The sequence below is a fragment of the Mirounga angustirostris genome, unplaced genomic scaffold, assembly GCF_029215605.1.
Source record: "Mirounga angustirostris isolate CCGP_5_RB_7025 unplaced genomic scaffold, mMirAng1.0.hap1 SCAF_14, whole genome shotgun sequence".
NCBI lineage: Eukaryota > Metazoa > Chordata > Mammalia > Carnivora > Phocidae > Mirounga > Mirounga angustirostris.
Window position 1 is genome coordinate 7061966 of NW_026991722.1, and position 72089 is coordinate 7134054.

A 72089-nucleotide genomic window follows, 5' to 3' on the forward strand; every position below is an offset into this window, starting at 1 on the left:
CCATGGAATATTATTCAGCAATAAAAAAGAATGAAATCTTGCCATTTGCAAAAACATGGATGGAGCTACGAGTATAATGCTAAGCAAAGTCAAGTCAGAGAAAGACAAATACCATATGATTTCACTCTTATGTGGAATTTAAAAAAAAAAATGAGTAAAGAAGAAAGAAACCAAGCAACAGACTCTTAACTATACAGAACAAACAGGTGGTTACTGGGGCAGGGGGGGAGGTGGGGGGAGTGGGAAAATGGGTGAAATAGGTGATGGGGATTAAGGAGTACACTTGTCATGATGAGCACCTGATAATGTATGGAACTGCTGAATATTGTACACCTGAAACTAATATAACACTATGTTAACTATACTGGAATTAAAATTGAAAAATAAAACAATTATAAAAAAACAGATTTCCCTATATCAGTGAGTTCTGCTTTGCTATTCTTTGCTTGTTGACTTTAGATCAGGTTCCATGTGATAGCAAAAAGTGTGTAGCATCTCCAACTACATATCATATTCTGTGCAAGTCTGGCAGGAAAAACATTTCAAATGAAAGCCCTAGAATTAGCTATAATGGTACCCAACCCAGAAACAACACTGTTTCCAGACGTGTGAGGCACTAATTGGCTACAGACAGACCACATGTTCTACTCCCGGGAAAGAATGAGACCTCACTCAAACTTGAAGTATTGAGATTGGGGAAGGCAAAGATCCACAAATGGAAATCAGAATCTATTTAAAAACGAAAACAAAAAACCCTAAAATGAATTAATGATGAGGGAAAAAAATTCCTCAAGCCACAGTACTCTATAGTTTTTCATACTCAAAACCACAGGATATGGAGCTCCAAGATAATGACATGGAACAATTTAATCAGCTATGTTGCTCCTGTATAAGAATTTACAGCTTCCTAATCCTCTATTTAACCTCACTGGAGGTTAAATTCATGTTTTACCAATTGTCACATTTATAATCCCATTATGGTTCCATTTCTGTTTCAGATTAGTGGCAAGCCAGAGAAACCAGGACTACATACTTTAAGCAAATAAACTGAAAGGAATTATTAGAAATCAACCAATTTTTTGGAAGCCTGAAAAACCAGTCTCTAAGAAAAGGACATGGACAAAGGCAATTCTGGATGTTGGTTACAAAGAACTCATCTTTATTTTCATCATGGAAATGCAGGATTGAATGAGCTCTAATCCTTTGTCAATATTTTGTGTAACTCCACTCAAGATTAAAATTCCAGGGAAAAAAGCATTTGATTGGTTTAGCCTGAGTGATACAGATCTTGGCTAGAGGAGAGGTGAACATACTCAATAAAAAACATATTAGAATAATCCAAAGATGATGAAAAAAGAAAATGTTATATATATAGTTTATAATATAGATATAAATACCAAAACAGGCAGCTAAAGGTAGTACTGCAAGAGCCTGTTGAGGACAATGACTAGGAAGCAGAGAGTACAGTGGTAATCATTTCATAAAATGTAAGTGTATCCAGTCAAAATGTTGTACGCTTTAAATTTATACCATGTTCACTTCAATTACAGCTCAAAAAAAAATAGAAGAACTCAGCCAGAAAAACTGATCCATGGGTTGGGGGGCAGTGGGGGGGGGGGAAGCATAGAAACTGGTAAAGTCTGAAAGTATAAGCTTCCAAGGGAGAATGGGTACAACCACAGAATAATAATCAGGACTGCTGGCATTGTTAGAGAATTAATGAAGAACCTGAAGAACACAGAAGCCAAGAAAGCAGGTGTTTTTTTGTTGTTTTTTGTTTAAAAAAAAAAAAAAAAAACACACACAACTATCTCTGTGATGGACTCCAGAGGGCAGCGATGTCCATGTGGAGGAACTAAGGTTTATCTAGGAAAAGGGGATGGAAAGAGAACTATCTGAAAGAATGAGAACAGTCAAAGCCTCAAGTAATGGACCAGACCGAGGTCTAGTTTTGTGGAACCCCAGGCAAGCTCCAGTGAGGAGGAGGAAAAACTGCACGACATTGTTGAATCAACAAATGTCTCGACATTGGTGTGCCAGGACACTGGTACATTTAGCAGAAGTATGAGATCAGCCTCTGACTTGTATGCTGAAACATACAAAATAGAGTAAAATTACATTCAAGTGTAAAAGCCTCCAAATTTTGCAAATGGATATTTAAAGTAGGCTTTGGATTTAGACTTGAATTTTATAATCTTTGAGTTTTTATTCATACATCAAAATTCCCACAGATGGCTCGATAAAAGGGTGGACATAAGTAATATTCCTAAGCTATTCCATCTTAGAATGCAGCCTAAGCTAGCTAGAAGTAGTATAGCGGTATTCACAGGAGAGAAGTTAAGGTCCAAATAATCAAAGAAAAAAATCACCTTATTTGGAGGCATTCACAATGCTGAAGCTGACAATAGGTGGTGCACATCCAAACAGGAGGCTATTTAGGGGAACCACAGAGAAATTCCTCCATCAACTCTTAGTTATTAACGTGGGTTTTTTCCTCTTAGTGCCTTGTGGAAACTACTTTAGTATGAAAGTAACTGAGGATTCTCGGTACTCTTTATTCCCTCTGCCTGTTACATAACATTCCTACTGATTTCATTAATAAGTGGTACAATCAGACAAATTTGAAAATGCCCACCTACTGACTTAATTCAGATAAAACTATTTCACAGGTGATTTTTTTTAAACCAGTTATTACAGAGGTCACCAGATGAATTGAACATACCACACAGCTGTAAAGAAATGTAACACAGTTTATTTCACTTCTTTTAACTAGTTAAAAGATAGTGTTTTTTCAGACATGCTCCTATGTACCAGTCTTTTTGCTAAATAATACATATTTATAAACTCAAGAAATCATCAACACAACAGTAGGAGGGAGGCTTCATTATTATGCTCACTTTAGAAGAGCAGTAACTAGTGCACTCCGTGGTTAAGTAACATGCCAAGGTCAAGAACTTGATGTTGTACAAGGAGGACTCCAACAGGAAAGTCTAGTTCTTGAGGCTTTGCTTTTCAACTTCACACCATAGTGCTTCTCTCAGCTTACACAGGCACACCACCACCAAAAGAGCATCTAAAATGGATTCTGGAGAATGAAGAGACCCACACTAGCAATCTCTTTGTTTACATATATTCCTCTCAAGAATGCCCCTTTTCTGCTCTATACCTTTTTTTTCTCTTCCTAACTGGCACTTCGTAGGAACAAACCACCAGGATAGACTGAGGGGAAAATAGTCTGGATCACAGATAATCCATACATGTAATACACAGTCTATAGAGAAAGAAGTGTTTCTGTAAAGTGTTTTTCTACCTGTAACATTCTGGGGGAAATTCAAGAGACAATTTCTAAAGATATTCTGCATAAAATACCCTAGCAAAACAGGAAAATGAGAAAGCAGCAATGGCAAAGCCATTCGGCCCGAACTGAACAATACAACTTAAAACAAGGCAGTTATCCTTAACAAAATGCCAAACACTGACAATGAAAAATCCTATTAAGTGTCCTCTTTGTCAATTCCAATGTTAAATTTAAGAAATTGACAACAAGAAAATTTAACCAGGACATTTACGTTTAGTGGGGTTTTATAGAATAAGGAGTAAACAACTTAGTAGAATTTCATTTTCCTGTCAGGTTCAACAGTAGTCAGTTTTATAGTGATGCTGGACTACTTTGTGGAATGAGGTGAATAAAGACACCACTTTAAATAAGGCACATACTTTTAGTTGCAGTATAACCAAATGCTTCATCTTGAAGATAATGTCCTTGGTCTTGTTTCCACTATGCATGGTAATGAACCCTAACGTGTGGTCCCAGGTATATACAGGCTGTTTCCACTGACTGTCACAACTGCTGTTTGAAGAGACATGCTGTTCATTAATTTAGTACCACATCCAATTATGCTATTTTAAAGCTATTGTGCTATTAATGTAAGGGCAACCAAAGACCTCCCTCATGCCTTTGCTTATAAGGGTCAGCGGTTTTCATGAAATTTGGTCTGCTTGTCAATTATCCCCACAGTACTCTCTCTCTTCATTGCCACTGTTATTACATGTCTACTTTTTTTTTTTTCTATTCTAGATTTAAATTCCCTAAGTGTGACAGCCACGACTGCTGAATTATCACTTTATCCCTAATGCCTAGTACAGAGCTTAGACCAATAGGCATTCACCTGTGACTTGAATGAACGAGTGTTAGCTAGCTAGACGTGTATCACTCTTCCTTAAATCCACCCAAGCCATATACATTGATGAAGTGGAGGGTTACCCACTGAGTTGAAAAAAGTACTTGAATAATTTACAGTGTATTAGTAACTACATAAGGTACCTTGAATATATAAAACAGTCCCAAACATTTAGATTATGTTAACGGAGAGTAAGACGTAAATGATTATGATTTTTTTAGTTTTGTAAAAGGATTTTGGGATTAAATACCTTGATCAATCCTACTTGGGAAGGCAGTGGCTGATAATTCAGATCAGGCATTATGAAGTGAATGCTTAAACCTGGCCTTGCAGAAAATATGGGCATCCTCAACAGAAGGATTGCCATGAATGTAGGAGTAGGGAGGTGGAAAGCACTATATACTCGGGTAAAGACAGACTCCAAAATTATTGAAGTGTGGATGATGAAGACAAAAGATTAAAGATATTGAAAATGGTCAAATCATAGAAAGCATATAAACTATGCTCAAAAGTTTAAACTTTGTACAATGAACCAATATTTTCTAAAGTATTTATTGAAACAATCCCAACAAAAGCTTAAAGATTTAATAATCAAGTAAATTATGGAAATGTGCTATATACTACGTCTGCCTGGATAGTCACAATGCCCATGAGGGTCATTAAAGGTACTGATAAGTTCGCAATCAGTAAGTATAACTCAATTTCACAAATGATTTGTGAAGTATGTCTGGGTGCATCTGCATATCTATGAAATCCCTATGAGCAGTTCCCTAGGATATACTTTGTAAATCACTGTAGTAAGTATGGGAGGATTTTAAGCAGGGACCATTTCATATTTCAGAAAGGTCACTCTGACCAAAAGGGAAAAGATGAAGCAAAGGAAAGTGGGTTTGGAGGTAGGGAAAACCGTCCAAATACCAATGTAGGAATGAGGCAGTAGACACAGAAATGTGAAAACAAAAACGAATTTGGACATAAAGGAAAAGAACTTGGCAGCTAGTTTGATATGTGGAGTTTGAGCAATGGAAATTAATGTGTTTTCTAGGTTTCTAGACTTTACAAGTATACAGTGATAGCATTAACAGGAAGAGAAATGGGCTTTGTTAGAAATAAAACAAATACATGTTTATTCATAGTAAGTTACTATGGGGCATTTAATTGGAGCTATGCCATAGGCAGTTGACAGGTTTCATTCATTCCACTTCCAGAAGGTCCAATTCTATGTGTATTTACATATCCCTTTGTTTAATGATCATTCTCCTACTAGATGCAAACTCCTGGAGGCGAACATGCAATGTATGCTTAATAAATTTTAGTGGAAAACACTATTCAAGTTGTGGAAACTTTTTTTTAATTGAGGATTAGCTATAGACTGAAAGTTTATGTACCCACAAAATTCATAGGTAGATAACTAATCCCCAATATAATGGTATTCGGAGGCAGGGCCTTTAGGAGGTGATCAGGTGATGAGAATGGAACCCTCATGAAAGGAACCCCAGAGAGTGCCCTAGTCCCTTTTGTCATGTAAGATCATAGTGCATAAACCACTGGGTATGAAACAGTGCATAAACTACTGGCTATGTCCCCAGACATCAAAACTGCTGGCATCTTGTTCTAAGACTCCTGACCTCCAGAACAGAGAAATTCCATTGTCTGAAAGCTACCCAGCCTATGACATTTTTATTATAGCAGGCCAAACCAAGACTGTGCAATAACATGTGTGTGTGTATGTATGTATGTATGTGTATTTATTTATTTATTTGTCCATCTTTCTTACTAAAAGAGGACACCATCTCCTTTGCAGAGGGAGCAGACAGCTGAACACCTCAGTCCTAGCACAGACAAGGGTGGGCCGAGGTTGATGTGCAGGCTAACAAGAGTCTGTGTACCTTTGTCTCACCCGTTTTAAGAAAAGGACTCTCTAGAATTTTCACCACTGGAGACCCCACAGGCATTTTTCTCTTCTTTATCGGTTGGGGCTGCCAGAAATCCACTCTGGTTTACAGATCTCCCAGCCACCAGCTCTGAGCTTCATTAGCATCTGACAAAGCCTGAGGCTGGAACAGGCTGTGTGTATAATGCTGCTCAAGCCTCCAGTTTATAGGACAGCCAGTCTGTGGTATTTGCTTATATAGCAGCCTGAATGGATTAAGATGGGATTTCAACAGGACAGTAAGATCAGTAGTTTGGCTGCAGTGTTTCAGGGGGAGAAGCAGTATTGTTAGCCATCTCCCCTTTGTGCTTTCTCCCAACTCCATGGAGAGGCAAGCTCAGGCAGGCATTACAAACACAACATGCAGTGATACACACCTTTCCCAGATGTGAAGATGGGGAGCAGGGGGTGAAAACATGGTTCAGAAGGGAGAAAACATAAAAATCTTCTCCATCACGTCTTCACACCTACCATAATTCTCTTTCCATTCTGGACCTAAGGACTGCTTCTACTAGCAGGTGTCTAGCTAGGCTCTAGAAACCGGACACAGTAGGAGCCAAAAGAAAAAACATCTACCACGTACACCATGGCTAGCTCTGGTCTGGGCTGAAGGACACAAAAGTAAACCTAGGCTTTCAGTTTTTCCGTCACCCAAGTGGAGCTTGCCGGGCTAGAAAAGGACACAAGGATTTGGGACAAGAGACATAGTTAATAATGAGGAATACACATTTGGTAGCAGGACCTTCTGCTTTTCTCTCAGGAAATAAGGTATGGTAGTAGGGCAATTTGAAGGGTGCAAATGTATAGACAAGTGACGAATGCCAATCAATTCTACCAACACGACAAGTTAACAGATGTTATACCTAGCTACAATGATCACATATAGGCAAACTCTTTAATGCACTGAGTTTGGGAAGACTCACACAATGAACTTTTTTTAACAGCAAAAGATGAGGAAAAAATGAATAAGGAAATGAAAGTCCACCAAAATATTAGGTATCATCTGTTCAAATAAAAAACCATGCCGGGCGCCTGGGTGGCTCAGTTGGTTAAGCGACTGCCTTCGGCTCAGGTCATGATCCTGGAGTCCCGGGATCGAGTCCCGCATCGGGCTACCTGCTCAGCAGGGAGTCTGCTTCTCCCTCTCCCACTCCCCCCTCTTGTGCTTGCTCTCTCTCACTCTCTCTCTCAAATAAATAAATAAAATCTTTAAAAAAAAAAAAAAAAACATGCCAAATGGGTCTAGCGTCTAATTAACACAGGTTACATATTTAATGTATCTTAAACTATCACTTAGTAAAAAAAAAAAAAATACTTTAGAGTCCTCTAGAAAATATCCAATATGTTCAAAAAGCCATCTAACTGGGGGCGCCTGGGTGGCTCAGTCGGTTAAGCGTCTGCCTTCCACTCAGGTCATGATCCCAGGGTCCTGGAATAGAGCCCTGTGTGGGGCTCCCTGCTCAGTGGGGAGTCTGCTTGTCCCTCTCCCTCTGCCCCTCTCTGCTGCTCATGCTCTCTCTCTCTCAAATAAATAAAATCTTTAAAAAAAGAAAAATAAGCCATCTATTTTTTTTTTCAGTTCTCAAAGGTACTACCTATAAAGACACCAGTTATATTGGATTAAAGACCCACCCCACTCCATTATAATCTCATTTCAACCTCTATAAAATTTCAACAACCCTATTTCTAAAAAAGGTCACATTCTGAGGTACTGAAAGTTAATACTTCAACATTTCTTTTATGGGGATACTTCAACCCATAACAAGCATCTTATTAGACTGTTGTTTGATCTACATAACAGGCAAAATCTTAGATCTGATGGGAGGAACCTGGGAAGATGGTGGCGTTGGAGAATCCTAAAGCTCACCTCATCCCAGGTATGCACCCAGAAAACCACCACACCAGTGCCACTATCCCAGGAACCCAAGTGAAGACTGGCCAGACAGACTCTCCACAGTTAATTGTAGACAGGAGGCCACACAGAAAAATGGCAGGAAGGGCAGAGTCCCGGTGAGGAGACCAACTAACCTGCAAGATTAACCACAAACTGGATAGACACCATGAATACTGAGCAGGGAGAGGAGCAGACCCTGCACCAGGTATCCCAGACAGGAGACACATGCACTGGGAAGACAAGACCTCGGAACATTAGGCTTTGAAACCAAAGGTACTTGGCTTTAGGAGTTTTTACAATCAGGAGGCTTAATACCAAGAACTTTGAAAATCAGCAGGCTTGGCGCTGGGAGAGCATAGGGCAATAGGAAACTGAGTCCCCACCCTTAAAGAGACACCATAGCAAAAAACCCTCCAAGATACAGCATAGAAGCAGCAGTTTAAAAACCACCTGGGGTTTCCTCTAGAAAATATCCAATATGTTCAAAAAGCCATCTAACTGGCGCGCCTGGGTGGCTCAGTCATTAAGCTTCTGCCTCTGGCTCAGGTCATGATCCCAGGCATCAAGCCGCGCATTGGGCCCTCCTCAGCAGGAAGCCTGCTTCTCCCTCTCCCACTCCCCCTGCTTGTGTTCCCTCCCATGCTGTCTCTCTGTCAAATAAATAAATAAATAATAATAAAAAAATAAAAACCACCTGGGGTATACAGGAAGATTTATTTACTAATCTCAGAACGTGTGCAGGAGCTGCAGGGACCTTTAGAAGACTTCTCCAACAGTAAGAAAGCTTCCATGTGTCATTTCTCTATTCCCACCCACTCTCCCAAGCCTAGATACCTGGACTCCTGCAGGAACCAGCACACTCTCAACACAGCTTGCGAATACCATGCACCCTGCCCTTACAACCTCCTGTGGACTCACCCCATCCAACCTGTCCCACTCCACAGGAGTCCCTCCAAAGCAGCTCCTGATTCATCTCAGTCTGCAAGCAGCCACAACAGGCACCAGCACCACTCCAAAGTGACTCTTGCCCTGGAAGAGGAGAAGATAACCACACAAGCCAGTTCCACTGCAGGCCCAGCAGTGGGTCGTGGGCAGACAATTGGTCAACTATAGGCCCCACTCCATCAACAAAAGCCTCTAAGGACAATGTTCTGCAGTTTGGTACAACTGCAGTATGAGCAGACAGGCCGAGAGCAGGCATCTAGTCTGACCCAACTACAAGCCCCAAGCAGTCCCAGACTGGCCCCTTAACAGCAGAGGGGCCAAACCTACTGACAACAGGCAAAGAGAATCATTGTACTGGACTGGATTGAAGACAAATGTGGCTCAGCCACAATAGTAAGGCACACACAACACACACAGGAGACACCTCTGAAGCCCTTGGTGCTGGGGGACAAGGGACACTGCACTACAGGATCTGCTCATTAGAACACTACTTTCAAGAATAGAAAAAAAATAAATTAAAAAAAAAAAAGAACACTACTTTCAAGGAGACGTAGATGACTTTCCTAATACACACAAACAGAGAGTTGGACAAAATGAGGAGACTATGTCCCAAATGAAAGAACAGAACAAACTCACAGTGAAAGTGTTAAATGAAATGGAGCTAAGCAATATGTCTGACAGAGATTTCAAGTAATGGTCATAAGGATATTCACTGGATTTGAGAAAAGAGTGGAGGATCTCAGCAAGACCTTCAACAAAAAGCAGAAAATATAAAAAGAACCAATCAGAGATAAGAGAACTCAATAACTGAAATAAAAATACATTAGAGGAAATAGTGGAAAGAGAACAGATCAGCGAGTTGGAATAAGCAGCAAAAAGAAAAAATAAAAAATGAGAATAAGTTAAAAGAACTCAGTGACATCATCAAATATAATAACATTCACATTATAGGGATCTCAAAAGAAGGAGAGAGAGAAAAGGGGGCAGAAAATGTATTTGAAGAAATAATAGCTGAAAACTCCCCTAATCTGGGGAAGGAAACAAACATTTTGATCCAGGAGACAGAATGTACCCAACAAAATCAACTAAAGGAGGTCCACACCAAGACACATAGTAACTAAAATGGCCAAAAGTACTGGTAAAGAATTTTAAAAGCAGCAAAAGGAAACAGTTATATACAAGGGAAACCCCTAAGGCTATCAGCTGAATCTTCAGCAAAAACTTTCTAAGCCACAGGGAGTGACATGATATAGTCTAAATGCTGAAAAGAGAAAACCTGCAACCAAGCCTAGGCTATCCAGCAATGTTGTCATTCAGAATAGGACAACAGACAGAGTTTCCCAGACAAAAGTTAAAGGAGTTCATCACTACTAAACCAGCCCTACAGGAAAGGTTAAAAAATTCTATGAGGAGAAAGAAAAGTCCATAACTAGGAGTAAGAAAATTAGGAAAAAGTTTCACAGGTACATACAAACACAATAAAAGTAGATTAGTCACTTATAAAACCAATACAGTGGCTAGAGCACAAATGCAGTAAAATCAATTCTATCTATAAAACCAGTCAAGGGATTTACAAAATGAAAGGACATAAAGTAGGATATTATATACATAAAACGTGGGGGAGAGGTGAGTAAAATTTAGTGCTTTTAGAATGGGTTCAGGGGCACCTGGGTGGCTCAGTCGTTAAGCGTCTGCCTTCGGTTCAGGTCATGATCCCGGGGTCCTGGGATCGAGCCCCGCATCGGGCTCCCTGCTTCTCCCTCCCCCACTCCCCCTGCTTGTGATCCTGCTCTCACTGTGTCTCTCTCTGTCAAATACATAAATAAAATCTTTAAAAAAAAAAAAAAAGAATGGGTTCAAACAACTATCAACATAGGCTGCTACACGCATAGGATGTTGTATGTCAACCTAATGGTAACCACAAATCAAAAACCTGTAATAGATATGCAAAATATAGAGAGAAAGGAATCCAAGCCTATCACTAAAAATAAAGCCATCAAACCATGGGGGGGGGGGGAGGGGAGGGGAAGGAACCAGAATACAAACAACCATAAAACAAATAACAAAATGGCAGTAAGCACATACCTATCAATAATTACTTTGGAGAATTCAGTCCATTTACATTTAATAAAAAAAGTAGGGTAACTGAGTAGACAAAAAACACCAGATCCATCTATATGCTGCCTATAAGAGATACTTCAGACCTAAAAACACATGTGAATCGAAAATAAAGATACGGAAAAACATTTATCCTGCAAATAAATGGAAGTGAAAAGAAAGCCAGAGTGGCAATACTTATAAAAGAAAAAACAGACTTTAAAACAAAGACTTAACAAGAGACAAAGGACATTATTTAATGATAAAGAGAAAAATCTAACAAGAAGATATAACTGTAAATATTTATACACCCAACATGGGAGCATCCAAATATATAAAGCAACTATTAACAGACATAAAGAAATTGATAGTAATACAACAAGAGTAGAAGACTTCAACACTCACATCAGTGGAAAATCATCCAGCTAGAAAATCAACAAGGAAACACTGGCTTTGAAGGACACACTGGACCAGATGGATCTAACATATATTTAGAGCATTCCATCCTAAAACAGTAGAATACACATTCTTTTCAAGTACACATGGAACATTCTCTGGAACAGATCACATGTTAGGCCACAAAACAAGTCTCAACAAATTCAAAAAGATTCAAGCAATATTATGCATCCTTTCTGACCACAATGCTATGAAACTAGAAATCAACCACAAGAAAAAATCGGGGGGGGGGGCGGAAATACATGGAGATTAAATAACGTGCTACTAAACAATGGATGGACCAACCAAGAAATCAAAGAGGAAACAAAAAAAATACATAGATATAGGAAAATGAAAACACAATGATCCAAAATCTTTGGGGTGTAACAAAAGCTGTTGTAAAAGGGAAGATAATAGCAATACAGGCCTACCTCTAGAAGAAAAATCTCAAACAACCTAAACTTACACCTAACGAAGCCAGAAGAGGAACAGTCCAAAGCCAGTAAAAGAAGAAAATAAAGATTAGAGCAGAGATAAATGAAAGAGACTTAAAAAAAACAAACAAACAAACAAACAAAAAAAAAACCAATAGAACAGATCAATGAAACCAGGACCTAGTTCTTTAAAAAGATCAACTAAAATTGATAAACTTTTAGCTAGATTCATTAAAAAAAGAGAGGGAGGAGTTGAGAGGATTCAAATTAAATTAGAAATGAAGGAGAAATAACTTACACCACAGAAATACAAAGGATTGTAAGAGAATATTATGAAAAGCTATATGCCAACAAATAGGACAATCTTAGAGAAACTGGATAAATTCCTAGAAACATACAACCTTCCAAAACCGAATCAGGACAAAATAGAAAATTTGAACAGACCAATTACTAGCAATAGTAATTACTGAAATAGCAGGAGTAATCAAAAAACTCCCAACAAACTAAAATCCAGGACCAGATGGCTTCATAGGTGAACTGTAACAAACATTTCAAGAGTAACACCTATTCTTCTCAAACTAGTCCAAAAAAAATAGGAGAGGAAGGAGAGCTTCCTAATTCATTCTACAAGGTCAACATTACCCTGTTACCCAAACCAGATGAAAACATTCCAAAAACAAAAACAAACAAACAAATAACTCTGATGAACATAGATGCAAACCTCCTCAACAAAACATTAGCAAACCAAATCCAACAACACATTAAAAAAATCATTCACCACAAGCAACTGGGATTTATTTCAAGGATACAAAGGTGATTCAATATTTGCAAATCAAGGTGATACCTCACATTAACAAGAGAAAGGATAAAACCATATGATCATCTTAATAGATGCAGAAAAAGTATTTGACAAAGTACAACATCCATTCATGATAAAAATTCAGCAAAGTAGGTTTAGAGGGAATATACCTCAACATAATAAAGGTCACATATGAAAAATCTAAAACTAACATTATACTCAGTGGTGAAAAGTTTAGAGCTTTTCCTCTAAGGTCAGGAACAAGACAAGGATTTCCTCTCTCACCACTTTTAGTCAACAGAGTACTGGAAGTCCTAGCCACAGCAATCAGACAACAAAAAGAAATAAAAGGCATCCAAACTGGTAGGGAAAAAGTGAAACTTTCACTATTTGTAGATGAAATGATACTATACATAGAAATCCCTAAAGAATCCTTCAAAAAACTAGTAGAACTGATAAATGAATTCAGTAAAGTTGCAGGATACCAAAATCAATGTACAGAAATCTGTTACATTGTATACACTAATAACATAGCAGAAAGGGAAAGAAAATGATCCCATTTACAACTGCACTGAAAAATAATAAAATACCTAGGAATAAACTCAAATCAAGGAGGTGAAAGACCTATACCCTGAAAACTATAAAAACCATTGATGAAAGAAATTAAAGAGGACACAAACAAATGGAAATATATTCCATGCTCATAGATTGGGGGATCCAATATTGTTAAAATGTCCATATTATCCAAAGCAATCTACAGAGTTAATGCAATCCCTATCAAAATACCAACATTTTTTTTTCACAGAGCTAGAACAAACAATCCTAAGATTTGTATGGAACCACAAAGTACCCCAAACAGCCAAAGTAATCTTGAAAAAGAACAAAGCAGGAGGGATCACAATCCTGGATTTCAAGATATACTACAAAGCTGTAGTAATCAAAGCAGTATTGTACTGACACAAAAACAGACACATAGACCAATGGAACATAATAGAGAGCCCACAAATAAATCCACACTTTTATGGCCAATTAATCTACAACAAAGGAGGCAATATGCAATGGGGAAAAATAATGCTGGGAAAACTGGACAGCTACATGCAGAAGAATGAAACTGGACCACTTTCTTACACCACACACCCAAGTAAAGGAATAATGAATTAATGACCTAAATGTGAGACCTGAAACCATAAAATTCCTAAAAGATGGCAGTAATCTCTTCAGCATCAGTCATAGAAGTATTTTTCTAGATCTGTCTCCTTTGACAAGGGAAACCAAAGCAAAATTAAACTAACTATTGGGACTATACCAAAAATAAAAATCTTCTGCACAGCAAAGGAAACAATCAACAAAATAAAAAGACAACATACTGAATGGGGAAAGATATCTGCAAATGATATATCCAATAAAGGGTTAATACCAAAAAGATACAAAGAACATACATAACTCAACACCAAAAAAAATCATCATCATCACCTAATTAAATATGGGCAGAGGACCTGAATAGACATTTTTCCAAAGACATACATATGACCAAGAGATAAACGAAAAGATGCTCAACATTACTAACCAGGGAAATGCAAATCAAAACCACAGTGAGATATCCCACCTGCCAAAATGGCTAAAATCAAAAACACAAGAAATTACAAGTGTTGCAGAGGATGTGGAGAAAAAGGAACCATTTGCGTTGTTGGTTGAAATTCAAGCTGGTGCAGCCACTGTGGAAAACATATGACGGTTTCTCAAAAAATAAATAAATAAATAAAAATAGAATTATATCATCGAGTCATTCCACTACTGAGTATCTACACAAAGAAAACAAAAACATTAATTTGAAAAGATATGCACCCCTATGTTTACTGCAGCATTATTTACAATAGCGAAGCTATAGAAGCAACCCAAGTGTCTATCCACAGATGAATAAAGAAGATGTGGTGTGTACACACATATGTAAGTATGTATGTATGTATGTATGTATATGTATGGGAATATTACTCATCCATAAAAAAGAATAAAATCTTGCCATTTACAAAAACTTGGATAGATCCAGAAGAGGGTATAATGTTAAATGAAGTAAGTCAGCAAGAAATAAATACCATATGAGGTCACTCACATGTGGAATTTAAGAAACAAAACAGCCAAAGAAAAAAAGACCCAAAATACCAGACTCTTATGCAGAGAACTATTGGATCCTAGAGGGGAGGTAGGTGGGCTGATGACTGAAACATGTGAAGGAGATCAAGAGTATAATTATCCTAATGAGCACTGAGTAATGTATAGAATTGCTGAATCATATTGTGCACTTGAAGCTAATAGTATAACATTATATGTTAATTACACATGAATAAGAAAATTAAATTTAGATCTGTTGAAAAGAACCCTGAGTTTCCATAGCAGATAATCATATCCTCTCACCCTCAGTTCACAGATCCAAGCCCTTTAAGGGGAAGGGTCATCCCCTTGGCAAAGATACTTCAACACTAACATGAATAACCCTGTACCTTCCTCTGGCATTTTCCCTAAGATATTTGCAATCACATGCTAGGGTAACTATTGCAGTAGGAAAGAGAACTTGCTCAATTTTGGAGGGCACATCAGAAATTGGCTCTAAGTTGATGTGACTTCCAGGGACCCCAAATACCACTGTGGTCTGGTCAAATGGAGGTTTGTGGGTACCAGACAATAAGCATAGTTTTGACCCATTCAGGTTGCAGAATAACCTTGTCATTATTTCCCAGGTTCCTGATTTTACAAAGAGAATGGACATATACAACAACTGTCAGAATCCCCACCTTGATGCCCTGGCTTAGGGAGTAAAGGCTACAGTAGGAAGAACCAAGTGAAAGCCACCTCTCCTACCAAGATAGTAAACCTAGGGCAATACAGTCTCTCTGGAGGATCTGGAAAGATTCATTCCACCACCAAAGACTTGAAAGATGATGGGGATTCCTACCCTGTCCCAAATTAACTCACCCATTGGATTTATGCAACTCATTTATACCATTTTCTCTTTTCTTCTTGCAGTGTCTCCCTACCTTCAGTGACTTCAGACACCAGTTTAACTTTACCTTTTCTTTCCATCTCCTGAAGCCATTCTCCATAGTTAACAGTCCTTTTTCACAGTATCTCTCTCACCTTCTCAAAGTCCATCAGTTCTACTTCCCCCCATCCGAGTTATAATCCGGACTTCCTCATCACTCAGAATAAAGTCATATCTGGATCCCTGATATTCCCTTTTTGGCACGGCCTCCTATCGCTCTGCTCCCCTGCTCTCAATGAGCACGTTAAAGTTCTACTTTCTAATATTAGCATTCACTGATTCCATCTTAATCTTTTAGACTTAGTTCTGGCACGGTTTACAACTTCAATACACGGTCCCTGCTCCTTGGGATTTTCTAATCACGGTGAATTCCATTACTGTAACTTCATTACTCTCCACCACTAAGTAAGCCCTACTAAGATTTCCTTAACTTCTGGACAGGATGAATTTTGACAACTGGGGCCATTATAAGTTTATGGGTGGGGGGAGGAGGATAGAGCTAAATTTTTTTTCTGCTAAAGTAACACTGACAGCAATTGAAGAAACAGGAAATCCCTCTTCTCTTTCTACTTTCCAATCTGCTCTAGTGCTTTCCGTTAGCAGAACCTACCAGCATGCCATTTGTCAAGGTAATCCAGGAAACATTTGCAGAGTTCCAGCCCCATCAAGGCAAGGTTGAGCACAGAAGTGTGGGCTTGGAGCAAAGAGACAATAGTTGAACTGCAGGCACACCATGGCAAGAAAGCATCTGGATTCCAGGCTGAAAAGCACTATTGCTCAACAGAGAATTTGACAGACAGAGAAAGCACAGGTTTTAGAGTCAGTTCAACATAAAATTAAATTTCAGCCTCATGTTCCTAGCTAAACCCTACACTTCTCATTCTCCATTCCTTCCTCTATAAAATGAGGATTATAATGCATTAGAGGGATTTTGAAGGGTTAAATTAGGGAATTGTATACAGTATGTGAGTATCCAGCTGGTAGGCACCCCACAAATGTCTGTGACTTCACTGCTGGTTGTACTCCCATGAACCTAGTTGCTGTTCCTGTTTCCTCCTATTCCAACTGTTATTTCCAGGTCTTCTCCATTTAGTAATCTATGTACCATTTGTTTGCTTTAATCCCCAATGTCCTGTCTCTGGGCCCATCTTTACACCTTCTACATTCCTTACCCTGCAATTCATTTAATCAACTCTTCAATCTTATATCCATATGAATGACTCCCAGTTCTGAATGTACAATAACAACTGAGTTCCAGATACATATATTCAATTACTGAATAGCACCATCTAATCATCTGCTGATACCTTAAACTTTGTATTTCCAATGGAACACAATCCTGTTCACCAATGCTTTCCCCACCCAAACCCAACCCCCCCCCCAACACACACATACACACCCCACTCCTCCATTTGTATTTTCCTTGGGGGCTAATGACACTACAAATATTCAATGCAAAAGACCTGTGAGAAAGCTTTCTTCACTCCATTTAGCCAACTTTGTCTCATTTACATTGATTAGGTCTCAACTTACCTGAAACCTGAAGTATCTAATATTTCAAACATGTAAGGTTAAACATTCCTCACCTGTAATGCTAATAGCATTAACATTTTTATCTCTGCCTAATGAACTAAAGCTAAATACCCACAGTGGCATTCGGGGCCATTGGAATATAGGTCTAACCCAACATTTTAGCATTCCCATTCTCTATACTCGAGAGAGGCTCCTCTCAAAAAGGTCTAGTCATGCCATCTTCCATGTATTCCTTCCACAGTCCACTGTCTCTTACTGTCTTCCTCTGTAAGCCCCATTTCAAATAATGTCTGTTCCATGACACCCTACTGGATGCTTTGCCTCCTCCTTAGGTGTGTAGATACACAACACTGTTCATTATTCTCCCAGGACACTTCTATTTCATTTTGCATGCAGTAATTAAAAAAAAAAAAAAAGTTGGTAATTCTATTGACGATACAAAAAAAAGTACCTCTTTGCATTATACCATTTATTTTTAGGGATGGAGATGTGATTATGTAAAAGGCTTTTGATGTCCAGATTTACAGAGGCACAAAGAGTGCACTAATGAGAGAAAAGCAAAATATTAGAGCATTTCCAGAAATTTCTACTCTCTGGGAATAAATGATTGATAGAGCCAAACTCTGGGTCTAAATTTATGTAATCTAAGATCTGAGAGAAGAGAGTGTGATTGCTAATCTGACTACATTCAAAGTCCCTCTGGGTATGAATTCTAGTCAATTAAGGAAACACTGTCTGATGTTCACATCTGAAATGAGGTCCTGCTTGCTCTGGACTAGGGCCATGGTTACTGAATTGAGGAAGGAGAATGGAAACAAAATCATTTTTTATATGTTGTTTTGAACTTATCTATTAAACAATAAAATGCTAAAGAAATAAGAGGTTCAATGGTACATTTCTACAACTTATAGCAAAAGTTTTACCCAAAAGTAGGTGACTGATAAAAGTTTCTTGAAATAAATCATTGAATCTTCTCATTTTGCAAGATAGAAATTTCACCAATTAGCTTAGACAAGCTGTTGCTGACACATCCAAAATAATATTTTTGGCAGAATTCTTTCCCCTCAATCTTTCATCAAAAAGTAGTTATAAGAAGATCTCTACTGTTAATGGAAACAGTGATGCCTGAGCAGGAACTCAGAATGGCTATCTATAAAGCAGCTGTCCCTGAGGTCACCAACAAATACAGAAGAAAACTATGCCTTCTCACTTCCTCCTACCTTCAGATATCCTGCTTGCCTCCCTTAGAATCTTCCCTTTGTTTCTCTAGTCCTTTCAATAACTTTGTAATAAATGCCCTGTATTATTAAGGTTTCTTTGTTTGGCGGGGGGGGGGGGGGGGAGTAGTTGCTAAGGATATAAAATCTCCTATGTCCAAAATATCCTCAATTTGTCAGTACACTCAAAACATAATGGTGGATTTCTGTTTGATAGTCTATAGGAAAGGCAGAATTGAGAGGGCCAAGAATAGTCTTTGGAATAAAGTCACCCGATGAAACAGCTCTTCACCATCTTTGATAGAATCATTTTCTTGTTTCTCTGAGGGGCTTGTGGCTGATGAGGAACAACCCCAGTGAGAACAGTCAGGAAGTTCACAGGACATCATCTCCCAGAAAGAGTCTGAAAGTGATGCTATTAACTAAATGGAGTTTGAAATAAGCTACTTAGGAAGAACAAAAATTTTCGGCATAAAGTTGTATGCAGCCAGTTCCCCTGTAGGATTTTTGTGCTTAGGGAAATTCTATTATCCAGACAATATTACTCTGGGTAAAAAAGGATGTATCAGAAATAAGAATTGATGATGTCATATTACTCTGGGTAAAAATGATGCATCAGGGAATTGTTCCTCTCAGGGGCCTTTCTTTCCTCTTAGCACATTTTAATTGCAGAATCGGTTTCACTTTGTTTTTGTCTTTGCATTTTCTTGGTCTGCCTGATGATGACAGAGTTTGCGTTAATGCCTTTACTGCTCCCTTCACCTCCTCAAGCACTGTGCATGGAGTCCGCTGGGGAGACTGGATGGGCTAGGCACGATCACGTTCTGGAATAGGGAGTAACTTGAAAACTCCTGTCTTCTTAAAATCTCATCCTTTAAAAATTTCCACTTTTAATACAGTCCCCGCTCTTACTCTATTAATTCAGGGGAGTAGGTATAGAATATATAAACACCCATATGCATACCTAACAAAAATATGGATGCATATGTAACACAAACAACTTCTAGGTAAGTACTTGTAACTTTTACTAATGGAATGTGTCCTCGAAACCTGTGGACCCTCCAGTTCTCAAAAGCCAGAAGTTCGTGAGCCTTGCTGCAGAAGAAAAGGGAAAACCAACAGTGGCCATCAGCGCCGTCAGGAGGGCTCTCCAAAAGTAGCTCCACAGTATGTGTTCTTTTACAGATTTAGAGGACATAAGATATCAGTAATATAATTCAAGACATTTCCTACCAACACCGGATGACTCATCAACTAGTCCCTGAGCCACATAGTCCTCACCGTTGCAGTTACTCCAACAAAGTAGGTGACAAGCTCCCTTTTGCAAAGGACAGCTCTGCTAAAAATAAAATAAGCACCTCAAACCATACCATGCATTTCTCCTCTCCATTCTAGTTCCACTACAGACTCTCCTCCATATCCAATTCTTTTCTCTGCTCCCCTGACCTAGACCCCAGCTTCAGTCCTCTAGCTAGTACTCTTCTTTCCCGACAGGTGCTGGAGCACTGTCCCAACCTACAATGCAGTGATTAGCTAAGACCATATTCCCAGTGAGCACTGTCTTCACCCAGACAATGCAAATAGCAGCCACCTAGAAATTTCTACCACCAATCCCTACATACATACGGAGCATCTAGTGTGTTCTAGATACTCAATTAGGCACTGATAATAGAGCATTGAAGAAACCAAATCTGTTCTTGGTATCATGGAACTTAGAATTAAGAGGATCTCTCTTAAATCCTAATTCTCACTTCCCCCATAGCTGCCATAACTCAACCTTTTGTGAAAATAAGTACACATGGTAAAAATTAAAATGGACCAATGTATCCATGGAAAAACAATCCAATGTCTTTCTCCAAAACTAACCACCAGCCCTAATTCCCAAAACTATTTTAAACTCACAGAAATTTCTCATTTATATATTTAAATATATATATATATCTACAAGTACACAGACAATTATATTATATAGTCAAGCAGAATGATCTTTAATCTGCACAGAATGATTCTGTTCTATACACATTGTTCTGTAATCTATATTATTTACTTCAATATTGAATGAAAAAGCTCATATCAACATGTACAGATTTTTCCTTTTTCTTCCTTTGTAAAGGCTTTTTAGGGGTGCCTGGGGGATTCAGTCGGTTAAGCATCTGCCTTCAGTTCAGGTCACGATCCCAGAGTCCCCAGACTGATCTCTGAGTGGGGCTCCCTGGGCTCCCTGCTTAGCAGAGAATCTGCTTCTCCCTTTGCCTCTCACCCAGCTCATGCTCTCACTCTCAAATAAAACCTTTTAAAAATTTGAGAGAGAGGGTGAGTGAGCACAAGTTGGGGAGAGGTAGGGGTCAGAGAGAGCAGGAGAAGTAGACTCCCCACTGAGCAGGGAACCTGATGTGGGGCTCCAGGATCTGGAGATAATGACCTGAGCCAAACGCAGACACCTAACCGAGCCACCCAGGTGCCCCTCCTTTTTTCTTTCCTAATAGTTACATAATACCCTATATAGGGAGAACATTGGCTATTTCCCTTAGGGATCTATTGTACAGCTGAATTAATTCTCCTTGTCCTAAATTCTTCTTTTTCACCAGGTCACCAAAAGTCTGAGTAAGCTTCAAAGTCATGGCCACAGAACTGCCAAGTGCATACACACAAACACACATGTGCAAAGATAAAAGTCCTTTTTGAAATACTGAGGGGAATGGGATATGTAAAGCTAGGAAAAGAACATTTTCAAAAATCAATTATCTCATCAATTTATGAACTCTAGGATAATTTAATAGAGAGATTTTGTGAAATTAAATGATTTAGACACATTAACGTTCGCTTTTAAAATAAAGTGCACTAAAAATGAAGATAAGTTAAACAGAAGACAGATTCCAAACAGGTTGTGTTTGGTCTGTCAGCTTCAGGGTGAAGACTGCATCCTTCAGTAGGGCATTCTGGAACTGCTGCAGGCTTTCTTCTACCTAAACGGAGCATTTTTCGATGCAACTGGGGGTGCAACCATTAGTTATGTTATGAGAAAATTGATTTCTGTAACACTTGGAGAACACATGATGCAGCTCAGCATCCATGAACTTAGCAAATATAACCTGGTAATATATTGAATCCTTACTGAACTGAATGAAGCAGAAAATTCTCATCTTGGCCATCTTGGTAATGCCCTACCAGATCTATGGCTCTTCAGTAACAAAGCAGCACTCCCTTGAGAAAGGCTACCTGACAAAATTATTTTCAGAATAACAGTCTTCAAGTTTATGAGGAAATATTTCTCCTATATTATAAATTACATTTTAATTATGATATTAAATCAGTTTATACTAAAAGGGGACCTGGATTTGCACCCAGACAACATCCCTATGATTTTTGGCTAGGTCCCTGAATATATTGTTTTCTTAACTCTACAACGAGAAGAGTAAATTTGGTGTACTCTTTGATACAGAAGCATTTTGCATTACATAAGCACAGAAAACAAAATGTCAAAAAAAAAATAGGAAGAGCAAAAGTATGGCTGGATAATGTATGCAGAACATGGGTGTTGTGTGCTTTATTCCTGCAATGGAAAGTTGAAATGAAATTGTTGGCAATTTCCACCACAGACAGGAAACTGGCTTTGACTGCCACGGTTTTTATTGATTGGGTAAGCATATCGAGGTCTTGACACATGATAAAAGACATAGCAGCTGAAACATGCCAGGATAGCTTTCTCTTAGCTTTATTCCAAAGAAATGGGTATTGGTGACTTTCTTGGCAATTTCCTCAAAAATCCCACAGGGGTATTTTTTTTTTCCACATGGTATTTTACCATAGGAAGAATAAGCACTATTTTAAAAGACATTTTGTCTCACAGTCAACTTTTGGTTAAGTCATAGGTTTTACATAAATGGAGGGTCAGAAGATGTGAGGAATCAAGTGTGAAATTTATAATGAACTAATAAGAAGCTTTTATCAAAATGATAGTTTCTCTAATAGGAAGATTCGCTGTGATCAAAACATCTTCACATACACATCAGAGTTTTACAGAGACTATTTTTCTCTGCATCCAACTTCACACCTAGTCAGACATGTGTATATGAACTTGTTCTTAACCAATTCTATGCAGGGAACATAGGACGTCAGCCGAGCGGAGAAGTACTGGTAGGATTCTAAGACTGAGAAAGGGACTTGTAGCCCACTTTCTCAATCTGAAATACACCATGAAATCTGAGGAATATTCTAAGCTTCATGACACCATCACGAACCTGTTGAGATTCTAATTGATTAAGAAAGATCCACAGAGATCTTTTCAGGTGGGGCGGTTGATGTGGCCCTTTACCCACTGTATTCATTTTCTCTTGCCGCATAACAAATTACCACAAATTCAGGAGTTTAAAATACCAATGTATTAGTTCATAGCTAAGTCAGAAGTCCAACACAACATGACTAGGTTCTCTGCTCAGATTTTGACAAGGGTAAAATAAAGACAATTGGATATACTGAGTTCTTGTTGGAGGCTCTGGGAAAAATCGGTTCCATACTTATTTTTATATAGAGTTCGGTTCCTTGCAGTTCTAGGATTTAGGTCCCTGTTCCTTTGCCAGCTGTCAGTAAAGGCTGCTTTCGGCTTCCAAAGGTGCCCCTATTTCCTACCACAGACCCTGTTCATCTATAATCCCAGCAACACTGTCAAATCCTTCTTGTGCTCTGAACTTCTGATTTCCATTCTATGACCAAAGAAAGCTCTCTGTATTTAAAGGGTTCATGTGCTTTGGTCAGGCTCAGCTCTGCCATCTCGCTATCCTTACATCAGCTGATATGTGGCTTTACATCTACAAAACCTCTTCACAGCAATACCTAAATTTGTAATTGACGGAATAATCAGGAGAAGACGTGTACATTGGCCAGGAATGAGGGGGTCACCTTAAAATTGAGCCTACTACATACCTTCAACCTAAAACTATTCCATATACATACACAAGGGTGCATCCTAAGAAATTGTCCTTTTCCACTACAACCCTGTGAATAGAGAAGCCCTCTGAGAGATCACAGGACCTAAATGCATCCTAGTGAAAGAAGGCTCAGTCTCCCTGGTCTCAGGCCTGAAAGCTAGTACCAGTGATCCCGAAGTCTGGTGTGTCTAACTTCTCAATCAACGTGGCTCCCCAGATGCCTTAGGTGACCTAAAATTCCAGGGTAGAAATATTCTGGCATGGGGGCGCCTGGGTGGCTCAGTCGTTAAGCGTCTGCCTTCGGCTCAGGTCATGATCCCAGGGTTCTGGGATCGAGCCCCGCATTGGGCTCCCTGCTCCACGGGAAGCCTGCTTCTCTCTCTCCCACTCCCCCTGCTTGTGTTCCCTCTCATGCTGTGTCTCTCTCTGTCAAATAAATAAATAAAATCTTTAAAAAAAAAAAAAAGAAATATTCTGGCATGGTATATGGAGAACCTTAAATTGCTAGCTTTCTAAATGTCTATGTATTTCCATTGCCTATTTTTAAACATCTGTTCTTAGAACTACTGAGTAACATTTTACAATATAAACTGCTTGATTAGATAACTAATACTCAATTCCTGGCCCTATGTAGTTGAGGCCAAAAGTAGTTATAAGAAACAAAGTACACATGTATATGTATTTTAAAATCACACAGAAATTTAAGGGTCTGATGTTTGATATTTACATATATTAACATTTAGTAATAGCCTACTGCTTTGTAATTAGAGTCGTCTCCCAAGAGGAAGAACATAATTGCTCATTTTTGGATGTGGCACTTCTGGATCAAGAAGTGATTAAAATATTTATACTGCACAGCTTGTTCAATTCACTTATATTATCAGATTAATTTACTTTAATTCTCTGTGCATCAATATTTTTGCTTTTTTTCCTTCTTGAAAATGGCACTTGAAAGAAAATAATTTCTCATGTACTCTTAACACCTGGTCATATATTTGAAACAAAGATATGGACTAACAGAGCCTCTTCTATATTAATACATTGTCAATATATTTCCTATGGACAAGATGTAAAATACAAAAGGGACTAATAGTTAAAGTCATTTACAGTAGAACTTCCCTAAGGGATGAAATTTAAAGTAGTAATCTGCTAGTAATATACAATTTTGAATTTGTCTATGTTAGGAAACTTTTCCATGTTTAAAATATTTCTAATTAAGATAAATGAGATGAATACATTTATTGTCTTATTTTCTACTAATGTTATCAATATTCCATTTTCTGTCTGATATACCTATGGTTATCTATCTTTTGGAATTTAATATTCAAAGTGGAATTTATAAGAATACTTTCCCAGCTGTTTTAAATTCATTTCTGTATTTTCTCTGAGATTTAAGCACTAGATACTTGATTTGGGTAAATACTTTATCAGATCTCTCAACAGTTTAATGAAAGTAGCCCCCAAAATCACACTCAGGAAAGATCTATATTTGGAAATTGGTTTTCAAAGAGCTGCATTTCAAATTATCTGTGTTACAAGGTCAAAAGCTAGTAAGGGAAATAATTATCCAGGATTGAGAATGCATAGCCACGGTCTCATCCCCAACTAAGTAAATTAGCTTTGGGCACTTCTGACTTAAGGCAAAATAAAGTGGGTAAGTTTAATTAAGTGACCAAAACACAACTCTGCTTTTAATAATTTGTGTGAAGCTATGTTACTAAAAATCAGATCTTTTCACAATTTGAATACCACTTCTGAAGTATGTTAAGGAAATACAGCCTTCAGCTTGGGGCCATTGGAGGCAGCTTAAATCTTTGAGCCTTGCTGCCCCAAGGAAAGGTACAAAGATGGAAGAACTGTCAGAAACCTGCAGTCCTGTTACTACTAAACATTCACCGCCTGCAGTATCTGACAACATGAAAGGAAACAAAACCTTGTCCAATTAGACCCTAACATCTCCTGGACGACACTGTTGTAGTCCCTTAAGCAAAAGAGAAAACAAGAGTTAAGTTAGGAAAAGGGACATGCCAAAATATGAATGCACAAAATCTATCTCTCTAGCCAGCAAAAGACCTCTGGTCAACGTTATTGATTTCGCCTGGAGGCAAAATGTTCCTTCCTGTAACATACTAACCAACAGAGTAATTTCTAAGCAGAGAAAGAGAGAAAGGCCTGTAAAACATGGGGATAAGAACATGTAGAGAGAACCAGGTAAAGGGAGAAAGAATCCAGGAAAGAAACTTTGAAAATCAACAATGAGCACTAGAATGCAAGGATGTTAAGTTGAATTTGTTCTCATTATGAAGATGTCATCTCTCATTATAAAACAAATAAAATGAAGTTAAATCAAATATCACTACATACTTTAAGTGAGAGTGGAATCTAACACTGAGGCAACTCTAGGTCAAGTTGTAGGGTTTCTGAGTCCCTACAGCTTTGCCTTCTATCTGAGCAGACAATATGCCAGAAAACCTGTGGAAACTTGCAAAGACATCTGAACAACAGAGCAGTGCCTTCAGGGGGAAAAAAAAGAAAAATCAACACTGAATGGGTTTCTGTCCACATATAGGTATGCATGCACACACACAGCAGCCCTAGTTTTCAAATCACAACAGTAGTGAGATGTGGGGTGACTGTTGTTCCAACCCCAATGGCATGGACAGTCCCTCTTCTGCCCTTACTGATTCCACGTTCCCAGACTGGGAGGGTCTGTCTCAGCTCTTCAGCCAACACAGCCATCATGACCCCCAACGAGCTCCAGCCCATTCTCTCCAGCTATCTCTACAACCTTGTCCTTTCATTGCCTTCAGTCCAGTTACTTCTTCCATCTGTTGCCAGAAGTTTGTAGAAACTGACAAATGTACAATAGGATGCTGGTAAACAAGCTCCCATATATTAAAAAAAAAAAAAAAAAAAAAAAAAGACAAAAACAAAAACATTAGCCCCTGACCTATGGTGTTTGCTAACTTCTGTGGTCTAAATCCTCCCACCATGGCTAATTGCAGCCTGCATACCTCTGAAGGAAAACGGAGCAGCCTAGTGAAAGGAGCTTTATAAATTAACAGCCAAAAGCTGGGTGCTAGGAAAGCCATAGGAACCACCATCCAGCCTCCCTTTCTTCACCCTGAGGTGCTGGATGTAGACTTCTCAAGTGATTTGATAAGCACACCTCCTCAGACCGTATCCTCGCTGTCTCTGGAAGCATGCTAGGTTTTGGTTGGGGGTACATGAACCTGAACGAGTTCCTTTTTTTTCCTGCTCAACAAGCATGTCTGCAGAAACCCCTTCCTTTACAGGACAGATCAGGAACAGTGCGGCAAAGGGAACGGATCTATGTGAATGCCATTACTGAGCTGCCAGGCTCATCATTTTACCTTATTCATCTAGTCATCATGCATGCACTCATGTACGCATTCACTCAGCAAACATTCATTTTAAAAAAAGATCTCACGTCCCTTCTCTTGAAAGTTTTTCTCAACTAATCTTTTTCAGAGTTCTTTGTTCCTTTTTCTATACCAGCAGAACTTTTTTTCCCTACCTACATAAAAACACATTCAGCACACGGCATTACTTCTTCACTTACAGGAGACTAAGCTTCTTGAGAACAGTGAAGATCTTCTATTCTGCTTTGTGTGCCCAGAGCCAACACAGAACCTGGTGCATGGTGGGAGCTAAGCAGCACTGAATGAGACTGGTGGACAGCGGGATAAGCATTGTCCCAGAAATCAGAAGGCCAGAGCTCCAGGCCCAGCTCTGCTGTGAACTGGCTAGGACATTTTATTTTATTTTTTTTAAGATTTTATTTGTTTGATAGAGAGAGAGCACAAGCAGGGGAAACAGCAGAGGGAGAGGGAGAGGGAGAAGCAGGTTTCCCGCTGACCAGGGAGCCCGATGTGGGACTTGATCCCAGGACCCTGGGACCATGACCTGAGCCGAAGACAGACGCTTAACGACTGAGCCACTCAGGCGCCCCTGGCTAGGACATTTTAATTACTCATCTCACCTCTCTGGCTCCAGTCAATTTATAAAATGTGAAGAAATTTCAATACTGAACTTTATTGGAACAAACCACATACATTCACTTGCATACGATCTGTGGCTGTTATTGGACAGCAATAGCAGAAATAAGCAATGTTAACAGAGACCATATGGCCCATAAAACCTAAAATATTTAGTATTTGGCATTCTAAAAAAAAAAAAAAAATGTTTACCAAGCTCCGATCTAGGACATGGTTGGAAATGTAGATCCTCGGGCTCCATGCCAGGTTTACTAAGCAGAATCTGTATTTTACAAGGTCTTCAGGGGATGCTTGCAGAAGCACTGCTCCAGACAATGCTTACATGGGAGGCACACAGTGAGGACCTAAAGGATCACGAGGCAAGTGTAACAGACAGGCTACAGAGAAACAGAGGAAGGAGGAGGCATACTTGAAGACAGATTTTATAAGGAACTGGTTTACCAGGTTGTGGGAGCTAGCAAAGCACTTCAGCCATAGGCCAGTCAGGAAGGGCAGGTGGAAATTTTGGGGTGTCAGATGAAGCTTATGCAAGATAAAGGTAGGATTTCCTCACCAAGGAATCCTCAATTCTACTCTCAAATCCTTTCTGATTCAATCAGGCCATTCGGATTATCTAACATAATCTCCCCTATTTAGAGTCAATGGATTACAGCCTTTCACTGCCCACAGCCAACCTTCACAGCAAAACCTAGATCAATGTTTTAACTGATTAACTGTGGACTATCACCTAGCCAAGTCGACACATCACAGCAGAGTAGGAAATAGCTGAATGAAGAGAAAAAATATAGACAGGATACAACAAAGAATACATGTGACAGCGACAGTTAAATATCCCTAATTTATAGTATTGCAGAGGAACAGGTATGACCCTATGGCTTTCAAACAGTAAACACAATTTTCACTTAATTCCAAAATCACAGAACGATTTGGAATATAGTATTTTATAAATTCTAATAAACCTTGGTAAAATAGTCTTTCCAAGAAATGAGGTGGTTAAAACAAAGGGGGGGGGTTGTTTTTTTTTTAAAGTAGGTCCCCGAATACAGTCTCCAAAATAATAAATTTTTATTAATGAATGATATCAAACAAAAAGATACCAACTCTCTCCACTGGATAATATGGTTTATTCAAAGATACTGCTGTCTGTTAAACTCCAAGGGATTATATTTTGGACCCAAAGACAAAACATATTTTTGAACTTCCAAAAGCCAAAAAAAAAAACGAAAACAAAAACACCACACACACAACAGAATAGCTTTTCAGTGAGTTAAAATGATAAAGGTTTCCACTTGTAATGAGATGCTAGTTGAACCAACTCTTCAGATTTCTCCTGGGGTCTTTACTTGCCAAATACAGACATAATATTTTCTCATTATTAGCTCTTCAGCAAAAGGAAACTGGTCTCCTGTTCTTTTCCATGTCACTGAGGAAAGGACATTTTGAACCAGTAATTTAGAGCACCGAAATGAAGAGAAGATGGCTGCAGAAGTCACAGGGATGCATAATTATTTCACTGGAAGAGATGGGCCGTGAATACTTGTGTTGATTCTGCTTCAAGACGGGCTCTCTTGAGGAATCTGACTTAGGAAGAGGGAAATAACTGGAACAATTCTGCTGTCAAGCACAGACACCTCATTTCTTCATTGTGTCTCATGGTGCAGTAAGAGACTATTTTCATGACCACTAAAAGGCAATATCCAACAGCCCAGGGTTTAGCTAGACCCAGTCATCTTACCAAATCTCTATGTATGGTAATCTATTTTCATATAAAAAGTCTATGTGGTTTGAAAGACACCAAGTTTTTTTAATATAAAAGTTTGACCTCTAGAACATTCCACATTCATCTCCAGACCGAACTTAAGCACTGACCCACGTGTCAAGCTCCCTAGAAGAAATTGGAGGAGCCAGAACAGCGGTTTCTCAACTGTGCCTGCACAAAGGATCTACTGGAGCACTTTATGAAAGATCCGCGCCCTTATCACAAAACCACTGATTCCTTGGGAGTGGGGTCCAGGGCTCAGGAAATTGAAAAGCTCTCCTGCTGATTGCAAGGTGTAGGAAAGGTAGAGAACTGCCGGGCGGGAAGAATTCCAGCAATAGCCAGCATCTGTGGAATGCTCCCTTTTTACTTTATAGCTGCTGCTTTTCAAAGGGAGTAACAGAAATCCCGATTGCCCATTAGTTAAGCACTAAAAGTGCACAATCTTCAGAATATATGTTTTAGGATTTCAGAAGCGTATTGTTTACAAGCTCAGGCTCTGACTCAAGGCAGAGCTGAGCCCCCTTCTCCTGTATCCCTCTTGCTCCCACTCCATTCTGTTCTCCACTCAGTACCTAGAGTACACTTTTAAAAATGTGAATATGATCACAAATCACATCCCTCTAACTTCAAATTCTATATCTGTATTGTTCTCCTAAGGCCAACAGTTTTTAACCTGACCTATCACTTTTCTTGGTAGAAGCCTGAGCTCACTCTCCAGCTTCCCCTTTCCTCCAGCCACAAAAACCTTCCTCTTGTAGCTCACATTCAGCCTCACTCCTTCTCGCCCCCGGGTTTTCAAAAAATGGCATCTTCCCATCTATCTAGCTCTTTTGTATACTGAACTTTATTCAACTGCTCCTTCCTGTGGGAAGTCTTCCTTCAACCCCTACACTTCCCTGGCACCTTTCACAGTTCATAACTGCCTATCTATATGGGTGGTACAAAGGTACACTTCTCCTGCCACATTTTAAGTCTCAAGAGGGCAGAGGGCATGTTCCTTTTGATCTGTCTTCCCCTTAACACTTAGCACACAAGATTGTGCCCACAGTAGACGTGCTGAATGAATATTCTTCAGGAGTATTCCACAGGATAATGCATATAAAGTGCTTAGCAGTTGTGGAAACCCAGGGGATTCAATTAGCCTAATACCTTAAGTACAATGTAGTATGTTCTACCTATGACCTGTGGAAATCTATTTAAAAACATTAAATACGCAGAGCCAATCTGTATACCAATTAACAAATATTCATAATCCGGGCTACCATCGAAATTAAGTAGTCTATATATTATAAACTTATTTGTAATTGTATCTTGGTTAAGGATCATTGGAAAAATCTTATGAAGACAAATACAAAACCACAGGCTAAAGATGAGCTTTACTGGATTAGTAGAAAAGACTGAAGGAGGTACCAAATACACTACACAGTGCTTAAGTGATAGTATTCTCTGAACTCTCCAAGTTTTTAATACAAGGTCAAAAAAAAACTGTCTGGAGTAACTGATTTAAAATCAGGGCAAAGAGTTGAGGTCCCAAGCAGCAAGAATACAAAAAGGGTTCACAAAGTTCAGAAGGATATTTTGCCTGTGAGCAGCTCTGGGACGGGCCCTTTCTCAGTACTGCATTTCAGGGGTTGACAACGCAGCCTCGAAAGGCATTGAGTTTCAGTACACATAGTTGTTTCAGGTTCAGTGGGGTCAAACTGGTAGTTTCCTGCAATTTAAGACTTAAGCCAACTAGCCTCAACTGAACAGCAACCAAATGATTTAAGTATCATTAAAATTTAGGCTCCTAAAAAAAAAAAAAAAAAGGTAGCTCTACTGGGCCACTGGAAGTGTACTCAACAAAGATGAAGAGAGTTGCAGCACCCATCTGTCCCCTTATTTCACTCGCCAAGGCCAGAGGAACTCATGGCCCAATGACCTGTGCGCGGCTGAGAGAGGACGCGGTAGCATCGTGGGGACAGTTAGTGCCAGCCAACAGCCCGACCTGGCCTTCACCCAGCTTCCACTGCAGTTCCTCATTTGCAGGAGGCAGAGATCAAGCATCACCCAAGCGATCAAGATATTCGCCAGAAGAGTGGCTGAATTTATGTTTATTTTTCTCTTGATTCTGTCGCTTGAAACTGGGACTTGATTCTCATTTGCCCCTATCCCCCCAAGTTTGCCACTTCAGGAGTAGGAACTTACGATCATGGGTTCACTCCTTCCTAAGACTGCCTTTTCAGAACTGATGCCTATTTCTTATTCTCTCAATGACTTTTCCTCTGGATCTTATTGCATAGAGATGGCTGGAAAGTACAACGTTTATATAATCAAAAAACAAAAAAAAAACAAAAAACAAAACAAAAAAAACCCAAAAGCCTCATGAGATTTACTTCTGTTATGTTGGGCTGTCAGCTTCTGTGCTTGATAAAACAGAAAAGAACGGATTTGTGGTCCTGATGTCCATGAACCTCTGAAAGGGCTGGCTTAAAAGGAAAAGGATATATTATATAAGCAGAAAATTCTTAAGCAGAAAGAGTTCATTTTCTGTGGCAGAGGTGATGGCTACTCCCACCATGTGTGGAACGAGGTACCAGGCTGGACTATTAGCAATGTGTCAGCATTCAGATAAATTGCTTTTCATGCCTTCATGTAGCCTTGTTTTTAGATTCCTTCCAGTAAAGGCCCTGGTTAAATGCTGTGGGTTGCCTCAGATGAAAATGGCGACCTTTCCTCTTCAGTGCCTAAGCATGACCTGAAAAAAGATATGAGGAAAAGGCAAGCTCTTCCTATCACCTTCCTGGTCAACCCAGACTTGTGGTCTCAGTTTCATTTGTTGAGCAAATAAATCAATTGACCTATCAACTTAACAGAAATTTTGTTCAGGCAAAACTATCTGGTGAAGAATAGTGTTTTAGGTTTCTAGAGGAAAATATTACACTGTAGAGGCTACATGATTTAAAAAGTCAATAGTGACCCTTAAAATACTTCATTCCGTTTCAAATTTTTTTAAACAATAAATGTATATGCATACTCACATATAATAACATGAATACATAATATATAAATTTTATAAAGGGTTAATTCTTTTGCTATGCTTCCTTTTTATTGGAATGTGTTGTCTGGTGTTATTCTGTTTCAAAACATAGCAAATTTAAAGCATATCGAATGGGCAAAGGGGCCTTTTGAAAGGGCTGCCAATGATTATATCCCATCAAATAAAACAAGAACCCAGGAGAGCGTATGAATATAAATAAACAATTTAATAATAACAAAAACAAAAACAGGGAAGGGGCGCCTGGGTGGCTCAGTTGGTTAAGCGACTGCCTTCCACTCAGGTCATGATCCCAGAGTCCTGGGATCGAGCCCCGCATCGGGCTCCCTGCTCGGCAGGAAGCCTGCTTCTCCCTCTCCCACTCCCCCTGCTTGTGTTCCCTCTCTCGCTGTGTCTCTCTCTGTCAAATAAATAAAATCTTAAAAAAAAAAAAAAAAAAAAAAAAACAGGGAAGAAAGGAGCTATTTCTTGTAGGATAATTCCAACTAACAAATGTATAAGTAATGATAAAAACAGAAGAACTCCACCATTTGGCACAGCAGAATAATTCATTAGTGAATGCTAGAATAAGTATGCTAAAGCATGAGGGGGGGAAAAAAAGTTATTTACATGGTCCCAATGAATCTCCTCATATTTACTGATTATGAAAAGATAAACAGAGAAACAACAGACACACTTTAACCAAGTTATTAAAGTTAACATGACCACTAGTTGGGCGGGGGGGGATGGCCAGGGATAGTCAACATCAGGTCTCCTGATAGGATATGGTGAGGGACACATCTTGCCTTGTGATTGTGATTTCTTGCCAAATGTATAACATGAATTGAATCATAAGGAAACATCAGACAAACCAAATTCAAGGGCATAGTCTACCAAATAACTGAACCAGTACTCTTCAAAATTCTCAAGGACTTTTAAGACAAAGACAGAGGAACAGTTGTAGATTAAAGGACACCAAGGAGACATGAAAGCTAAATGTAGTACCCAATTCTAATTTTGATGCTGGAACAGAAAAAGAACATTACTAACAATGGGTAAAATCTGAGTAAGTCCTACAGCTTAGTTCCCATTTTTATCAAGTTATGGTTTTAACATTTAGTACGTCAGATGCAATTTATAGGGTAATTTTCTGTAATGTGTTTACAGTCTGAAGTCATTTCAAAAGTAAAAATTTTTTAAAGATACAACTCAATAAGAAAATCTGTTTTTAAAATCTTTCTGAATAGACACTTCAAAGAAAACAGTGTGTGAACATATACTCAACATCATTTGTCAGTAGGTAATTTCAAGCTGAAACACTGAGGTAATACTGCATAGCTATTTAAATAAAATCCAAAAGACTGACAATACCACCTGCTGCCAAACATGTGGAGAAATAGGTATTCTCCTATATTGCTGATGTGAATGTAAACTGGTAGAACCACTTTGGAAGACAGTTCAACAGTTTCTTACAAAATTAACATTTACCCAAGTGATATGGAAACTCATGTCCACACAAACACCTGCATTGAAAGCAGCCTTATTCTGAATCACCGAAACCTAATCGACCAAGATGGTCTTCAACAGGTAAATGGATAAACCGTTGTATATTCATGCAGTGGATTATTCAGAAAAAATATTTAAAGGAGCTACCAAGCCCTTAAAAAGCCACATACTGCATGATTGCAATTGTAGGACATTTTGGATGAGGCAAACTAGAGAGACTGTGAAAAGATCAGTGGTTGTCAAGTGTCTGGCAATAGACAGCTTGGTTCTCACTTCAGAAATAGGTCATTCAAGGGTGCCTGGGTGGCTCAGTTGGTTAAGCGACTGCCTTCGGCTCAGGTCATGATCCCGGAGTCCTGGGATCGAGTCCCACGTCGGGCTCCCTGCTCAGCAGGGAGTCTGCTTCTCCCTCTGACCCTACCCCCTCTTGGGCTCTCTCTCTCACTCTCTCTCTCTCTCTCTCTCTCAAATAAATAAATAAAATCTTTAAAAAAAAAAAAAAGAAATAGGTCATTCAAGCACTTTCTTTTCTATATAAACTCGGATGTTGAATCAATTCCCAAAAGCCGACTAAGAACAATGAGAAAGAATGGTCTATTAAAATTCAAGAATAAAATCCCATCTAGTGATAAAGTGTGGAAGATAAGATATGCTGGGTTGCTGAACTCTACTGAAAGATGAAAAAGGATACAGGCAGGGGACTGATGAGGACACATAAATAAGTTTACCCTGTACTTGTCTACTCCCTAAATCTAGACATTGGGGAAGTGATGGAGAGAGGGAGAGACAGGCTGCAAGGTCAATGACTAAGGATGCTTGCTCTAAGCAAGAAGACCCCCCCTATCTACTGCCCCAACAGGCCCGAGTACCAAAAATTGAAGGTGAGGAGGTACAGAGCTTTACATTAGCCTTGTCACATGACTTGAGATTTGTTTTTCTCTTCGTCCTTCATAAGGCCATCCTTCATCCAGAGACCTTATCAGTAGTTAGAATTTTATTTAATAGTTGAATTCATCCTAGACATTCTTCATCCAGAGACCTTATCAGTAGTTAGAATTTTAATAGTTGAATATGAAATTGAATGGGACATTGAATATGAAAGCAAGATAATGAAAACCAATTTACTAGACTAACCAAAACCCATCTCAAACAGAATACTCAAATAAGTCAAAAAGGAAAAAAGAGTGGTTTTTCTTCACTTGGAAGAATGGACAAAAATTAAAGTATTTTCTATATCAGGAATTTAAAATTAACTGAAACTAGATTTTAGATCTACCAAATTCCCCATTTCTCTGCTGCAGATACACATGGATTTCAAGTCCAGCTTCACCACATTCTAGCTATGTAACCACAGGAAAATTATTTATCTAAAAATTTTATTGATGCCTTTTTATAACAAGGATAAAATGACTTGCTATTTTTTAAGTTTGTTCTTAAAAGATAATGCGTGTAATTCATTTAAAACTGTGACCTTAGTAACTACACAAAAAAAGATTTACTGATTCATACTTTTATTTCTCCAAATTAAGAGATGGAGTCTATTAGAATTACATAGCTAGAAAATAAAACACAATAGGCATCTACTAAATTCTGCTTTATTTTTTATCAAGAATATTTTTTAAAGTCTGTGTTTCCATATGTTCCTAAAAAGATCTCCAGATAAACTCTTATAATACACCTCAGTAATATTTTGTACCAGTAGGCATCTAAAGTTGTAAGAACAATGATGAGAGATGGAATGAGGATGAAGATATGAAAAGGTATCAGAGGACATTTCCTCAGTTATAATTATATACATTCCGTCTCACAAGCTAAAAAGGAAATGTGTGTCATTATAGATGGACAATCCAGCACAAACTGGTAAAAAAAAAAAAAAAAAAAAATCAATCCTATGAGATACTTTCCAAGGTGAATATTTTCATTTGAAAGTCTTTAGAAACTTAAGACTCTTAACTATTAACTGAGGTTTTAACATAATTCTAGTGTTACAGAGCCCTTAACAGTGCTTTCTCTAGCCTGAGTGTTAGGGCAAATATTCCTGATTCCCCACTGGGAGCATTATCTAGGAGAGCTCTTTGCTCTTCAACAGCTATTAAGTAATTAGGAAGTCTCACATAAATACTGCACTAACATTAAAGAAATTGTCATTCTTCAGGAAAAATAGATGTGCCTTCTGATGCTTGGTCAAGAATTAGAATGTCCACCCTGCAGTGCAGAATTCTATTATTCCATCAACTCCTATCACCTAAGTGGATAGCAAGGTGTTTGCATTAAATCCAAAAGAGCACATGATTCTAAGAAAAATAATGATATTTAAAAGTTACAACACCATCTGGTAATAAAGATGAGACTTGAAGGTGAGGGCAATAAAGGGACCTAAATGGAAATAAGTTCCACATTTTACTCAGTGTGGAAAAATGCTGACTCCAGTTATATATGCATTAATGATACACATGCATATTATAATACGCAGAGTAACCACTAACAAGTATCACTTACAGGGTATTCAACATTTAGCCAAATCCTTAGTTTTTAAGATCTCCAAGACAACTTTAAGTCCTCTTCACCTGCCTAATACCTATGGTTTCTTAATGGGCCAAATGAAGCTCCCTTTCTCTCTGAAATGTTCTCTGGTCACCCAGATGTTTGAAGATAAAATTCTATAGCAGACATAATTTGTCTCACTCATTTCAAAGATACTATATGATATTATAAATTATTTTCTTTTATATATATTTATCTTCCCAACTACTTTGGGAACCTAGGATTACCATAAAAGTTCGTCATCTTTGTGAATCCTCGGCCCTTGTTCAATAACTGTTTGATAACCATTAAATGAATGGATGCTAGTTCTTGAGTGGAACCTAAATATCATCTAATGAAAACCACTCACGCTTCAGAAATGAGGGCAGTGAATTATTTTTAAGATCACAGAGCATAAAAAGTAAGTAATGCAAAGTGTGTAAGAGCTTAATTATGCAATAAGATCTTAGCAAGGTACATAAAGATGCCCCAGTTACCCTTAACTGTGGCAACAACAGACCCAGAAGCTGGATAGAAGATGTAGCCTTGGTGTAAGTCATGCCACCTGAGGTTTAGAAGAGATTGAAAAACTTGAATCATCAGATAAATGTTACAGGACAAGATCTGAAAAGAGAGCAGTACCAATTATAAAGTGGTCATTTCTTCTATATCCAAGGTTAGCATAAACCTCACTACATTTTAAATGCTCTGTATCTACAGGATGTTGTAAAGATGAGATTAGTTTGTATTTGCAAAGTATTGTAACAAATTTTCCAACTTAATTATAAATAAAAATTGAATAGTTTCATCCTTATCCATTCAATTCTAATTAGTAGATAATGCAATGCGTAACCCTTTAAAAAGTACTGCAGTATTAGTTTTATAAATAATGGTTATCAAAGGAATAGAATTTCCCCCACCACATGAACTAGATCTCTGAATGAGGAGATATAAATATAGATGGAAACAGAATTTTAATCAAGTACCTATCATATCAAATTACTAAAGAGGCAATAAAAGAAGGATGAGGATATAGAAACATTCATTTACATAAAAAATGCTCAGTATATAAAGTAGACAAAAGTGAAATTATTAGCTGAATGTGAAAGGAAGCACTGGAGCTCGTATTTAATTTTTCTGAAGTTGGAGCAGATACATATTTCCATTTTACTTCTATCGAAGTACTGACCTAGAGCTTTGCTTATGAAAGACGCAGCTTTCAGAGTACATGTTTCCAGTTTCAGGATGTGTTAAAGAGGGATACAAATCAAAGTGAAACGAGAAAACCTCAGAATGGAAACATCTACGTATCCGCCCTTGGAAGAACAGATAAACGGTGATTGTGGGTTTTATTTTGCATCACATTTTCAGCTGAAATTAAGGGCAAATAATATAATGCTCCCTGAGAAATAGCAAATGGGAAATTGAATCTGAGACATAACATAATTTTTAATATCTTTAACCTAAAGCATTCTTTCTACATTTTTTGTACGCTTTGATCTGCAAAGCATGCAAAAGAACTGAAGTGCTAAAATATAACCAGTGGAGGTAGAAAAACAACTCAAAGACTTCCTCCTTCACCTGCACTGTAGATTTCTAAATAAAAGCTATCTAAGTGATTCTTTGCAGAAATTTGAAAAAACTATGGAGGAGAAAGGACATGAGAATTTTACCTTTCCCGCACCTTCTAAACATGAAATTTGTTACTGATTTAAGCCAGTACTGATTCATGTTCCTTTGGGTAGATTGGTACCTGCCGAAGTAGTCTGAGGTAGGTATTAGCTACCTGCCCTACCCCCCCACCCCCGGCCCACCTCCATGTTAAGAGGACTGCTACCTTGAGACAATTCTGCAAGATAAACAGGCATTAACTAACTACATACTTACTAGAAACCAAGCCCAAAAGACAGTCTTTTTTTTTTTTTTAATTTTTATTTATTTATTTGACAGAGAGAGACACAGCGAAAGAGGGAACACAAGCAGGGGGAGAGGGAGAGGGAAAAGCAGACTCCCAGCTGAGCAGGGAGCCCGATGTAGGGCTCGATCCCAGGACCCTGGGATCATGACCTGAGCCGAAGGCAGACGCTTAACGACTGAGCCACCCAGGTGCCCCGCCCAAAAGACAGTCTTACAGCCCATCTGTAAGCTGGATAAAGCTTCAGGTTTCTATCCTTCTAACTGCTCTATATATTACATTACTGCTTACATTAATTTTTCACTTAGGGCAATCACCAAAATCCAGAGGCAAGATTCCCTCACCTTAAGGCTAGGACCAGGCAATCAGAATCATCTGGCTTATTTGGCTGGATACTGAACCATTTAGAGCTTTATCCCAGAGCACTGTTCCTACAGGTTAAAGATGGAAGCCTCAGTCTATCCCCTCCTTGCCCTGGAATCCATGCATGGGTGAGAGTTTCTAAAATATTTTTAACAGATACATGTATTTACAATATTCGTAATGTCACCAAGAACCCAGTTCTGAAATTCATTGTGTTAACAGATCATTTTCTACAAAGCTCATTTCTGACATTCAGTAAACTAATTAGTAAAGAGGCCTAGTTCTTGAATCTACCTGGAATACACTGCTCAGAGTGGCCACTTAAGTATGTGCTTCCTGATTAGACCCACTCTTAACTCAGGTTTCCTGATTAGAACTTAGGTGACGAACACAATTTTACGTTGTTCATGCTGAAACACACTTAAACTGCAGTCATCATGAGAGCACCTTCTCTTGTTCTAAAAGTAACTTAGATGCAAATGATAGAAAACCTTAAAAATATGAAGCATTTTCTTTAAAAGTTTTTAAACTAAACTACTCCACGTGTAACATGTAATCACTTAACATTGTCATTTTGCTCTTTGACAAATCTACACACACACATTGGTGTATACAAATATACTCAGACACACAGAAGCACTGAGTGGCCACATTCTTTACCGCATCCTGTGTGTACAAATCACATTAATATGCATGACTAAATTTCACCATCTTATGAGCACCTCCTATACTGCTGGACCTTAAGCCTTCCTTGTTATAAGAACTCTTCTGACGCCATTATTTCTCAAGTCTCTAGAGGTTTTTCACGTGGCATCCATTTTCATTACTCGGCTCTATTTTCTTGTCACTTGACTTAGACTATTAACCTTATTTTGGTCTGTTAATTCTCTATTCTAAAATGTATTCCCCCCCCCCAAAAAAAAAAAATGTATTTCCCACCACAGGGCAACTGTGGCCAACATCTGGTCTCAGAGGAGATTAATCCACTCATGTATTAATTTCACAAATATTTACTCAGTCCCCATGATGTTGCACACACCTTTTCAAGCCCTGGAGCCTCAGCAAACAAAACAAAAACAGCTGTTATTTCATGGAACTCGTGTTCTATTGAGACTGGGGTGAAAGGGTTAAAGTAGCAGTAAAAAGAGATGTCATGTTATCTAGCGAGAAGAGAGAGAAGTTAAAAAGCAAGAAAGTGTAATGGGAAGCGCTGGGATTAAGGGAGTTGGAACTTCTTGGGGGGGGGGGGATGGAAGTCAACCCTTAAGCCACAGGGGAGGGAGTGTGGCGTGCAGGTATCTGAATGGCAGGTGTCTGTGCGCAGTCCCCAGTCTGGAGGACTTGTGCTGCGTTCAAGGAATTCCAAACAGGCTGTGGACCTGGAATGAAATGAGCGAGACACAGGGACAGAAAGAGGAGGCTGGAGAGAACTGGAATCCACACTTTACAGGGCTTTGTCAGCCACCGAGGACTCTGGCTTTTCCCCTAGATGAAACAGAGACCCATTGGAGGATTCTCATCAGAGAAGTGACATTTACCTGGCTTTCCCTTAAGATCATTCTGGCTTCTGGGGTGCCTAGGTGGCTCAGTCGTTAAGCGTCTGCCTTTGGCTCAGGTCATGAATCCAGGGTCCTGGGATCGAGCCCCGCATCGGGCTCCCTGCTCCGCAGGAAGCCTGCTTCTCCCTCTCCCACTCCCCCTGCTTGTGTTCCCTCTCTCGCTGTGTCTCTCTCTCTAATAAATAAATAAAATATTAAAAAAAAAAAAAAAGATCATTCTGGCTTCTGTGATGAGCATATAAACAGGACCAAACCAAAGCAAATTTTTGGGCTAGCCAAAGCAAAAGAGGAGGATATGGACTAAGGGGACAGAGTGAAGGTGGTAAGAACAGATAATGTGAATGGATCACAAATACATTTTAAAAGTGGAACCAATCAGACTTACCAGTGCATCACATATAGGACCTGATAAAGGGAGAATTATATCTGATGCTATTGTTTTTGGTATCAGGACAAGAGTCACCATTCACTGAAATTGGAGGACTTTAAGGCATGAGACTGTGAGATTATCAAGAGGAGGAGGAGTTGCAGATAAAATAAGAGGTCCAGATACTAAATCTTGGGGATCTCCAATATTTAAAGAAAGAAAGAAGAAAGAAGGACCCAGCAAAGAAGATTGAGAAAGAGCAACCAAGAGCTAAGAAGATGACCAGAAGAATGTGACTGCCCTTGTCCCCCCATACAAGCCTTTTCCCTGGAGCACAGCTCAGATCAGGTTTTAATGTGTTATTCGGCCTTGCTAAAAGCTCAAGGATAAGAGAATTCAAGGTATGAACAAAGGATGAAACAGGAATGGCTACACCACCTGATGGACTGCACAACCTCAGGTGCAAAGCCAGCCTCATGGGACACTGTGGCTCCAGGTTACCACTAACACTCAGCTCTCCTGTATGCACAACGCTCTGCCCCTGTCCCCCCCGCCCCTTGGGGGAACCTGGAGCATGCCCAGACTCCCTGAAATAAGACTAAGGAGAGGAGGAGACAAGAGGGGAAATGAATTGCATCACCATGTCAGTCTAATGGTTAATTTCCAAAACCTCACTTCTTAAATTCAGAGTATGTTTCTCTCCACACAGACTAACAGTGGGAGTCTAGTCTTCCTTCATGTGCACCTGCGGACCTTACTTTCTGGCTTACTTTTACAATATGTATTCAGAACACAATAGACCGGCATTACTGTAAGTGATAAGCCTGGGGTAAAAGGATAGAAGTGCTGTCAGCTTGTAGTTTCCTATTCTAAGTTAGAAAATCCCAGGAAGGAGAATGGCCGTGAGCATCAGCATTGCTCCAAGTCCTCATTACACGGTCTTTAATAACACCACATGGAGATACAGCTTGTCCAGCCTCTAGTCCTTCTTCTTGCCTTATTTGAAGGTGAGGATTTAATTTCTGTCCTGCAGTCTTATGGGCCTCAGCTGCTCATCTCCTGCAAGCAGGATCACAAACATCCTCACTTAGCAGCCATAAATTCAGACTTAGGAAAGGCCCTTCTCCACTGGGAACACAGCCTGCATGGGGTACATGTATGTATCTGTCAAAGGATCACTGCTTGGGGAGGCCCTTAGTAAGATTCCCTTTTCTAGGCTTAAGTTTTCCTCATATTCAGCATACACTTACCATTTTATCTTTCCTCTTTCACTGGAAGAAAGATGAAGATGAAAAATTGATCCTCTTAACTAGTATTCTAAGTCAAATAGACTTTTGCATACCTTTTTAAAGAAAAAAAAAATCGCCTTACTTGCAATAAGTGAGCATATAGTGCTCTTTGAAATGAGCACTGCTGTGAGAAATCACTTTTCAAAACTCATGCCAACTTACTGTCTCATAGCACCTCGAAAGTGCATCCATTCATTCATTAACTGGTGCCATGCCCTCCTCTTAGCACTAGGAACAATGCAGCAGATGAAGCAGACAAAATCCTTTTTCCTCTTCTAAATGATATCCTAATAGAGAGAGGCAAGTACCCACGAATCTTAATAGCTGTCTGAGTGGAACTCTGAACAGGTACTCACTTATGCCTGCAAATAGATGAAGGGAGACGTCGTGCAAATAGATGAAGGGAGACGTCGTGAGTATGTTGCTGCTGGCCCTCGCTGAGTTGAGGAGTACATGAATGGCTGCACAGCATGCTACGTCCCTGTAAGGCGGCAGAGCCTTGGCCTCCCGGTACCGAGGCAGAGACCCGGGCACCTCCCATCTGCCGCACCGCGAGCATACACCACCTTGTGTCGCAGCCACTGGACCTCAGCGGGCAGAGAGAGAAAAACACCTGCCCAAGGATGCTCAGCTGTCAGAGACAGGGACGAACAAGCAGCGGCCTCTGGACAGAATCCTAACGGGAGAGATCTGCTAGAAGAGGTTGGCTGAACATTGCAGACTGCCAGGCAGACCCACCAGCAATACCACGCATGTGATTATAACGTATTTGTCACAGGGTGAAGGTCGTGTGTGAAGGTAGCGAAGATGCAGGAACTCTGTCGCCCACAAACTCCAACTGGGAAAGACTCTATCCAATTACCAAATACTCAGAAAGGAAATCTGAAATAACCAAGGGAGAAAACAGGGAGGAAGTGTATTGGGTTACATCAAAAAGGACGATGATATTCTGAGAGGTAATATAAATGCTAAATAAGGATTCCTGAATTTTTTTCTAAAAAGACATTCCAATTACATTCTCATAATATTTTGAAATTAAATGAATTAAAATATCAGAGCAAAACTCAGATCTGGGGCCACAGAGAAAGGGAGGAAATATAAGTATTTCAAAGTGTTCAGAGGGTAGAGAAGGCAGTAGAAGGAAGTTATCTTAAGAGAAAGATCACCTTTCTAGGGTGAAAAGGAAGAGTGAAAATCAGTGTCCTGCAGTCATTTTCTTTCCACATTGTAGTAAAGAAATACATAGGATCACGGACACTGGAAAAGGAAAGGTGACCAACCGGTCAGAAGACCACAAAATACATCTCCAAGTAAGAACGCTTTTGACAGCGAAAAGGTTCTGGTAATGAGTACGCAGCATGATGGGCACCAACAGGACTTTCAAGGGGCTACCTAGGGAGACTGTCTAATCAACCAAAAAGGAATAGAATAGTAAAGGCGGGGGGGAGACAAGGGAAACCAAAGTAACACAATAAAGAATAAAATCAAGCATGTTGAGTTTTACATATGTGAGCAGAAAAATAAATCAATTCAAAGACAGACTCGAACATTGTTGTTTTTTTATTTTAAAAAAACAGCTTTTTAAAGGGAAGTGTCAAAAAAGAAAGGCTAGAAAGAGTGGAATGGAAAAACGGGTATCAGAAAAATGAAACAAAAAGCAGAAGTGGTAATGTTGCAGTCAGCAAGATAGAATCAAGGTCAGAAGCACTACGTATGTTAAAAAGAAGGCATCTAATGAGGAAAAAACAGGCTCCAAGAAGGAAATCTGGCAGCCAAAATCCATGAAACAAAAGAGCAGTTACATAAATTAAGCAACAACTCTTATATAAACAAAGAACACTCAGAAAAGATACAGCTCTAGTGGAGATTTCAATACATGTCTCCAAAAGTCAAGAATAATAAATCTAAGAGGACAACAAAAAGGGAATTGAATAGTATAATGAACAAAATCTGAACAAAAAGGCTCATAATGTACAAGTGAGGATGCAGCTACATTTAGGAGTCTATAGAAGATTTTAACATTTAACCCTGTATTTTGCTACAAAGAACAAATTTCTAGTTCTCTTTCTCTGGTAGAATAATAATAATAAAAAAAGATATAAATGTAATATAAAGGTGACCAAATATAATAACTATTTTGATATTTAATACTTGCTCCTAAATTATCCAGAATCAAAGAGGAAATAAACATTGATACAGCAAGAGCTGTTCTCACAGGGAAATATTCAGCTATAAAATCTCATCTAAAAAAACTAAAAATAAAGGCAATCAGTATTTACACTAAGCAACAAATGGAAAACAAAAAGAAGCAAAGGGAATATAGCCAAAAGTAGAAATTGATGAAACAGCTTTTTACAAAATAGAATGTAATTAAAATTAAAGTTTAATGAAAGTTTGTTTATTTATATAAAGTCCCATAAACTGCATTCAGAAAAAGACTAACATTGTAAGATTAGAAGGGGTAGAGGAAGTAACTGGACTAACTGTTGCTAGTGAGAGAGATACTAAGGAAAAGTGAGGGGAAAAAAAACTCTTCAAAGTAACTTTTTTTAGTAATCCTACTAATAACAATAGTTACAAAATATTAAACAGATGGAGAAGTAATAGACTAATGCAAACAGTATCATTAAACAATGTTTAGTATCACTAAACAATGACTTTAATAATGTTAAAAATGAAAAGACTTGAATGCTTTTGATCCAGACACTGTTCTAAATGCATTATTTGTATTAATCTTCACAACCACATGACGCTACTATATCCACATTTAACAGATAAATAAACTGAGGCACAGAGAAGTTGAGTAGGTTGCCCAAGGTCACAAGGCTATGAAGTGGTAGATCCAGGATTGACACTCAGACATGCTTCAATGGGCATGATCTCAATTATATCAGTTTGTTTTATTTTATATAAAAGTGACTCCATAAACAGAATTTTATAGAAACCTGTAAACAGAATTGATTTGAATACTATTACAAGTGCTTATAAACTATTATAATGTTGAAATGAAATTATAATAGGGACAGAAGATAAATGTATAATCTCCATTACTCATACAAACCTGTTCTTAGGGCTTAATTGTTTCCATGCCCAATATGTTATATGAGATGTGCCTTATAACCGTTCTAGTCCATCTCAAATATAAACTTCCTCTGAACATCTCAGGGGAGATGGCTCAGGCCAGTCACTAATATACACAGACTAGTATTCAGTACTTCTTTAGGCTAGGAGAGAGCAGAGTGGATGGGAAAATAATCTACACATACTTCTCCCTGTGTGGTCCAGGACCAATAGCCCCAGCAGCACCTGGGAACCTGTTAGAACTGAACAATCTCAGGCCCACCCCATATATGGAATCAGAATCTGCATTTTAAAAAGGTCTCCAAAGCACTAGACTACAGCTTTGGCTTCCACGGGTTTTCATAATGAATTTAGTCTTTCAAAAAGATTGATGCTTGGGGGGCGCCTGGGTGGCTCAGTCATTAAGCGTCTGCCTTCAGCTCAGGTCATGATCCCAGGATCCTGGGATTGAGCCCCGCATCGGGCTCCCTGCTCAGTGGGAAGCCTGCTTCTCCCTCTCCCACTCCCCCTGCTTGTGTTCCCTCTCTCACTAGGTCTCTCTGTCACATAAATAAATAAATTCTTAAAAAAAAAAATTAATGCTTGGATCCCAGTATAAAGAGATTCGAATTGTGGTTTGGGCATTAGGGTATTTAAAACCTTCCCAAGAGATTCTAATGTGCAGCCACTGGTCCACCCCTCTTTCCCCACTTTATTCCAGTCTTCCACCTCCTCCTTTCCTGCCATCCTCACCCAGCTTTCTCCAGGTCCTCCAGGGTTGGAGCTATGGACAGAGAGAAGGGCACAGAACATCTTACCCAGGGCAGAGATGAAAGATAGTGTGGGTGCCTCTAGGAGTGGCAGATTCCAAGGGGATTCTCACTCTCAGCATGTTTCATGCCATGGCACTCCCCAGATAAGCCCCCACTGAGGCCCTCTGACTTCACTCTGTCCTGGATGATACTACCCTTTAGCTGGCCCACATTTACCATCTCTCTTAGGGAATACCTCTAGCCTCTTGTGCCTGAAGTTGCCTTGCCCCGTTTTTGGGCAAAGTCTCTTTAAGATCGCATCCAGAATGTTGCGTTGCATAATGCATATCTGGTCCCCAGAAAACAAACATCTGTGCTACTCACAAAAAATTTAGACATTGGGGATATACCAGTTGCTCTGCTTAGTAGCTCTGGGGGGACAAACAACATCTCTCTCTAGGCTTTGGTTGAGGGCAAGCACCTCCATCCATGACTATGTTGGGGGTAGAAATAATGGAGAAGATGGTAGTGTGTGCAAGACAGGGGTGTCAGAGCTAACAACGCTACCAAAACAGTTATCTCCTCCACCTCTTTAATGTTATACTTCCAAATAGGTAAGGTTTGCTAAGAATGCATGCCATTTCACTATGTCACATTTCACATTTGTGTGTCCTGTCAGTGATCAATCACCTCTTTTTTGAATATGAGGGTACGTGGCACCTATTATTTGGCTTGGTACCCTAGCTGAAACGGAGCCATCAAGACTTCCATTCCAGGGGCACCTGGGTGGCTTAGTGGCTCAGCGTCCAACTCTTGGTTTCAGCTCAGGTTGAGATCTCAGGGTCATGAGATGGAGCCCCACGTGGGACTCCCCACTCATCCCAGAGTCTGCTTGAGTTTCCCTCTCCTTCCACCCCTTCCCCGCTAAAACAAGTAAATAAAATCTTTTAAAACTTAAATTAAAAAAGACTTCCATTATAGGGACATCAAGAAAATAAAAACGGATGACTGTGATTATTAAAAGTCTTTTTAGCATTAAATGATAAAATAACAGGAAATTGAAGACGACACAGTTTAAATATGGGGGGGCGGGGTTAAGATCTACCATAAGGAAAGTTGTAAGTGGCACAACATTAAAGGCATTTCAGTTAAAATCCAGAAGCAGGTAAGGAAAACATCTAGTGCAATTACTGCTCAGCAAAATCTTCTAAGTTCTAATAAATTCTATGACAGGACGAGAGTTAAATAATCAGCATAATCATTGGAAAAAAAAGATAGGTTTCCAATGATGATACTTCTATAAACCTAAAAATCAAACTGTAGATGGAAAAAAAAAAAAAAAACCACGAATATTGATACTTAGTAAAGGACTAAAATTAAACATTCCAACATGAAAACCAGTTTTTTAAACTGAGTTGTATTTACACCTATTTATCAGTTTACAACAGAAATCTGATTTACTTAGAAATGGTTTATCCATAATATATGAGAAATATAAGTTAGTGAATATATAAATATGTATGCAAATGGAAAGGCATCAAATGTTCATTGTAAAATATTAAGTTATAAAAAAAATTTACATAGATAAATTGATCTTAAAGTTCATACTGAAGAAGACAGAATAGTCAAGAAAAATCTGACAGTGGAAAATATGGTCAGGAACTTGCTTTAACAGATACTGAAATATATTATAAATATGTTGTAATTAAATCATGAGGGAATTGCCATTATCAGACCCTATGGAATTGCCCTTAGAAAAATAAAAAGTGGAACACAATAGAGCATATAGAAATAGATCCTAACAAATTATCAATACAACAGACAACATATCAATACAGTGAAGAAAGGTTGGCTCAAGTACTAAATTGTGCCGATACAACTCAGAAGAAAATTAACATACAGTCTTTTCTTATTTGATATGTCTCCTGTATATATTTCTGGTAGAGATGCATATGTATTCAGGTGAATTACTTAAAAAGGAAAAAATATCTTCAAAGAAAACCAGAAAGCTATATTCACTCTACTATTGGAAAACTGGAAACCTTAGAATCTATAAAAGAAAATTATATAAAGATATGTATCTTTGACAGGTTTACAAAAATAATTTTGTAATACAGGTAGAAGATAGAGTAGGCAACTACAGTATGCAACAAGCTCTGACAAACTAATAAACAACCAAAAATAAAAACGAATCGGAATGGAAAATGCAAAAGTTCAAATCAAATTTGCCAACAAAATATGAAAAATGCTAAATATGAAAAATACTACTTGAGAAATGAAGAGAACTGAGTGATGTCAGGATGTACAATGTCTAAAAATGTAAGAGAAGAGCATTTCAGGCCCAAGGAACAGCAAGTGCCAAGGGCCCAAGACAGGGGAATGCCTGATATGTTGGACAAACATTAACACGGCAAGTGTGGTGAAAGAATAAAAAAGCATGAAGGAGATGAGTAAAGACGCAGTCAAAGAGACAGTAAGGACCCAGAGCATAGAAGGCCTTGAAGTGATAGGAAAGTGTGGAGTTTATTCCAAATGCAATAGAAGTTCCTTGAAAGAAAGGACATAATGTGGTTTTACATTTTAAAAGAAATGCTCTGATAACTGTGCGGAAAACAAGAACAAATCAGAGCACATGGATGCAAATAGATCGAGACATGTGACATTCCAGACAAGGGCAGACAACAGCCTAGAACATGGGGTAGCAAAAGTTCCCTGTGCACATTCCTATAAAGCACAAGAACTAGGGTTTAGATCTACAGGATAGAACAGATTGAGCTTTAAAGGTGTCACAAACTGTCTCCCAAATTGTACTAATATACAATTCCACCATCAGTAAATAAGAGTTCCATAATAGTATCAATTTCCTTTTTTTTTTTTTTTTTTATCTAGTAAAACTAAATTCTTACCTCATTATCTATGATGTGCATTCCCCTAGTTACTAAGGAGATTGATTACCTGGCTCTTTATTCATACATTTATTGTCCTCTGCTAAGAAATCATTTTTTATATTTTGCCAACCTTTTAACTGACCATTTTTCTTGCTTCCTTTCATAGTTTTAAGACCTGCATATTGGGGTGTCTGGGTGGCTCAGTTGGTTAAGCGTCTGCCTTCCTGCTCAGGTCATGATCCCAGGGTCCTAGGAGCCAGCCCTGCATCAGGCTCCCTGCTCAGCAGGGAGCCTGCTTCTCCCTCTCCTTACTGTTCTGCCTACTTGTGCGTCTGTGTCAAATAAATAAAATCTAAAAAAAAAAAAAAGAAGACGACCTGCATATTTATCAACTATGTAGGTCGCCAACAACTTTTCCCATTTTGCCTTTTCTTCTACGATTGGCTCTAAATGGGTCTTGTTCAAGAAAGCATTCCCTCACCCATGGTACCAACACCAAACCTATATGCATTGAGTCCCCTTGTGTGCAAAGACCTCTATAAATAACTTAACGAACATAATTACTATCAATTTATAATGTTTTGCTTTCTGGTACCTTCAAACACTCACTTTTTATTCCAAAACTGCCTTTCATGGTGATATTAGTTTGCTTACTTTGAGGGCTTTCCTCTTCATATACATTACAATTAAAATTGCATTAGATCTATAAAAACTTTGAAGAATTAAAAGTGAATAGTTCACCATTTAGTTGAAAACTATTTTTAATGGTTTTCAAAGTTTTTAAACTTCCTCCATTACAATCTCATACTTTTCAGATTTTTTCTTCACTATTTTTTGTTGCCTTAAAATTGTATTTTATTTATTTTTTTTTAAAGATTTTTATTTATTTATTTATTTGAGAGAGCGAGAATGAGAGACAGAGAGCACGAGAGGGAAGAGGGTCAGAGGGAGAAGCAGACTCCCCACCGAGCAGGGAGCCCGATGTGGGACTCGATCCCAGGACTCCAGGATCATGACCTGAGCCGAAGGCAGTCGCTCAACCAACTGAGCCACCCAGGCGCCCCTTAAAATTGTATTTTAGTTATGTTAAAATATTTTTCTCATGTATACAGACTTAATGCACTTGATGCTATTATCTAGCAAACTGCTTTAATCTAATTTTAGTAATGTAAATTTATATTCCTGTGTTTTCTCTGTTGATAATCATCTACAAATATTTCTTCCTCTTTTGCAACCCTTCCATCGTTTTTTCTGGTTTTACTGCAGTGACTAGTACCTCCCAACGAAATGTAGAATATGAGCTCTGATAACGACATCATTTTCTTTAATAATTTTATTTTCAAGTAACACTTTTAAGTGTTTTATCATTAAGAACCACCTAAAAACTTTTGGTAACCATTATTTTCCAGATTAAGTTCACATCTAATCCTATTACATCAAGAATTTTTTTCAAAGATTTTATTTGTTTATTTGACAGAGTGCGCACGCACAAGCAGAGGGAGAGGGAGAAGCAGGCTCCCGGCCGAGCAGGGAGCCCGATGTGGGGCTCTAACCCAGGACCCTGCAATCATGACTGAGCTGAAGGCAGATGGTTAACCAACTGAGCCACTCGGGCGCCCCCTACATTAAGAATTGTTATCATGTTCCCTCTAGTTCCATCTGCGTCTAGAGGGTATTACGCTAAGCGAAATAAGTCAATCAGGGAAAGACATGTATCATATGATCTCACTGATATGAGGAATTCTTAATCTCAGGAAACAAACTGAGGGTTGCTGGAGTGGTGGGGGGTGGGAGGGATGGGGTGGCCGAGTGATAGACATTGGGAAGGGTATGTGCTATGGTGAGCACTGTGAATTGTCTAAGACTGATGAATCACAGACCTGTACCCCTGAAACAAATAATCCATTGTATGTTAAGAAAAAGAAGAAGATAGTAGGAAAGGAAAAATGAAGGGGGGAACTCGGAGGGGGAGATGAACCATGAGAGACTGTGGACTCTGAGAAACAAACTGAGGGTTCTAGACGGGAGGGGGTTGGGGGAAGGGGTTAGCCTGGTGATGGGTATTAAAGAGGGCACGTTCTGCATGGAGCACTGGGTATTATACGCAAACACTACATCAAAACTGATGATGTAATGTATGGTGATTAACATAATAAAATAAAAATAAATTGTTATCATGAAGAGGAATACATGATCTTCTGCCTCAACTGAGAGGACTTTATAAAATTAATAGGTGGAAGGAAACAAACCATAAACACATTTAAATGTTACTCCTGGAATAGACTCAACTTGATCATGACTCAAAAAAAATTATTTTTCCAAAAATGTTTATATATACTGCTAGATTTTGCTTGCTAACATTTTAAGAATTCTTCTATGCTCAAGAGCGAGACTGACCTGTAATCTTTCTCATACTTTTTTTTTTGGTCCAGAGTTTGGAATCAAGCATATAACAATGCACTGGAGAGCTTAGTTATTTTTTCTAGGAAAGTATATAGATACCTGGAATAATCCGATTTTTTAAACTTGAGTAGAAATTACCTAAAAACCCATTTGTACTGGTTGATTTGTGAGAAAATTTTTATCTACTCATCTAATCTGTTTAAATCTCCAACTTAACTACTTGGGCTTTCTTGTTGGACCAGAATTTGTCCATTTTCCTAGGTGTGCAAATAGAATGGTATATACATTTAGAAGATTCTCTTCATTTTTAAAATTCACCTGCATCTATGTTCTCTTGTTAATTCATGCCTTATCTCATTCTTCAGGGCTTCTGAAAGTCATTTTTTAATGGTAGTTCAGAACAACTACTACACTCGATCTTAGCCAAAAGACTGAATCAATAACATTGTAATAACTTTGTATGGTGATAGTAACTAGACTTATAATGGGATCTTTTGTAATGTATAAAAAATACCAAATCACTAAATGTATGCCTGAATATCACATTACACTTTAATAAAAATATAGGTAAGTTAACTCTTCTATATTGATTAATATTCATCTATTCTTAGATTCCTGTAGTAACCCAAACTTGGTTATGATGGTTTATGCAAAAGTTTCTTTTGTACTATTAGGATTTAGTCTTTTCAAAGAACCACTTTTAGGCTCTGTTTCTCTTTATTGTAAAATTATTTCATAGAATAGAAAACATAGTTCACTTTACTATTATTGCTTCTATTTGTTTTTATTTCGTGTTTTAATGGTTTTATTAGATGGTCAGTAGTAAATTTTTTTTAGCCTTTCTCCTCCTCTAATGGAAATATTTAAATATGTAAAACGGTTCTTTAACATTTTTTCTTCATCCCAGAAGTTCTGACATGTAGCATTTTCATTATTCAGCCCTACATATTTTTTAAACTCTCATTTTTATTTTTAAACACTACTTGTGAGGCTACTTTAATTCTTGAATGCATCCTATAGAAAGCTACTTAAAAACTGCCAGCAAATAGGGGCATAAGGGTGGTTCAGTCAATTAAGCATATGACTCTTGGTTTCAGCTCAGGACATGACCTCATCGATCATGAGATCAAGCCCCACATTGGACTCCTCGTCTGCTTGAAGATTCTCTCCCACTGCCCCTTCCCCCACTCACACTTTCTAAAATAAATCTTTAAAAACCTCAGTAATAGACTTGCTTAGCTTTGTATGAGAAAATATATTTATTCACCCTCCTACTTAGGTTAGATATACTATTGGAGGTTTCCCGTTGTCCTTTGGTCTCCATTATTGTTTGGGAAAATTATTGCCAGTCTTTTTCCTTATATGTGGATTTACCTTCTTATTGATGCCTTTATGGTCTTTACCTTTGGTGCTTCACAGTTTCATGACCATGGATCTAGATGTGTCTTTATTTCTATTCATCTTGCTTGCTATATGTTGTGCTTAATAGACCTGCAGATTCTGGTCTCTAAGTTCTGGAAAATTCTTAGACACTATTGCCTCAATTCCCTTTCTTCTATTCTTTTTCCCTCCTGAAATCCTTTAAAGTTTGATCTGATTACATCCTCTGGTTTTTCAACTACTCTTCCAAATTTGTTAGCTCACTGTCACTCTAGTTTATCCTGATTTTTTCCAAAATGTTTACTAATACTCTCCTGTTTGGTTTAAAAAATGTTAGTTTGGGCGCCTGGGTGGTTCAGACAGTTAAGGTCTGTCTTTGACTCAGGTCATGATCCTAGGGTCCTGGGATCGAGTCCCATATCAGGCTCCCTGTTTGGGGTAGGGGAGGAATCTGCTTCTCCCACTCCCTCTCTACCTGCCGGCTCATGCATGCTCTCTCAAGCACACACGCTTTCTCACTCTCTCTCTTTCAAAATCTTTAAAAAAAATAAAATGTTTGCCTCTGTGTGGTCCCTGGATGTCTGTCTACTGACCTGTCACTGTACTAATTAGCATTCTGTAAGTTATCTTGAATGACTATGGGAATCCTAGAGAAGGCAATCTCACTTTACTGTCGGCCTGAAGCTTAATGTTTCAGTCCCAGTGCTGAAACTGATCTATGCCTCAAAGACAACCTCTCACTTCGGCATTTACTTTCCAGTGTCCACTGATAAAATCTGTTGTTTCTTCCTTTTTGGGGTGAAAGAGGGCATTTTCCTTAGTTCTTTATGAAACTGGATATGCTATAAGGAGTATGTTTTATACTTTATCTGAGATCTAATCATACTGCAGTGGGAGTTCCTTCAGGATATTTAGTAATACTGCTAGAAACAGAAGTTAGAGGCTCCTGAAAACTTAGAGGAAGTATATGGGTCAGCTTCAGCTTCTGTTGATATAGGGCACTAGTCACAGAACTATGCCACTTTCTCTCATTTCAAAAGTGTTTAGAGATTCCCAATCTTTTGATGTCACTAATCATTCAGAGTCTGATAAAAGTGCATGATCTCATGTCTATAAACATGCATATGTATATGATTGATATTTTGCATATAATTTCACAGAGGTTGCAGACACTTGAAACCTATCCATGGACCTTTATGAATCCAGGTTAAGAGATCTGTAGGAGACAACTAATCAAGTTTATAAAATTATCATGAATGATGAATGTATGAGGAGATGTAGGGTCAGCGTACAGGAAGAAACAACACCCCCCCGCCCACGTTTCCCTCAGCTTCTCTTTAATAAAAGGCAAATCAGAGTTCAAGAACATTGATTCTGCACATATTAAGTAATATGCTTAAATTGGCTTTTCTATTTATGATAATTTAAGAAAAAGCAATTCTATCCCTTGTGGAGTTAGGCCATTAACAGTTAAAGTCATTCAGATGCTAAGCCAGATTTTAGTACTAGGATTCAAAGCTATAATTTTAGCATTTAAGAGACAAAGGGGTAAAGAGAGGTGGGGATAGGGCAGGCAACTAAGATCATCTTCTTGATTTACTAATGGGATAGCCTTCCGTTTGGCCAAAACTATAGTGTTAACCATTAGGAGGCTGATAAATATTACTTCTCCAAGGGCTTTTGTAATAGAGATAGCAGGGCATAGGCCAATGCAGGACAGAACAGGTAGAAGAAATTACTGAGACAACACTTGGTTATGTGTGGCCACACATGAGTATCTAAGTAGTCAGATCAGAAGAGAAACAGAGCTGATGCCAAAAGTGCTGTGAGTATCCAGAAGGGTCCCTCAGAAGACTAGCACCATAATCAACTATGTCACTGAACCAATGTCCATGGAGGAACATCAGCTCTCATTTGCACAACTGCAAATCAGAGGTTGCAAGGAAAGTGCAATTACTAACAATACTAGAGAGTGGCTTGCTGTTTATGTAAATCCGAGTGAATTTAAGACTACTTCTAAAATACCATTATCCTCACCTCACCTGCATTCCAATAGATCTTTTCACATGACAAGTATTTCAAAACTTAACCTAAAACATAATAATGCTAAAGGCCTTTCCACCTAGTTAAGAGGGCAGGTCACTGGAGTTGGAACACCACAGTTTAATTCCTGACTCCCCTACTTCCTAGCTGCTGGATTTAATAAAGTAGGCAGTCAGTGAGACAGGAGCTAGAGGCAAGAACAGTGATAAAAAGATTATGCATTAGAAGCCCCAGGCAACAACATCCTGACCTGTGGCTTCCCAGACACTGGGGCTAGAAGATCAAGAACCACAGGGGCAGAGTATGAGTTCTCCTCTTCCACCTCTGCCCCATGGTAACCCCTAGTTCATAATGCACTTGCATTGCGATTATAGCCCCCACCCCAAATTGGGAAAGGCTGCCATGACGGTTTCAATACAAACCTTATAGGGTCAAAAACTCCCCCTGCCAACCTGTGGGAGGTGCCCCTAAAACGACTGGAAGCAGCCTCCGTTAGAGAGCACCCTGTCCATGATGCAACACCCCACCCACATACAAGGAAAGGACCCCAGAAGTCTCAGGCAGCTGCCACCCCTGGGCCTGCCAACTCTCCCACCTTGAGAGTGGACTTGCACTTTAATAAACTGCTTTGTGCTTGCTGCTTTCCTTCTGGCTTTCTTTATTCAAGTGTGGATCCTCACGTACATCTTTTCATGGGGAACCCAAGAACGGAGACCTCCATTCACACAGCACAGACTCTCCCTCTGTTAAGAGATTCACCAGATTTTTGACATTACAGCACTTCAGTTCTCAGCTGGGGAATAGTGGTAAATATAGGATATATTAAAGGTTTCCGCAAAAATTAAAAATGCTAATTATGCAAAGTATTTAACATAGTATCTGGCTTGTAAAAAAATGCAATAAATGTATTAGCTTTTTTATTATCAGTACTGATTTTATTAACCCATACTAACTCTACAAACGTACTATAAATGTTTGTAAGCATTATAAACTATTTTAGAGGTTGATCCAGTCTCTAGATAGGGATATTTGTCAGCATCTGGCTGCAGCTAGGAGTCTATCACACCTCCAGCCATCATCGACATAGGATATATCAGGAGAGAAAACTTCCCCTCAGAGGGTCAGGAAGATTGAACCCTTTGGGTAGTCAAATACAAGGGCGATTTAAAATCCAGGTCAGGAAGGGCCAAAGAGAAGCTGAGCTCAGTGTGGAATCCTGAACCACACAAATGTTCCAGGAGCTTGGGGGAGATAGGACATCTATAGCAATAGATATGGTAGTCAATGTATTTATAATAATATGAGCAACCTTTCTTTATTCTAATCAATCACTGAACAAACAGCTTTACATAGTCAAGGACACTAATTGCGTGAAATACAAATATGACTATGAGCACGAAGAATTCTTGGGAATTTTCATGAAACAGAGTTCATTCATCTTAACCTGAACCTTCTCACTAAGAATCGACTATCAGAGTCTCTTACGACCACAGGTGACCTAAACAGGCAGGGCTAAGCATGGCCAGCATTAAAATCCCACTCTATGGGCCTATGGCAAAGGGCTAATTATATTAAGTTGTAGTAGAACAGTCTGTGTCTTTAATCAACAAGAAATCATCTCAAACCACAGACCAGCCATAAAATTTACAAGAGTGACCCTAACTGTAGAGAACAAACAAAATCCCTTAGTTAATGCTTTGGACAACTGAAATACTCCTCTATTAAAACTAAAAAGTGATAGCAACGTAAGGACTCAGGAGCGTATGGTAGACCACTATGGAAAGACTACTAAGATCTCTACTCACAAACAAGTGATTCAAGTTATTTTTAAAGAAAGTTTGGCAATTTATCTGCCTAATGAAAATAGAGCAAGAAACGTTCTCTGCACAGTGTGAAGTTCCTCTGTCTTTCATATTTCTAATGCCAGGCAGCATGCTGTCTGCTCTAAAGAGCAAGAAAACAAATGCCAAGCTTTAATCAGACTGGTGCGGACTGTGTGGAACTTTCAGATCATTTACCCTTGCCTATGTCCTGCAGCTTCCCATCAGAATATCAACGCCTGCACCTCGGCTCTGCTGCAGAGGGAAGGTTACAAAACACTGAAAATGAGCAGCAGTTCCAGGTTACCTTACCATCTTTTTCCACATTTGTTTAAAAAAAGTAACAATTCCAATCTAAGACTGTAATGAAATTATGAAATAGAATCCTTATAGTGTTGAGCCAACCTTTCTCAACAGTGAAGCTCCTCCCCCCCCCCCCCCCCCTTTAATTGTAGTTTAGTAACACTGATAGCTCAAGGCTATCTGGGGCATAGCAACAACAACAAAAATACTATTAAGAACTTAAATCCTCTTGAACCTTTAAAAAGCCACCTTTTAACAAAGATCTTTGATTTTGAAAATGCTCAGGCACTAATCATTTTTTACCACAAAATCTTATTTTACTCTATTCTTTGTAATTAGATAAAAGTTCACGGGTTTACATTAAGGCTTGAAACTTTTAGTTCCCCATAGCACTTAATTTTGAAATACAAGGCTATGGATTTTTTTTTTTTTTGGATGTATTATGACCCTACGACTTTATATTTCTTGACTCCCAGAGCAATAACTGAGAGTTCCTATTGGAATAGAATTTAAACAATATTTTTCCTATTGTCAAAGAAAAGTTGCAGTGGACAAAAACTGGCAATGGAGACTCTATTCAAGACGGTGGCAATAGGGGTGACAGACTGAATTCAACTCTGCTAAAACAGAACACAGGAAGGTTTTTTAAGTGCTGGGATAAGCCAGTGGAAAGCACTGGAGGGAGTTCAGGGAAGTCAGTCCATGTGATTAGAGTATGTGTGCTTGCTACTGAGCACTTACACCTGCTCCCCACCCTCCCCCACCCCAGACTTGAGATAGGGATCCTATCTTTCTTGAAGATTACATTTCAAAGCCATCACCTCCAGATCCTTGAAGACAGTCCTGGGTTATAAAACTTGCAAAAGGCTTTTTAAAAATTTACATCTCAAAAAGGGCAGAGAAAGAATTTACAAGATTTCTTAAGTAAATGTTCTAAGAAGAGGGAGGTCATCAGGGACACTGAGTCAGAATAAAGCCTGTCTGAAGTTCAGTCACGAGGAGGGGAACTTTCAGGGCTTCTTGATCACTAGAGTCCCTAGAAGAGAAAAGCAATTCTACTTCAGGTTAACTCGTAATTCTGTGGGTTGACAGGGAACAAAATAAGCCTCCAATTATTTCAGTCCTTGTTAAGTTCAAATGGTATATGCTTAAAATGTTTATATAATCTAATATGTAAAACATGGTATATCCTTCTTATCAACCTATTATGAATGGTGTTCTAAGTGTTGTGTGTGCAGAATATCCTATTTTTCCTTCTAGTCTAGTTTAGGATTTTCCTTTCACCATGAAATAGAATCCTCAGTTTAAAAACTGTGTAATCCAATCTAATCCTTTTTTACCTAGGATTATTTTTTTGTTTCAACTCCGCTTCACATGGTTTGCAACAGGAAGGATATTTCTCAACAGTGCTAGGACTTGAGGGTCCTGTAACAAGAAAAACCATATTTAAGTTTACTGTGGCTTTTAAAAATTGCTTTTATATGTGATTTTCTTCCAAACAACAGGAAGCATAAAGCAAAATTTACAGCCTTCGAGGTAAAGTTTACACCATCTTCTTATGATTGAACACAGATTTAGGACTTTAAAATTTGCTACCAGCTCTATTTGATCACGTAATTTTTCAAGGCCATTTTCATATTTAGATATTTTATGGTTATTCTTACATTTGTATTCAGTTTAGTTTTGTTATTCTGTTTTATAACTATTTAGAGTAATCCATGAAGATTAGCAAACTGCTGGGACTTCTAGGAAGATGACACAGTCAGATGACCCTAGGCTCATCTCATTTCACGGATACAACTAAGTAACACCCACATCAGTGTAAATACCCATAAAGTGACTGAAAGACTGGCAGAACAGACTCTCTACAGCTAAGTGTAGAGAAGAGGCCACATTTAAGAGAGTAGGAAGGGTAGAGACATGGTCAGGAGACAAATGGACCTGTGGGACTGTCTGTAAGAGGGAGGTACAACCAGAGCCCAGAAAGGGGAGAGGACCAGACCCTCACACCAAGCTCCCCAAGCAGGAAGAACCCACAAGAAAACCAGAGGGGCATAATTTCTCAAGTTCTTACAATCAGCTGGACTTAACACCTACAACTTTAAAAATCAGAGGGCTCAGCTCTGGTAGAGTGGGGAGGACAAGGAGAAACGGAGTTCCCTCCCTTAGTGATACAGAACAAATAGCCCCATGGAGAGACAACATCGAAGCAGCAGTGTGAAAGATGCCAGAGTTACATGAAACTTTCTTTACCAACCTCAGAGTATGTGCTGGAGGGGCTGACATCAACGAGAGACTTCAAAAAACAAAGAAGCTGGGGGTGCATCTCCCTCCCCCTCCACCCAACCTAGATACAGAGACAGCTGCAGGAACCAGCACCGCGCCAACATTTACTACCTAATTTGCTAAGAGTGCACCCTGACCCCATGTTCTCCTGCAGACATGTGGAACCCATCCACAGCAGGACCACCAGCCGGGCAGAATATAAGCAGTCCCAACGGGGACCAGCACCACTCCAAAGTGACTCATCCCCTGGGGTGAGGGGAAGATTACACACACCAGTCTGACTGCAGTTTCAGCAGTGGGCTTGGGGCAGACACCAGGTCCGACAGCAGGCTTTGCCCACCAACAAAAGCTGCTCATGGGACAAGACCCAGAAACTGCCCTGCAGTTCAGTGCTACTACATCTCTCATAAATGCCTGGTCTGACAACTCAAGCCCAAGGTGGCCCCAGACAAGCCCACTAACAACACAGAGACCAACGACTGGACCGAAGGCAAAAGCAGCTCAGCCACAACACCAGGGCACAGGCAATATCCACAGGAGACACCTGTGAAGCACAGGTTCTGGGGTCCAGGGGCCACTGTACTGCAGGGCCCTATAGGGCCTCCTCTTCATAAGGCCAGGACTTCCAAGAGCAGAAGACATAGCTGACTTATACCTAGAAACAGAGTTAGACAAACCAAGAAGACAGAGGACTATGTCCCAAATCAAAGAACAGGACAAAAATCCAGGCAAGCGTGCTAACCAAAACAGAGACCAGTAATTGCCTGATAGAGAATTTAAAGTAATGGTTATAAAGATACGGACATGTTGATTTCAGTCTTGAGACCTGGAGCCAAGAACTCGCCCGACAACTCTGTGCCCAGGCAGCTGGCCCACAGAAATTAAATGACAACAGGTCTCAAACCACCAAGGTTTGGTCATTTCTACGACAACAACAGAAAATGTATGTAGTATATAATTTATTATCATACTCTCTTCTATCATACTTTACAAATGTAAAAGCAACTATATTTTCCAAACATTCTACATGACATGTGTACCTGGCAAAGTCTCCAGTTTTTTTCTCATTTCCACTGACCTATACAATGCTCAAGTTTGCCTTGGATAAAATGATAATTAAGATTATTTAAAATCACATATGTATGCTTACTTTTAACATCTTTTATGTTATACTTAAAATTTCAAACAAGGAAGTTGATAAAAATGTTGAATTAATTTCCTTTTTAAATTCAAAGATATTCATCTGTATGCTTTAACTTAATGATATTATACCTCTGAAAAGTTGCATCCAGCAGATGTGAATGTTTTAAATATATCTGTATTTGTCTTGGCAGCCTGCAGTTGCTCATAAACTGTGCCAAAACTTGTAAGAAACAGCAAATGAAATAGGCTGTTACCTTTAAAGAATCAGAACTAGAGGATTTGAGTCCTTTACACAAGCTCTTAAGTTGAAAAATCACACTTTTAGCTGATAACACAGACATGTATTAGTTTCCCTGTGGCTGCTTTAACAAAGCATCAGAAACTGAGCAGCATAAAACAAACTGAGCAACTCACAGTTTAGGAGTCTAGAAGCAGGAAATCCTCATGTCCCTAGGGCCATGCTCTGGCACCTGGGAGGATGCTTCCAGGCCTCCTTCCAGCTGTTGGCGGTTGGCCTGCAAGCGTTGAGGTTCTTGGAACTTCCGTGGTGCCACACTTGCCTCTGCCTTCATTACCACATGGAGTAACGTGTGCCCCTGTCTTCACGTGGCTTTTTATATATAGATAGATAGATAGATTTATGTTTACATATATATATATATGGGAACTAATCATATTGGAATAGAGGCCTACCTACACAAACTTCACCTTAATTATATCGGCAATGACCTTATTTCCCAACTAAGTCACATTCTGAGATACTGAGGATTAGAATTTCAACATATCTTTCCTGGGGAGGCGCAATTCAACTTGTAATGAAAGTTTACCATAGATTTTCATAGACAAAGAATTAAAAAAAAAAAAAAATCACGCTTGCATTTTGACAGTTTAATCCAAGCCCCTATTTTAATTTTTCTTCTTTCTCTTTCCTTTGGGGGCCAGATGGGGCTTACAGTCCCTTTGTCTCCATTAGGAGTCTCTCCTCTCGAACTATACACTGACCAACCACCACTCACCAAAATTTAGAATACCACTTATATTTGATACATTTTTTTAAAAAGGTGTAAATCTAACAAGGTACATGTACACTAAAAACTACTATTGAAAGGGTGCCTGGGTGGCTCATTAGGTTAAGCGTCTGACTTTGGCTCAAGTCATGATCTCAGGGTCCTGGGATTGAGCCCCACATCAGGCTCCATGCCCAGCAGGGAGTCTACTTCTTTCTTCCTCCCACCGCCTGTCCCCCAGCCCAGCCCCGGCTTGTGCGCTCTCTCTCTCCCCCCACCACAATAAATAAAATCTTCATTAAAAAAAAAAAAAACCTACACTACTGAAGATTTAAATAAATCAAGAGATGCAATGTGTTCTTGGATTAGAAAATCTACATAGTAAAAATGTCAATTCTCAGATTTATACAGATTTAACAAATCAAAATCGCAATGAATTTCTTTATAGATCTAGATCTTTCTAAATCTTACATGGAAAGGTAAAAAAAATTTAGAATACCTAAAAAATTTTGGGAAATAAAGTGAAATAATCCATCTACCAGATTTCAAGACTTACTATAGTAATCAAGACTATAAACTATAGTAATCAAAATTGTGTGGTCTTGGTGGAGCAATTGATACACAGATCAATGGAACAGAAGACAACCTGAAAATAGACCCACAGAAATATGCCCAAATGAATTTTGAGAAATATGTAAATACAACTCAATTTATAAAAGATAACCATTTCAACTGTGGAGAGATTGGAACTCCAAAGGAAAACAAACAATTAAAGAAAGCTTGGCTTAAGTCTCACATCTTATATGATAATTAACTCAAAGTGGATTAGGTACTGAAATGTAAAACACAGAACTAAAATAGGGGGGAAAAAAAAACAGGAGAAAATCTTTAAGGGTTAGACAAATTACCTAAGACTAACACCAAAGCACAATTCATAAAAGAAAAAAAAAATTCATCAACTGGACTTCTTGAAATTAAAACCCTTAGATTAAAAATTCTTGAAATTAAAACCCTTAAAAGACCTTGTTAAGAGGATGGAAAAGTAAGCTACACACTGGGAAACGTACTTGTAAATCACATATCTGACAGAGGACAAGATTTAAAATATATAAATAGCTCTAAAAACTTAAGAGTTAAAAAGTAAACAGAAAATACACAATAGATATGAAAAGACATTTCACCAAAGAGGATTCACAGATGGCAATTAGTCACAAGAAAATATTTTCAACATCATTAGCTGTTAGGGAAATCCAAATTAAAACCACAATGAGATGTCACTACACATCTATCAGAATGGCCAAAATAAAAAGTAGTGACAACACTAAATGCTGGTTAGTATTCATAAGAACCGGATCACACTCTTGTGGTTAAAATTTTTACCAGCAGAGTGTGAGTGTGAGCGTGAGTGTGAGCTCCTCTTGAAAACAGTTGGGCAATTTAAAAACTATACATACAACAATATATCCCAGGAATTGCACTCCTAAACATTTATCCCAGAAACATGAAGACTTAAGTTCACACAGAAACCTACAGATGAATGTTCATAGCAGCTTTAGTCTCAGTAGCCAAAAAGTGGAAACCATTCAAATGTCCTTCATTGGATGAATGGTTAAACTATAAAACTACTGATGCCCACAACCACTTGGAAGCATCTCCAGAGAATTATGCTAAGTGAAAAAAGCCAACCCTCAAAAGGTAGGTAATGTAGGAGTCTATTTATTTAACATTCTTTAAATGGCCAAGTTATGGAAACTAAGGATAGTCCAGTAATTGCCCAAGATTAAGGTCAGGGTGGGGGCAGGTGTGAGTGAGACTGTAACAGGGCAACAAGGGATCTCTGTGATAATACAAATATTCTGTATCTGGACTAAATCAGTGTTCATATCCTACATATGCTATTGTACTATAGTTTTCCAAGTGTTGTCTTTGAAAAAACTACATAAATGGTACATGGGATCTCTATTCTTCCTCATTAAATATAAATCTGTAATTATCTCAAAATCTCAAGTTGTAAAAAAATGTCTCCCTCCTCTTTTATTCAGTAAATGACCTTAATAGACCCCCAAGTACACAAACTAGATATTCCTGACTTCTTTTTCTTCTCTGCCCACCCCCCATCTTTACATTTAATCCATCACCAAACTACATGTGGCAGTTAGGTATCCATGCTTCCCTGCTTCTGTCTTTATGCTCTGAGCCTGTCCAAGCCCTTCATTTCTAGTTTACTGACCATCACATGATCTCATGACAAAGCTCTTGGTCTCTAATATTCTCTAATCCCTCCCTGCTCTAGATCTTTTCTTAAAGACACTTTAACCCACAAATACAAACACCATGTCTACACAGGCAAACTCCACATTTCTTAGCTGGGAAAATAGACAGCCTAGAACCCTTCTTTGCATAGTTTTATTTCATTTCCCATTTATTTGGTGCTGAAGCCCAAACCTTTTCAAACACCTTCTTATGCTGTGTCTACCCGAATTCTTTTTTAATTTAAATTCAATTAGCCAACATATAGTACATCATTAGTTTTTGACGTAGTGTTCAATGATTCATCAATTGCGTATAACACCCAGTACTCATCACATCACGTGCCCTCCTTAATGCCCATCACCTAGTTACCCCATTCCCCCACCCACCTCCCTATCCACAACCCTCAGTTTGTTTCCCAGAGTCAAGAGTTCCTCATGGTTTGTCTCCCTCTCTGATCTCTTCCCATTCAATTCTCCCTTCCTTCCCCCCATGATCCTCCACGCTATTCCCTACACTCCCCATATGAGTGAAGCCATGTAATTGTCCTTCTTGGACTTTTTTCACTTAGCATAATACCCTCCAGTTCCATCCATGTTAATGTAAATGGTAGGTATTCATCCTTTCTAATGGCTAATATTCCATTGTACATATGAACCACATTTTCTTTATCCATTCATCTGTTGAAGGACATCTCAGCTCCTTCCACAGTTTGGCTATTGTGGACATTGCTGCTATGAATATTGGGGTGCATGTGCCCATCTTTTCACCACATCTGTATCTTTGGAGTAAATACCCAGTCATGCAATTGCCAGGTCGTAGGGTAGCTCTATTTTTAACTTCTTGAGGAACCTCCAAATGGTTTTCCAGAGTGGCTGCACATACCAGTTTACATTCCCACCAACAGTGTAAGAGGGTTCCCCTTTCTCTGCATCCTCGCCAACATTTGTTGTTCCCTGTCTTATTAATTTTAGCCATTCTAGGGGCGCCTGGGTGGCTCAGTCGTTAAGCGTCTGCCTTCGGCTCAGGTCATGATCTCAGGGTCCTGGAATTGAGCCCCGCATCGGGCTCCCTGCTCAGCAGGAAGCCTGTTTCTCCCTCTCCCACTCCCCCTGCTTGTGTTCCCTCTCTTGCTGTGTCTGTCAAATAAAAAAAATCTTAAAAAAAAAAATTTAGCCATTCTAACTGGTGTAAGGTGGTATCTCATGTGGTTTTGATTTGTATTTCCCTGATGGCAAGTGATGTGGAACATTTTTTCATTATTAATATTACCGGTCACTGGTGACCTCATGCCCACTCCCCAGTGTTCAGCTGACCAAAAAGTCCCGCCTAAATTTTGTTAGTTCATTTTCAGTATCATATTTTCTTTTTTTTTTTTTTAAAGATTTTTTTTTTGACAGAGAGAGAAACAGCGAGAGAGGGAACACAAGCAGGGGGAGCGGGAGAGAGAGAAGCAGGCTTCCCGCCGAGCAGGGAGCCCGATGCGGGGCTCGATCCCAGGACCCTGAGACCATGACCTGAGCTGAAGGCAGACGCTTAATGACTGAGCCACCCAGGTGCCCCTTCAGTATCATATTTTCATAATGTATTTCTATTTGCTTCATCCATTAAAATCATGAACTTCATAGTATATATGATACATGCCTAGTATATTTCAGTAATAATAACTATTACCATTTTATATCATAATACTATTTATTTTATGCTAGCTTCTTTATCCCTAATCTTCACAAGAGATCAGCATTTCCATTTTCTAAGTGAGAAAGCTGGGATCAAAGAGGTGAAGTAATTTGCCAATGTCTCAGAGCTAGCAGTACCAAACTGGAATTGGTACTTTTAAAAGAAATAGGTTAAAAATCTTTAGATGAATTTAGTAAGAAGTTAAGCTTCCTTATATACCTATCATTTGACTACTAAGTCCATTTGCCAGGTTGTAGCTATTCCACATTTCCTAGCAATGGCTACAATATCAGGTTTGATCCAATTAAATCACTGAAACAGAATTTGAATGACACTTTTTCTTATAAGGGGAAAAATAGTTTGACAGTTTTCTACAAACACACACACACACACACCACAAACCACAGGTCCAATAAATGTGCTCCTAGGTATTTCCTAGGTACTTAACCAAACAATTTTATAATTTGTATCTACCAAAACAAAACAAGCCTGCATGCCAAACAACTGGAAATAACCAAGATGTTTTTACAAAGGTCAATGCATCCATACAATGGAATATTGTTCAGCAACAAAAAGAAATGCACTATCAAGCTATAAAAAAAAAAAATGCATGAACCTTAAATTAAACCTGAAATTTCTAAGTGAAAGATCTAGTCTTAAAAGATTATGTACTGGGGGCGCCTGGGTGGCTCAGTTGGTTAAGCGACTGCCTTCGGCTCAGGTCATGATCCTGGAGTCCCAGGATCGAGTCCCGCATCGGGCTCCCTGCTCAGCAGGGAGTCTGCTTCTCCCTCTGACCCTCCTCCCTCTCATGCTCTCTGTTTCTCATTCTCTCTCTCTCAAATAAATAAATAAAATCTTTAAAAAAAAAAAAAAAGATTATGTACTGTATCATTGCAATCATAGGACATTTTGGAAAAGGCAAAACTAGCAGACAGTAAGAAGATCCATGATTCCCAGGAGTTTGGGAAGGAGAAGGGTGACTAGGAGAAACACGTAAGATGTTTAGGGTGGTGACGCTATTTTGTATAACACAGTGATGGATATACAACATCAGGCATTTGCCAATACCTGTGGAACTTTACAAAGAGTGACTCTTACTCTACGCAAATTTTTCGGAAAAAAATAGTTATTCACGAGGTGGAAGGATCCCAGGGCGGAAAGCAGACTGACAAGAAAACTAACCGTATTAGGAACGTGTGTAACAACTTCACCGTAAGGGGAAAGGTGTGAGCTAAGTAAGTGGAAATAAGTGGTGTCAGAAACACTAAAGGCAAAAGGAGCTACATGTAAGTATTGTATTCCAGTTCAACTTTCCAAGGGGATGCTGGTTAACAAATCTGATAGCCCTGGAGCAGAACTCTAAATGGGAGGCAGATGAAGAGTGGCAGGTCTGTCTCTATTGGAATGGGAGTTTAGATAGACATACCTGCGGAGGGGGTTAGAACACTCCCTGTGGTAACACAGCAGAGGTGGAGACAACATGAACCTATGCTTAGCTGAATACAGATACACTTATATACAGGGGTATTTATAGGAAGGTATATTTACATAGGTTAGTATACACACGTACCTATTTCCTGATTCTCTCAGAGGAGGGGGCCTACAAGCAACGAAACCCCAGTAGCAATGAGCACATCAAGTGCTCAGCACTTGATTTCTAACACCATTCTCCAAAAAGAAGGAACGATGCTTCATGAAGAAATGGCTCCAAGTCTGTGGCAGAAAATACAGTTACAGATAGGTACACATACATACCCACGGATTACTAAACATCTTTGTTTTTTTGTTCCATCAGCTGAAAGGCCCTAAAAAAAAAAAAGTGCCATGCAGTAGTAACAAGCACATCTAGTATGCAGACCTTAGTCTCAAATCATTTCCCACGTATCTATCTAGAGAGATATAAATATATATGGAGACATGGCTGGCCCCCAACTGCAACAGCAAATACACAAGGTGAACACGGAGCCTATAGCACCAGAAGTGCTCAAAAATAAGTAAAACCTGACACTGATGAGGGTTATGTCAAATGGACTCAGGAACCAACTAAAGAAGCCCCAAATGGCCAAAGCTGGATTCATTTGAATAAGAAAATGAATAAACTAGTATTTATTGGAGTATAACCCAAAGTATAAATAATATCCAAGAATCTGCAACATTGATGCAAATAAAGGACTAAAGGGGGGAGCCCTTGTAGAAGAACTACAAATAACTTATGTAGATACTGTACCCTCAAGAAAGGTGAAGCATAAATGCCTATTTATGTGTGACGTGTGCTTAATGACTTCCTTCCAAAGGAGCCAGCACGCATGAGACACAGTGGGGAGGAAAAATGTCACCTTACAGTGGAGAAACATGGCTAACTACTTCAGCCAGGTGATCAAAGTAGACAGCGATAAACCATGTTGATAGTATGTACCCTTGATGTGAAGTAATGAAAACAGTATTTTACCTCTGGTCTTCCTCCCCAAAATGGTAACCCCACTGTAAGCGGGAGAGAACAGATCCCAACAGAAGGGCATTCTACTGAGTTACCTGACCGGCACTCCAGAAAACTGGCCAGGTCATAAAACAAAAAAAGTCGAGAGGAACCATCACAGCCAAGAAGAGCAAATGAGACCTGTCAACCTGTATTGTGATATCCTGGAGGGAATCACACAAAAGAAAAATACTAGATAAAACTGAGGACATCTGAATAGAGTATGGACTTTAATATTGGTTCATTAAATGCAACAAGTGTACCACCCTAAGATATTAATAGGGAAGCTTGCATGTGGGGGTAACATGGTAACTCTAGATACTATGTTTTCAGTTTTTCTGTAAATCTATAACTGTTCTAAAAAAAAAAGAGAAGTCTACTAAAAATAAAGTGATCAATTCAAAATTTTTTTCAAAAATTAGGTGGGCAGTGCTTTGCCCCTCCACTTGCCTTCTTTTCTCTTGGAACTTTATAAGGACGAGAAGCTGTTAAGCATCTCAGTATGTGCCACATTGGTTGCCAATGGTGTTGGACCATGGACTCAGCTGGTTCATGAATTTCATTAATAGGTGTTATTCTAGACTTCTAGCTTTTGGCTAGGGTGCAAAATGATTCATTCCCAAGTAGGAAAGTGGGAATTTTCATATCTGAACTTTTAAGTATGAACTAGCATTTTACCTCAATAGGAAAATTATGCCTAATTTTTATTTTTATAGAAATTACAGCTTAAGTAGATGATGATCAGTATTTATCTTCCCTATGTACTTTGGGTAATTGCAGGGGCAAAGTATTTATCATTCACATCGCATACATGAACCAAATAGTTTTTCTCAATTCTTCACACTTCCTCCTTTTGATCATAAGAGGTTTTCCACTCACAACTAACATACATTTTTGCTTTCTGCTCAGAGCCATTACGTAGGATTCCAAATATCTATTCATTTGTAATTAACTCAAATTTTCATATTAAAGTAGTCATACTTGTGTTTAAATGTGTACATGTGCATTATCCAACACAGAAAAAGAAAATATCTGTCGAATAAAACATGTCAAAAGGCAAAGCCATCCTTCAGGGAAAAATTTTTAATTATGTTGCTTAGGTAGAAAACATCCCCAGGTATTTATTATTTTCCCTTGCTTAAAAATATCTACTGAAGTAGTCACCTTTTATTCAATAATTTCAATTTTTCCTGATATTAGAATATTTCTACTTAATGTTATGTCCTAGTTGTCTCAAGGCAATAATCAAAGCACAAAAAAATGACGGTATGTCTTGAGTATTCATAGTTTTTATTTGCAATTCAAGATGGTCTGTGTTCAATCTTACAAAATATTTAAGGAGGAATGTTTTCAAAAGGCCTCAGAAATCAATGTTCTATTGTCTCTTCAGTACACCAGATACTTTAGAAATGTTATTACAAAATAAACTGCATGTTTTGCTTTCTGACAGGCAGGCAATCACGTATAAATCACAGTAATCCAATCATCATAGCCTCCTCAAGGCATTTCTGAATATATTTGATAATGTTTAAAAGAAAAAAATACAACGGATAACCACCTTTTAATAGAAAAATTAGGAGATAAATGAGATGAAAACAGAATCAAATGATAAAAAAAAAAAAAAAACCAGTATTGTTAACTCAAACCTCAATGTTTCCCAATTTCTCCTTTCAGGAGAATCTTTACCGATAGTGCGTTCTGGCAAGACATTTGCATATTTCCATACGGGGCAAGGAGCCAAGCAACCAAGAGGTACAAGGTGGAGGGAAGCATGGAGGAAAGAACACCCCAATGAAGGGAGGTCAAAAGGCAGAGGTGATGGTGGAGACACAGATGGGCAACACCACTCCCCGGCTTTGGAATCAGAATACGTCAGGGACTAACAGGCAAAGGTCAGCCCACAGAATGGAGTCTGAAGTAAAACTCAATCAACCCACAGCTACAGTTAGGAGCTCGGAAACACAAAGGTCCTGGAAATCAAGATTCAGCTACAACCCTCACAAGGGGGAGACAGGAAAGCAAGGAAAAAAAAAAAAAATCCGGAAATTCATAGGACCCAAGATAATGGAGCAGTGTAAAGGAAGAACTGATCCAGGGATCAACTCTGCAGACTGGAAGCTGAGTCCCATTTCCTGCTCCTCTAAGGGTCATCCCCTAATCGGAAGGAGGAAAGTCCACACCCAGCCAGAGCAGGGGGAGGAGCTGAAAAGCAAGCACATTTCAAAGCTTTCCCTAGCAAGTGTTCTCAGAGAATTTGTAATCCCCTTCCTCATCTCACACACCTAATTACTACACAATGGAACTATGGAGCTCAGCCAGATTCCTCAGTTAAACCCACCTCAAATGGGAATTCGTACTCCAGTTCCTTTCTTCTCATATAAGGAAAAAGCCTTCATAGAATTAAGTTCCTGGAAGATGAAAGGCATTCATTCATTGTGAATGAATTCACTGTGCTCTTACTACATATTTTTTTTTAATCTATAAACAAAATAAATTGTAAAATAATTCGATGAGAGTGACTCATAACAAAGAATTGAAATAATTTGTTTTCCAGAAGGGGACTGAAAATAAATCCTAGGATGTTCTCTAGGCTGGGCCAAGTATTATTTTTCTTTCCAGATAACATATTTTTCAATTTCTAATGAACTTATAAGATGGAAGACAGGCACTGTTTGCACTCCACAAAGATATTTTCTTGGTCTTTAACGTGTGCTATGAATGAGTCTGGTGAGTGAGTACTGACTGTATGCCTCTAATTTGAGCAGGTCCCTGTGGCGAGGCAGCTTGAGGAAGCCTAAAGCCCTCTCCACCCGCCTTGATTCACAACACGGCCTCCGGGCACATCACTCATCCGTACTCTGATTCATTTCCACATTTCAAAGAGTATAAAATCCACGGTTTTCCATTGAAAGATTTAAATGTCTGGTTTGCCGTCTCATCGAGGATGAATTTACAAGCTTATAGGAAACAACAACAACAAAAAAGCTTTCCATGAAGAGCACCTGCCCCCACCTTTCTGGGGCTCACAAAGGATTCTCAGAGAACCTCTGGAGCTTTGCTCTACTTTTTCACATTTGGTTTTGACTCAAATTCATTATTTCAGTAAACATTTATTGGCTGTCTGCCCGGTCAGGCATTAAACAGGTGACTGCTCCCCACAAGAGCACTGTGATTAAAATATTTTTAAGAGTGTCGTAACAGTGGGGACTCTGGGAGCACCTAGACTTTTTGAGGGTTCCCAGAAAACTTTCTAGAAGAAGTGATATTTAAGCTGAGGTTTAAAAGTAAAGAGAATTTAGCTCCACGGAAATGAGGAGAAAAGATGTTCCAAGTCAGTTGAAACTTTCTGTGGTTCATTCTAACTAGAATAGAGAACTCAATAGAGGATTGGAGAGGATAAAGAAAACAGCGTTCTGAATCAAGAGGAGCCATTTGGTGAATGGCAAGAGCAAATAAATAGGCAGACATAGAGGAACCCCCATGTGAGAACGTGAAAAAGGATCAGAAATAAACCCTTTTTTTCTGTGCTATCATCGAAGGAAAGTGTGTTTTAAGAATATTAAGAACAGGGCGCCTGGGTGGCTCAGTTGGTTAAGCGACTGCCTTCGGCTCAGGTCATGATCCTGGAGTCCCGGGATCGAGTCCCACATCAGGCTCCTTGCTCAGCGAGGAGTCTGCTTCTCCCTCTGACCCTCCCTACCTCATGCTTTCTCTCTCTCTCAAATAAATAAAATCTTTAAAAAAAAAAAGAATATTAAGAACAGCAGGTAGGAGACTCAATATACAGTTGGACATGGACCACACCATCAAGAGAAGTAGAACTCTGACCCACAGCCTACAGCAACCAGCCTGGGAAGCCAAACCACACCCTCTCCAGCAACAGGCCCCATAGAGCTAAGACTTGACCAGTAACTGCCAGCTTCCCTAATTTTTGCCCTCACTTCCATTTAGAACCAAGCAGAGAAAGGCAAATAGTCTCCCCTAATCAATCACCTAAGACACCCACTTCTACTTTGCCCACATACTCCTTCCACATGCCAACAGCCTCCAATGAGCACACCCTGGAACCTTCCCTGTACCCCTGCCTACCTTTGAGCCTCTGCTAAACACAAGTGATGATGATGGACTCCCTTGCTTTAGGAAAGTCTAAAATAGCTTTTGCTTGTTCTCATTTGGGTGGTTTTCTTCTCCCCAGGTATAACTATTTTTTTCTCCCATTTTAAAGGAGCTTGACTAGAAGGGCAAGAGTAAGAGCACAGAATCTGCCAAGATAGTAGCAGCCAGCTCAGAGATTCCTGCCCAGTGGTTTCTAATCTCTAACAAATTGGACAGGGAGAGGAGTTTCTTAGGTCACTTAGAGAAGTAGGATGTTCTGAATCAAGTAAGAAGGGCAAAGATGACGCCACTGGTTCGTGGCTGTTACTGCCTCAGGGCACTGGGGGGGGGGGTGCGGGTCGTCTTCCTAGAACTTCACTTGGTTTAGTCTTGACATTTTCCTTACCCAGCATAGCCCTATAATTAAGAGCTTGGACTTTATAGGTAACCCGTGTTCATAATCCCAGCTCCACCACTTACTATGCACCTTTAAAAAAAAAAAAAAAAAGTCATTTACGGGCACCTGGGTGGCTCAGTCGGTTAAGCCTCTGCCTTCAGCTCAGGTCATGATCCCGGGGTCCTGGGATCGAGCCCCTCATCAGGCTCCCTGCTCAGCAGGAAGCCTGCTTCTCCCTCTCCCTCTGCCACCCTCCCTGCTTATGATCTCGAATCTCTGTCAACTAAAATCTTTAAAAAAAAAAAAAAATCATTTAGTTTCTCTGTGCCTCAAATTCCTCAACTGTAAAAC